Source organism: Polyodon spathula, chromosome 17 (genome assembly GCF_017654505.1).
Source record: "Polyodon spathula isolate WHYD16114869_AA chromosome 17, ASM1765450v1, whole genome shotgun sequence".
In the NCBI taxonomy this organism is placed as follows: domain Eukaryota; kingdom Metazoa; phylum Chordata; class Actinopteri; order Acipenseriformes; family Polyodontidae; genus Polyodon; species Polyodon spathula.
The window spans coordinates 4,505,422-4,566,369 of record NC_054550.1 but is presented as its reverse complement, the minus strand read 5'-3'; the positions used below and the strand labels follow the sequence as shown (position 1 = coordinate 4,566,369).

The following is a 60,948-nucleotide window of genomic DNA, read 5'->3' as shown; positions in this document are numbered from 1 at the left end:
CTGGGTTGTGGTGTGTGGTGGTTGTTGGTGTTAAATACAGGTCAACGTTTGTTGTGTTGTGGGTACCAAAGACCAACACCAACACCAACACCACCAACCACAACTACAGAGCCAACACCAACACCAACACCACCAACCACAACTACAGACCCAACACCAACACCAACACCAACCACACCTACAAGCCAACACCAACACCACCAACCACAACTACAGAGCCAACACCAACACCAACACCACCAACCACAACTACAGACCCAACACCAACACCACCAACCACAACTACAGACCCAACACCAACACCAACACCACCAACCACAACTACAGAGCCAACACCAACACCAACTACAAACCACAACTACAGACCCAACACCAACACCAACACCACCAACCACAACTACAGGGCCAACACCAACACCACCAACCACAACTACAGAGCCAACACCAACACCAACACCACCAACCACAACTACAACACCAACACCAACACCACCAACCACAACTACAGAGCCAACACCAACACCACCAACCACAACTACAGAGCCAACACCAACACCACCAACCACAACTACAGACCCAACACCAACACCACCAACCACAACTACAGGGCCAACACCAACACCACCAACCACAACTACAGGGCCAACACCAACACCACCAACCACAACTACAGAGCCAACACCAACACCACCAACCTGGGTTGTCACCGGTTGTGGTTGTGGTGGTGGTGTTGATGTCCAACGGTTGTGGTTGTGGTGGTTGGTGTTGATGTCCTGGTTGTGGTGGTTGTGGTGGTTGGTGTTTATGTCCACGGTTGTGGTTGTGGTGGTTGGTGGTGTGACCAACTGGTTGTGGTGTGTGGTGGTGGTTTGATTCTCCAGCCAACTGGTTGTGTTGTGGTGGTTGGTGTTGATGTCAAGACCTTTTTGGTCGGTTGTGGTTGTGGTGTTTGGTGTTGATGCCACGTTGTGGTTGTACACAACAACCAACCAACCTGGTTGTGGTTGTGGTTGTGGTGGTTGTTGTGGTTGCAACAACACCAACCAACACCAACAGACACCAACACAACTACCAGACAATGATGTCTGAACCAACACCAACACCACCAACCACAACTACAGACCCAACACCAACACCCAAACCAACCACAACTACACCAACACCAACACCAACACCACCAACCACAACTACAGAGCCAACACCAACACCAACACCACCAACCACAACTACAGACCCAAGCCAACACCAACACCACCAACCACAACTACAGGGCCAACACCAACACCACCAACCACAACTACAGGGCCAACACCAACACCACCAACCACAACTACAGCGCCAACACCAACACCACCAACCACAACTACAGAGCCAACACCAACACCACCAACCACAACTACAGACCCAACACCAACACCCAACACCAACCACAACAACAGACAACCAACACCAACACCAACAACCACAACAACACAACAACCAACACCAACCACACCACCAACACCACCAACAACACAACCAACACCAACACCAACACCACCAACCACAACTACAGAGCCAACACCAACACCACCAACCACAACTACAGAGCCAACACCAACACCACCAACCACAACTACAGAGCCAACACCAACACCACCAACCACAACTACAGAGCCAACACCAACACCAACACCAACAACTACAGAGCCAACACCAACAGATACCAACAACAAGCACCAACACCACCATCCCACACCGTTGGGACCAACCCAACCACCCAACCCAACGAACCACCAACACCACAACTTCGGGGACCGACCAACACCAACACCACCAACCACAACTACAGACCCAGTACCAACACCAACACCACCAACCACAACTACAGAGCCAACACCAACACCACCAACCACAACTACATACCCAACACCAACACCAACACCACCAACCACAACCTACATACAGCCCAACCCAACCACCCATGTCTGGGTTACAATCGGCACCCACAACACAAACACCACCAACCACAACTACAGGGGTTGGAACCAAAACTGGTGGGTGGTGACCAACGACAACAACACCAACTACAGCAACAGACAACAACAACAACAACAACCACAACTACAGAGTCAACACCAACATCAACACCAGAGTCAACAACACCACCAACCACAACTACAGACCCAACACCAACGCCAACACCACCAACCACAACTACAGAGCTACTATATATATTTAATTTGCAAAAAGGAAAACTGCTCTATCAATAAGAGACCCGTAAAAGGCTTCAGCATTAGATTACACAATGTTTTTGATCCCTTTCTCATCCCTCCCATTCTTTTTTTGTTCTTTCAATCTAGCAAAATGAAACATTTTGGATCTGTAACTGCACCATGGCGAATTGCCTTGAAAATAATACAGTCGTCATCGTGCCATACGAGTGCCCTCCTCCAGTGAAGATCAACTGTGCCAATGGAAGGGAACCGGTTTTGAAGTATGATGAAACCCTGTGATGTGCTCGCTACTCGTGTGACAGTGAGTACTCTGCATCTTCATTCCAAAGGTCTCCCAGCAAGGGAAGTGCATTAAAACACACTTTGCACTTTTTAAAAATGTTTGATAGTTTACTAACACACTAAAAATAAAGAGAGCCCCCTAAAATAAAGCCTGATCAAAATGTGAATGCACACTGTAATTAAGAGCAGAACCAACAGTGTTTTCAGATGAAAAGGGAATATTGCAATGGTTCTGCCCTGCCTGTGAGTCCAGAGCAGCAGCTGGAATGCTCATGGTTTCTGTTTTCAGGTCATTGCAATGGCTGGGGAGGACCCCATTACACTACCTTTGACGAATTGTACTACAGCTATCAGGGGAACAGCAGCTACGTGCAGGTGATCACCCTCAAATTGGATAACTTTGGGGTTTATAGCAACAACGTCCATTGCGACATCCGAGACCAGGTGTCCTGCCCTCGCTCCGTCATCGTCTCCTACGACGCCCTGGTCACCCAACTCAGGAACACTGAAACTGGAGGCCGCGTGAAGTTACAGGTACAGAATCATCCTGCTTAAATACCTTTTTTTTTTTTTTTTTTTAAATGCTGGAGTGTAATTGATTATCTTGCGCCTTTTTGCCCTTAGGTGTTGGTTAATAAACAGGTAGTTTCACTGCCATTCGCCAAATACGGGACGAAGATATACAACTCCAAGATGAACATTTTTGTGGTGATACCTGAAATAAAAGCAGTGATCCGTTTCAATAGCATCGCGTTCACCATCGATCTGCCCTACCACATATTCGGAAACAACACACAGGGACGATGCGGTAAGGCAGAGTGTTGCAGAAAGGCTTTGGCAAATGTATTTTATATGATTGAGGAAATGTCACGAATTAGACCAGCTTTAAACCGTACAGTTACGTTATCCTGTACAGTTATGTGCAATCAACGGATGGCCTCTCGCTACTTGCTCCTCACACTCAGACTGTATTTCCCTCAGTTTGATGAGAAATTTGAGTCTTACTGCCAAGACTGTGTGTGCAGTTGTGACACGTACGGGGTCCAGATCTCCCCCCAGGAATGTCCAGTAAGCAGACCTGACCTGCGCTGGCCTGGGCTTCATCGTGGTAAATGAGACCAGCGTGGAGGATCCCTGTTGCCACCAGCTTGTCTAAGTATGCTGAGTGCTAGATCTATCTATGAGTTTCAATTACTAAGCAGCATGTGGGCCGTTTAAGAGTCTGTTTAAGAGTCAAGGATCTGACACTGTTTGTATGTAATTAGTATTAGCCTGCAGGGAGTATTGGAAATTAATAAGAAATTAAAATAATTATTTTGTTATGTTATAAAATATGTGTTAATGGATAAAATGCACATAGGTTAGCAATTGAACCCTATTAGAATAAAACCCATTCAGGCCTGGGATAATGGGATGTGTCTTTTGTTCACCTTTCCCTTCTTTTTGTTTGCTTGTATGTTAGGATGTGATATTAGCTTGTGTTCATCAAATGATCACACTAGTGAACTGGGATTCAACCCGGTAATGACAGTCCAGAGTGATGCATGCTGCCCAACCTACAGCTGTGGTAACTTATTTTCTTTATATATTTTATTATAAAAATGGTTTAAAAGACCACTAAGCTTAATTTTGAATGGTTATTGATTTCTTAGATTTGCCAATTTCCATAATATAATATAACATAATATAATATACTACAGAATAGTATGGGAATGTTGCAGTAATAGATGAAAGTTATCGTGTCAGAATTCCCATTTGTCTGCTATGTTTTTGTATTTGTGTATTTAGCAACGCATTGACTGTTTGAGTCATTGACTTGATCTCCTTGAGTAATACCTTTTCAAACTGTATCAAACTGTTTGTTTTCGTTTCTAGTACCAAAGTGCGTCTGTGTGCACAACAAAGCAGAATATATGGCATGCAAGACGTGTGCCTCCTTCTTGTTCACCTTGCTCTATATATCAGAGAGAGAGGATCAATCCAGTGGTTGCAGCAATGCTTTTGGTGTATTTAACAGCTTTATGCAGTACAGAATCCTCTGAAGGGAATCCAATGCAATGGTTTAAAACACTAAATTGTAAGATCAATCTCTTTACCGTCCTTTAAATGAACTGTACATATGATTTTTTGTCAGTGGGCATTATAGAGCTGTACACACCGAGTCTATCCACACAGATCCAAGCAGCTGTTTCTTCACTCATTTCACTTTGAATGGTGAATGAGCCCGATCAACATCATTGTCCCTCACCTGATTGCCAGCACCTGATTTCTGAGGAGAATAATGAAATTCATTCACACACCTGACTGATATAACTGTTCTGCTTTTCTCCAGCTCGGCAGAAAAGTCCCAGTCACTTGCACTAAAGAAGTTGACTTTAACACCCAACTCAACATCATTTCCTGCAACCCTTTGTCGTGCAACTACACCTGCGAGCCAGTAAGACGCTTCGCAAGAGTTGATTATATTTTATATTATATATTATATATATATATATTATATATATATATATATATATATATATATATATATATATATATATATATATTATATATGTATACACATCGTTGAGAGGTTACATAGTGTGCACAAGTTCGCGCAAAAGTTTGAAAAATGATGCGTGTTATGCTTCATAAATTATGGTAACATTTTTGCAGTGATGTCGCAATATAGAGGGATGAGAATTAAAATTTTTTGAACATCAGAATATTATATAGTAGATGTTATATTTCGATGAGCATGCATGTACTGTATTCAGTTCAAGATGGGTGTGGTTATCCCTAACCATAACCCTTACTTTATATTTTGGCCTGCTGTCAAAATGTATCATTTTGATGAGAGAATGTCGCTACTGGTGCACACTGTACCAGTACTGCATAGTTCAGGCAGCTGATCTGAACTGGTGTCTGGAACCCATAGATAAAAAGCCAAATAAACCAGATCCTTCAAACAATTACATTGTTTTTTTAATTGTTTTTTCTTACTTCAGGGAACCATCCAAACCACTCCAGATGGCTGCTGTAAGACATGTGAGTATCTGAAGATCACTTTACTGTACATTCAAAGGGAAGTGACTACTGAAGACATACTGTATGAACTCAAAGGTGCTGTCAGTTCTATTGCACCGTCATACCTTCAGATTACAAAGGCTTGAGAAAGTGGCCGCTTTTTATTATGCTGAATACACATTCAGTTGAAGTCAGAGTTTCCATTCTTAGCTCTGATCCAGTTGTTTTGTTTGCCACTCAATAGTTAAGCTTCAATAAAAACATGCATCAGTCAGACTTACATGGAGCACAGGTGCAGCTGCTGCCAGGAGGTGAAGACTCACAACGTGAGTATTGCCCTGACCTGACCAGATGGGAAGAGCCTGCCTTACATCTACATCCAGACTGACCAGTGTGACTGCATCACCACTGCCTGCGAGTCCTTGGACAGTGTGCAGAGACAGGCTCTTCCGAATAAGGGAAGCCGTCGATCAGTGCCGAGGGAGTGAGTGAAAACAAGATCTCCACAAGCATGACTGGAAAGATAGATCACCCTCCCTCCTTCGAAACCAGCAGCAGAATAATCTAGATAGATTTAGAAAAACACACAGAATTATGAGCGTTATGTATTTTTTTTCCTGCCTTTTGTTTTGTTTCTTAAAATCCTAAAATCAATGCAGCTCTGTTTCCAACCCCAATAAAAATCAAATGAAAGAATATCTCTCTTGTCGTGTGTGTTTACTTTAGAATAAAAACTGTATTGTTATCACGTAACTGGATTCCGGTGTTTGACAATCAGCATGCACCTTATTTATTGCCGGGCACAGTTTCAGCTTTTACAAGAAATCACGCCATGACAAATATTGTTTTTTTTTTGTATCAGGAAAACAGAAAAGGGGTTTTCAGTAGCGTTCCTGAAAAGGCTGGTGGAATTTTCTGTGTACACTTCACTCTTACACAAGACTATAACAGACCCAGGAGCTATTGTGATGTGTGTGTGTGTGTATGTGTGTGTGTGTGCATGGGGGTGCTCTATGTGTGCTAGATAGTACAGTCCTACAGTCATATAATCTCACTGCTTCTGAAAAGGAGTTAAATATCAAGCTATCATATTAAATTCAAGCTGGCACACCTATTTAATAATATCTAACTTGACTTTATAATCCAGCCAGGTAGCCCTGCAGCTGTGTGGATGTGAGAACCAGTGATGGATTCAGTCCATTTGTTGCTAAGTAAAGTTCTGTATTTTCTTGTTTATCTTATTCCTTCTGTTACACTGGTCCTCTTTCTTAACTAAAGCAAGCCCTTATCTTTGCACAGATATGGAGCTAGGGATGGGCTCTGACATACAGAAGAAACAATAGTGTGTAATCGATCAGATACGCACGTGTGCTTACACAAGATAAGCACCAGTGTGTTGGACACAGTGCATGACTTGTTGCTATGAAGACCCATCTTTTTGATAGGACAAGATGCTGCCACTGTCATCGCCACCCCCATAGATTTAAGAGGCTCATATTGGATTGACGGTCCTCTCGTTGGCTGAAAATCATTTGATAGTATATTTTCTAGAGGTTTTATTCGTGCACCCACCTGTGTCTAAAGGAAAGAGGGGTGTTGATATTGTGTGTTTGCCCAGGACAGAAGTACCTAACCCAAATGATAACGTTTACTACTCCACCTCTAGTTCATACAGGATGCAGGACCTACTTACGATTCCTTTAACATTATGTTGGCTTTTTACATTTTTATTTAACTGTAACCACATTGGTGTTGTATGTAAATATTTATACCCAATTAACAGCTCCCAAATGTAATTTTAATGTGTTCTTTATCTTTATCTGTATTTAAGCGCTAAATTTCAGCCCACACACATATGTGTGAAAACTTGCACCTGTAATCGGGTTGGTATGTCAACCCTCATCTCTCTGAAGCGATACAGTAGGGATGATGTACTGCAGTCTGGTGCACGAATATAAAGATATTTTGCACCTCAAAGTTGACTGTTAAAGATGACATGTAAATCTTATGAAACAGATTCTAAACCCATTTCAGTATTTATTTGGCTTGCTTTAGACAACACTGTAGCTGCACAAACTAACAAACAAGCATTGGCGTGTATAATATACACTTAACATAACATTGTGAAATGCTGCTACAATGCTATAAGGTTTTCTTTGTCTGAAAAACAAACCCTAACCCATTACCATTGATAGTCATCGATATTTTGCTCCTGTGTTTGCTAATAATCCCACCCACTTATATTGACTCTCTGGGTGCAGCAGTTTAGCAAAGAACTGGACCAGATGAAAGGCCAAGCAAACATCACCTCTACCCAGAACTCCCCCGCAAAGCCTGTGCTCTTCCGATGCCCTTGCCATGTATTCTGTAACTGTTGCTTGGTAAATGGGGAAATTTGTGTGGACATTTGCATTGATCAAACCACTGGAAACACCCCAGTACTTCACAGGTCATACAGCTGTACTCACTACTTCAGTACACCAGCTTGCCTGCAGTGTAGTCAACACGCAGTAGGGACTGATTCGGTGAGCTCTAGTCTTCAAAAAGTTACAAAAGGGAGTTACATGAGCTATAAACATGGCTTTGCAACAATTAACAACCCCTACCCCTTACACACACACGCACACACACACACACACACACACACACACACACACATGCATATTGAACTTATCTGTAAGTCACAGCCAAATGGCAGCTTTGTTTTCACAACATTCCAGATAACATCCATTGCACCTTTATCAGAAATGCAAAAAACTTCGTTAAGGTCTCTCAAAGCCTAAGATTCCACTGTACAATCACAATACAGCTACTAAAGCTTTATAAACAGCATCTTTTTATTCTTGTTAAGGGGTTAAAGTAGCCACTTGGAGTTTTTGGACAAGCTTAACATTTGAACTAATTCTCATATATCCACTGCATACCGTATAATTCACAAAAATACAATAGCACGATTACAAGTCCTAAGACATAATGAGCAACTGCGAAACTAGCAGCATTTTTATTGTTATATATTAAAATAATAATTATCTAGGCAAGGAATCGGGATTTAATAAATAGAAAATTTTAAAAATAGAGATAAGAGTAGAGGGGCAACTCCCAAGTTCGATAACACTCTCTAGATAAGAGTGTCTGCTAAGTATATTCAATTGTTATTAATTCTAATAATAGGCTCTAACTGGTCTATCTTAAAACCCTTATTAACATTCAAATAACACATCCATGGAAATACAAGAAAACCTGAATCATTTGCTGCCGAAGAAAATATCACTGATCCCTCAATACACAAAATGACAGTATTAAGTATAGCTATTTATATAGACTATATTATCTCTTTAAAACACTCAGGAGAAAACATTTCTAAATACACTCTATATAACAGTACCATACCAATGCAGGTATAAATAATAAAGCAACATTTTGAAAATAAAAAAAATATATATACATATACAGTATACTTTGCATGTGACAGAGAGCGAATGAATCCTAGTCAACAATCTCCCTCCTGACCTGTGAGGACGCTGTATAACAGGAACAGTGTGCCCCGGACTGGATGGTTAGACAGTTCATTCCAGGGTCAGTCGGAAGTCGTCCATCCAAAAAGGGGGTGAAGCCACAATACTAGAAGTCAGCTCTTTACTGAGGTAGGTGATGTGTCAGTCATGGATTGCAGGAGACGTGATTGCACTCGCTACCAAAGGGGGCGGGACTGAAGGTATGTCAGGGGGTGTGGCCGAACGATCTGTTCCTTTGTTATGGTTGTGAAAGACCTGTAAAGGACGGTAAAAGCCGAAAGTAACCGTGGGTTTTTGTCGTGTTGTATCTGTCTGTCTATTACTTGTCACCCTTATCATTCATAGAGAACTAAATCTGAGAGTTGCCGCTATTCAGTCAGCATCACCCCTGGACTGCACTGCTGTTTCACGGTTACTGTATAAATCATCCCTTACACAAGGAGCACTCACTATTGGGATTCATGGCCGTGTCTGTGTATAGGGTTTGTTATTATTATTTCAGGACTGAACCCTGTGGTTTTGACTGGCTTTACACATTGTCATGTATAGTGTGCGTTATTATTTAAAGCAACAAATAAAGCCTTGTTTTCATTAAGCACTGTATCATCTCTACACCTGTGCACTACAAACCACTTTACCACAATGCATTATTACAATGTGCATGTTATGTAACCAGTGCAGTAAACCAAAAGCATTAAAATCTGTTTTAGTTATTCTATTTTAAAGGCAAGTTATGGTACCGTCTGGTCTGGTAGATGGGGTAATTTTCAGTAACTTAGAACACTCAAGAAGATGAATTTGGAATTTGTAAAACTAGTGGCAAACGTTTCAAATGTTCAAGAAACAGTCCAATTAATCCTGTTTTCAAAAAGGCTATTCCTGGCATCATTAAATCCACAAACAACATGGCAACCTGTACAAGGTCCAAAGCATCAGTAATGTCTTTATGTACTTGATTACATGATTCATCTGCTTTTGTGTCATTGTAGGTGTCAGATAAATTTTAATTCTTCACATTGCTGAAAAGCTTTGTTCTGCAGTTGCATTGGTCAAAGGGATTGTCAAATAGGGGTGAGTAAGTTTATCAAAATCTGAAAGGAGTTGCCATGCCCTCTTATCAGCTCCAAGTATTTCCACGAAGTGGACAGTTTCAGTACTGTGTTTATGCTGGGTGTTGTCATCTGACGTTGATTGAATGTTTTCAGCAGATCTTTAAGCATGCTCGGATGAATGTGGAGACGATCAAAATCAAAATCACCTAAACTGCATCCCTGGTAAAGGTCCTTCGCATGGAGTGCAGGATGCGCCCTTTAGCCCGGAGATTGCCGGTTCAAGTCCAAGCTATTCCACTGCTCACCTTGGACGAGAGTTCCCAAGGGGCGGCGCACAATTGGCCGAGCTTCGCCCGGATGGGGAGGGTTTAGATCGGCCAGGGTGTCCTCGGCTCACAGCGCACCAGCGACCCCTGTAGTCTGGTCGGGTGCCTGCGGGCTTGCCTTTAAGCTGTCCAGAGCTGCGCTGTCCTCCGACGCTGTAGCTGTGAGGTGGCTGCATGGCGGGCCTGCAGAGTGACAAGAAGAGTTCGGCTGACGGCTCACTTTTCGAAGGACAGCTTGTGCTCGTCTTCTCCGCTCCCGAGTCAGCGTGGGGGTGGTAATGGTGAGCTGAGCCTAAAATAATACAATTGGCTCTTTCCAATTGGGAGTAAAATGGGATAAAAATCACCTGGCGACTACTAAGTATAAAAAAAGAAGAAAAAAAAAGAAATGGCTAAATTAAGCGCTCCAGGTGATATGCTGCAGCAAAGTTTTTTACAATCTACAGATCATGATAACAGGTTGTTTTGGCGGTTGATGATGAAAAAGTCTCTTCCTTGGTATTCTGTTCACCTGGAGAATCAATCCCTTGAACAAAAATAGACTGCTGTTTTTTCTTGGCTGTGTGCCCCTCTTCATTTGTGTCCTCATACGAGTGCTTGTCAGCTCTAGCTGCAGCCAACGGCTTGAAAAAAATTCCTATGTCCATCTTAACAGTACACTAGTGCAATATGCCTCAATTACAAATTAGCATGACCCACTGGGCTTACATATTGGGAAAACAATGCAGGGAAGCAAGGTAAATATAATTTATTTTTTGTTTACTCAGGGTTTTTTTGGTAGAAAAAGCTTTGGAAGAACAATGAGATTCAATGTACTATTTATTTATTTAAAAAAAAAAAATAATTCCCTCAATCTCACTGTTAAAAGTGGGTAGGCAGTGCCCCCCCCCCGTTTTAAAAGTGCGTGGGCAGTGGTCCCTTCAGCCCGCCTGTCTTCGGCGCCTTTGTCTTTCAAGCTCTCCTCACACCAGACATGTACCGGATTTACTTGGCTAGAGGAGTCACAGCAAATGCCACAATAACAAACTTCTCCTCTTTTGCCAGTTCTCGCTCACCTCGACCCCCATGCAACCGGTTTGTGGAGGGCCCATCATGTACCCCGAGTGGATAAAAGAAATTTGTCAGTAAGAAAAAATCATCCCTGCCGGCTGAGAATAAAAGTATGTTTGTATAAAAAAAAAAAAAAAAAACAGTAACAAGATTTACTTGACTGTAGGTTCTGGGTTACCTTGAGTAACCTTTAACAAGAAGGGCAACCTTTATAGATTTGAAAAAAAAAAAAAATTAATAAGGGAGGCATTTTTTAGTTTGGTCTGCAAATAATTTATTAGAAATTTCCTCTGGTGCACAAGACACACTTTCTTACTAGCAAAGATACCACTGCAGTGAGAAGTCTGTATGTTTACTTTTAGCTGCTGGATAAGGAAATATCTGATTTTGTGACTTTCTGGTTTTAGAAATGGTATTGTGTGATTGCCAAGTAAAACAGCACAAATCAAATCCTGGTTGGCTTTGAACATCCTGCTCACTTTTTCTCTTGCCATGTGTTCAATCCCAGCTCCCTTGCTGCTCTCAATTTAACATACCCCTGGGCTATGATGCAATCCATTGACATTTTCCATAGAAACTGTATTTGTGTGTTTTTAAAAGGCTTGCAGAGGCAAAACAAAAGCCTTTCTTCTTCGCTTATTGGTTTACCACAATCCACCGTCCATCTGTCGTGAAGTTCTATCCCCTACTCACGTCTACTTTGGGGGGTCGATGGATCCCATCACCCAGCCTTGGTCTCACCTCATAGGAGGACGGCTCCTTTCAAGCCAATGGTTGAGATCCTGGACAGCACCTATCCTATCATTCCCAATGAATAAATACAGTAACGCTTACTCATGCTGCTGCCTTGCTTATTGAATAGTTAAAGGATTATGGGTAGGAAACATCCCATGTGCTCTAAGAGTCTGGACGTGGCAACTAGGGGAAGATTGTTACTTTCTGGAATAACTAGACCATAAGATATAAGAAAGTTTACAAACAAGAAGAGGCCATTCGGCCCATCTTGCTTGTTTGGTTGTTAGTAGCTTATTGATCCCAGAATCTCTTCAAGCAGCTTCTTGAAGGATCCCTGGGTGCCAGCTTCAACCACATTACTGGGGAGTTGGTTCCAGACCCTCACAATTCTCTGTGTAAAAAAGTGCCTCCTATTTTCTGTATTGAATGCCCCTTTGTCTAATCTCCATATATGACCGCTGGTCCTTGCTTCTTTTTTCAGGTGGAAATAATCCCTTGGGTCGACACTGTCAATACCTTTTAGAATTTTGAAAGCTTGAATCAGGTCGCCGCATAGTCTTCTTTGTTCAAGACTGAATAGATTCAATTCTTTCAGCCTGTCTACATATGACATGCCTTTTAAATCCAGAATAATTCTGGTCGCTCTTCTTTGCACTCTTTCTAGAGCAGCAATATCCTTTTTGTAGCGAAGTGACCAGAACTGAACATAATATTCAAGATGAGGTCTTACTAGTGCATTGTACAGTTTTAACATTACTTCCCTTGATTAAAATTCAACACTTTTCACAATATTTCAGAGCATCCTGTTGGCCTTTTTTATAGCTTCCCAACATTGTCTAGATGAAGACATTTCTGAGTCAACAAAAACTCCTAGGTCTTTTTCATAGATTCCTTCTCCAATTTCAGTATCTCCCATATGATATTTATAATGTACATTTTTATTTCCTGCGTGCAGTACCTTACACTTTTCTCTATTAAATGTCATTTGCCATGTGTCTGACCAGTTCTGAATCTTGTCTAGATCATTTTGAATGACCTTTGCTGCTGCAACAGTGTTTGCCACTCCTCCTACTTTTGTGTTGTCTGCAAATTTAACAAGTTTGCTTACTATACCAGAATCTAAATCATTAATGTAGATTAGGAATAGCAGAGGACCTAATACTGATCCCTGTGGTACTCCACTGGTTAGCTCACTCCATTCTGAGGTTTCTCCTCTAATCAGTACTTTCTGTTTTCTACATGTTAACCACTCCCTAATCCTTGTATTTGAATCCCAACTGCATTCAGTTTGAGAATTAATCTTTTATGCGGGACTTTGTTAAAAGCTTTCTGGAACTCGTAATAAACCATGCCATATGCTTTGCAATTATCCATTATCAATGTTGTATCCTCAAAAAAAAACGAGCAGGTTAGTTAGACACGATCTCCCTTTCCTAAAAACCATCTCCCAGGATACTGTTACCATATACGTAATTTTGCATTTTGGATCTTATTATAGATTCACTAAGAGGTGGACCTGCCGAGGGCTGTATTGAGGCCAACACAATGGTGCTTTAGGGTTTTTAGGGTTCCATTTGTGATGGAGTGCATACAATACAGATAAGCAGAAAGTTGAAACTCGTCTCCACGTTTTCCCTCTGGATCAAAGAAACATGTGTCCATTTTAGCCCAGTGGTGCTCTTGATAAGGGGCTACACAGAGCTATAAAACTACAAAATGTGTCTAAGGACAAGACGATCTCAGTGAAAAGCCCCTGAATTCAATGTCCTCATTCTGTGATTTTAATGGGGTTATTGCTTTCTGAATTTATGAAAAAAAAAAAAAAAAAGCTAATGACGATTTGGAGCAAAAAAGCTGTAACCTGCTGTGTTTCTGTTACACTCCAATCTCTCTCGATTCCTTCTACATGACATCATTGTTATGCCAGACGAGATATTGATCTTGACTGGGTGATAAAGATCACAGAGGCGGTCCACTCCATTAATTCTCAACAGGAATTGGTTCACTTCTGGTAGGTGTCCTTTTTCCTAATTCTGCCATTGTATTCTCTACCGGCTTGTTATACAGTTTAGCGACAAAATGAAGCATTAAAGCAATAAGAAAGTATATTTGTATTTACATTGTGAATAGCTGCTAGTGGCCAAACCAGCAATTCAAACTCCAGCACAGGGTTTAAAAATATGAAGCACAAATAAATGCCAACAATGAATTGGGCTGTGCTGAATGAATATCTTATGGAAAGCCACAAATGCAATTGCGTGCTGAATTATGTTTTCCGAGTTGTGTACGCCATTGCCCCCGTGGCACCTCTGTGTTGATACCATTGTCATGTATGTGAGTGGAAACTGTTGTACTGGCGGTGCAGTTTTCTGTGCAGTCCTGGAGGTCTAATTCCACTCCAGGTTTAACAGGTAAAATGAGACAATGAACTGCTTCAGGGCTGGAACAAAGACCAGGAGTGGAACTTTGGCCACCCATGCTAGTTTAACCTAATCTAGACCCTAAAGTCACTAATCCATTGCAATTCAGTCCTTCAGTTAAACGACTCAAATAATGTTCTCCATACAAAAAATCAAAGGGTGCATTCTTGCATAACTTTGTAGAGCTAGAACCTGTATTGTTTCACTGAGTAAACTGCGTCGATGGCTTTAGTCTTTGTTAAAACACAAATGTGATGACTAACATATCAGGCCAATTCTTTTATTTACATCATAACAAAAACCAGGATCCAGTTCCTGGATTATTCGGAATAGCGATCAAAAAATGTTCCACCCAGCAACTCCAAACCAGTGATCAACAACAGTCCTCCTGGATGCTAGGTCCTGAGAGTGTGTGTTTTAGGATAAATTAAGTAAGCAGATAGGGTATGATTCACTTGTATCACTAGTGATGTTAGCCACTCAACAGCTTTTAATCTATTGTTCTAAGGGCTGGACAAAATGTAAATGTACCCTGCATACCGGTACACCATTACATTAAATCAGCATTACCTTCTATGGTAAATTTGCACTGTAATTGCTTTCACCAGGATATATCTAATATATATATATATATATATATATCCTTGAGGAAAACTTGTTTGAGTCAGCCAATACTCTGAAACTGGGGAGGAAACTTACATTTCAGCAGGACAATGACCCGAAGCAGAAAGCCAAAGCCAAATCCACACTGAAGAGTAAATGTTCTTGAGTGGCCCAGTCAAAGTCCTGACTTGAATCCAATCTAAAACATATGGCGAGACTTGAAGATTGTAGTCCATCCTCAACAAACTTATCAGAACTGGAGAAATTTTCCTGTGAAGAATGGGCAAAAATGTCACCATCCTACTGTGCAAAGCTAGTAGAGACCTATCCAAAAAGACTCCTAGCAGTAACTGATGCAAAATGTGCTTCTACCAAGTACTGACTGAAGGGGCTGAATACTTATGCCACCAATTTTGCTGACATTTAACCTCCTCCTCATATAACAGTGTTCAGTTTAACCACTACAGCGTTGAATTAAAAAAAAGGTTTGTTTGAAAAACTGTGCATAAATTATTTGTAATTCAACATTATTGGTAGGGGGTGAACACTTCTGCAAACCACTGTATCAATACATGGATGAAGGCTATATATAGAGGTTTACCTCATTTGATTATTAGAGTCAACTGGCTCAGCTCAGCACATAAGAGAACAGAACAGTCTTATAACCTCTAACAGAAAATCAAGTACACATGTGAAGCTTCTAGTCTGGAAATCTCTAGCACCAAACTAACTAAATGAATTAACTATACCAAAAGCAAAAGGTCTGTGTGCAGTACAATAAGACTACATATCTTGGTAACCCTGAAGAGGTAACTGTCCCTTCTTCAAAACTAGATAAAAGGACAAGTGGAATATTTGTTCTTCATTTTGCACAGCTTTTGATGCAACGCTGAATACTGTTGCTTATATCCCGTCTCAGATCTGTACATTTTTCTCTTAAATGAGCATTTGAATGCAATTTGTTCTAAACTGATCTGCTAAATTACACTTTGAGCCGAAATCATGGAGACGCTGCTTTTAACTATTGCTGGCTCATCTGTCTAGCAGCTTAAGTAGAAAAACAGTAACATGTTGGCTTTTTCAAAGACTTTATATATGAAGCATCAATAGTGATAGTAAATGAGCAAGATGGCTTTTACCAGGTCATAGTTTTCATTGCTCATTTCATTTGATCATTACATTTGTCTTTGCTGTAAAAACCAAAAAATTCTGCACTGCACAGCCTGAAATGGGTTTTCTTTAAATAACCCATCCTTGCTTCTGTTTCCAGCCAGATACAGATTTACCAAACCTGACATTTGCCATCATATCTTTTTTTTCAGTTTTATCACTAAAGTTTCTATAAAACTCTTCTTGGCATTAATATTCAACAAAATGAAGCAGACACGCAATTGAACTTCTGGATCAGGAGTATCGAGTTGAACTGACGGGTTGGACTACTCCCAAGCCTATGACTTCTTTTGTCCAAACAGAACCTTCCACTCCCTTTCTTCAAACAGTGTGCCCATGTCTTAAGAAGTCATGCGTCTATTTACCTTACCCTACAGCTCCACCTCCTCAGAGCACCTCCAGGCACCTGGAGCCCTCCCCAGACTTCTAGTATAAAAGGGAGCAGACCCCAGGTAGGGGCACCTTGCAGAGAGCACCTGTACTGTACCTGTGGAGATCCCAGTAGAGAACTACAGGGCAACATGGGCTTAAGAAGGGGGGTACCGCTATGGGCCCTGATATGGCTGATATCTCTTGCTAATGCCTCTACTATGAGTGGTAGGAATGTTTTTTATTTCTTGTTCTTAATATGTAAAGTTAGCATTGCATAGGAATTGCATGGAAACATCTATCTGTGGATCAATCTATCTATTGTATACTACCATGACAATTTTCTTTAACACTTAAACAGTTTACGTACATGTTATGTATTTCTTTATTTTCTTTATTGGCTTGTATAGGCCTAATTGGAGCAAACTGTACATAAATATACTTTTTTAACACAGAAAGTACAAGCTGAAGAAGAGTTCGTTTGATTGGTTAGCTAGAATTGCAAAGAAATAAGTACAATTAATTTACATTTATGTGAATAGAGAGATCATTTTTCAATTTTATCCCGACGGTGAAATGAGTCACATTCTAAGCGTGTCTATAGAAATGAACATTGTGCAGCATGGCGTTAAGGTCATCGGGTTGAAACACAAAGCTTGTACGCACAGCATCGCTGTGCACAATACACATACATGTTTATTACCCGGTATATGTTGTATGCTAATGTTTACAGCTTGTTTTGTTTTCTTTCAATGGTTTGTGTCTTTTCAATGTGTTTTGCCATTTGCAATGATGATTGGTATTTTGAAACTCAGCAACACTGCTGACAAAAAAAAAAGCATTGTGTATTTTGATTTAAAAAATAAATAAATAAATAAATAAACCCAGTCTACCAATAAGCATTCCCGAGACACTGGACTCATCCCCATATGTGTCTCCCAACAGGGTCTCAACCAGAGGTGCAGAAAATAGGCGGAACAAAAGTTAACATCATCCCAGGAATGATGAAGCCCATTATATCTGGTAAAATCAATCATCTGACTTCAGCACTTCATTTTATTTGCATTTGCCAACCACGAGTCAATAAATTAAGTTCTTGCATGTCTGCCAAAGACTGAATCTATGATGTTAACCTACTGTGTGCTGGATATACATGAAAGCTGCATTCAGCAGTGGTTTAAGTGGCCAGCACTTCAGATAACTATTCTAACAAGTATCACATTAAAAATGTTTCCGCTGTTCCTTTCTCAGGGGTGAACCCTGCTCACAACGGCCGCGTGTGCAGCACATGGGGTAACTACCACTTCAAAATGTTTGATGGAGACGTGTTTAATCTCCCGTCCACCTGCAACTACGTCCTCACCTCGCAGTGCAAGAGCAACTACGAGGACTTCAACATCCAGATGAGACGAGCGGTCGTCAACGACCTGCCGACCATCAGCACCATAACCATGAAGCTAGAAGGGACAGTTGTGGAATTCACCAAGAACGCCATCTCAGTCAATGGGAAGCAGTAAGTGCTTGTGATCAGCCTTGAACACAGTGTAGGGATTTACAGCAAACACAGAAAGTGTGGCTATGTTTTACTTGAAGCAAGTCTAATTACTATGTGTTTACATAGCAGTGACTTAGCAAATACACGTGTGCTTACACATAATGGCAATGTTATTATGCATAGTTACAACATGCTTAACATGTACATCTTTTTGCACTATATATATATATATATATATATATATATATATATATATATATATATATATATATATATATATATATATATAAGCACACACAACACACAAAAAAAGTTAGGGTTAGAGTTAGAGTTAAGGTGAGGGTTAGGGTTACATCATGCAAAAAGATTTACACAGAACATACATTGTAACGATGCATAATAATATTGTAATTGTGTGTAAATACACATGTATTTACTAAGTAACTATTATTTAAATACACAGTAATTAGAGGCACTTAATGTAAAGTGTTACCTACAGTTTTATAATTTTAAGTAATTATTGTCTACAGAATCTTTATATTATAATGAATTAAAACAGCTTCCAACAGCTTTAAGAATGCTACCGGCCTGACTCTGAGCCCTAACAAGTGCTGATATCGTTTTCTTCCAGGGTTACCCTGCCTTTCAGCCAGTCTGGTGTCCTGATTGAAAAGATCAATTCTTACATCAAGGTCACAGCTAAACTCGGGCTGGTTGCCATATGGAACGAGGATGATTCTCTTGTGGTAGGAGCCTGAAATACGTACTGCTAACAGCTCCTTTGGGGTGGTCGAGGTTTTCTCCAAAATCAGACGCAAAAGGAGCATGTTTGCTTTTTAACTCATTTCCTTCAGTCCTAGTGATATGCATGCTGTACAGTATGTACAGAAACTTTCCTAATGAATAGCATTGCAAAGACTGTGTCAGCTCCCTTGGTTAAGGTTTGTTGTCTCTCCCTGTAGCTGGAAGTTGATGACAAATACATGAACCAGACGTGCGGCCTCTGTGGAGACTTCAATGGAGTCCAGGTCTACAATGAGTTCATTCAAAATGGTAAGCATGTGCAGTCTTTTCACAGCTCACCCTGCTGCTAACACAACGCAATATAACAGGGGGGGTGACTGAATACCTTTAGAAGCATTTTTATAGCACACTGTTTGTGTTTTACACACTTATCTCTCATTGCATGATACGTTACAATGCACTTGCCCATGTGGTTATATTGTACTGTCTATTTACATTGCAAATACACTGTGTAATTACAAAAGATGTAAGCACGAGGCTAAGATTTTCATTTTGCAATTGAGCATGGAGCAGCATTCTAACCGCAGAGCAGGGTGTGTTATTACAAGTGTAAATACGTGTCATTTAGTGTGTTAGTTTAAGGTGTGACCACATTGCATTTTTATCTAGTGTGTTAGTTTAACGTGTGACCACATTTAATTCTTTCTAGGTGTGAAAATATCTCCTCTGGATTTTGCAACCTTCTGGAAGATGGACAGCCCAACAGAAACATGCACTGAACTCACTCCTCCATCTGAGGACAAGTGTGCCGATCTGGTGAGACCTGCTTTCCACTCTCCACAAACAGAATGCCTGTAATCACACATTCTGAGATAAAACTTCAAGTTTACCATGGCAGTTTTGGGTGGTATTTTTGCATTTTTACCAGGGTTATACTATGCATTTACCATAGTTTATCCACTGTGCTTTACCAGACTTTGCTAGGATTTTACTAGGGGAACCTTTTATAAAGGGGTTCACTACAAGAGAGGATGCTCAAATTATCAAAGGTACTAGCGTTATAAAGGGCAGACTTACACCTAACAATGAATGTGCAGCACGGTTTTATTTTGTTGTGATGTATAACATCATATCATCATGGAGATGAAAGATTCTTAATCTTCTGCTGTTGTAATAACAATAATACATATGAAATTAATTCTCAGTGATTTGCTTTTGAGCATCTTCGTTCTGTATATCTGTTACAGAAACCATTGTGTGAGCAGATTCTGTCCAACCCTGCCTTAGTCACCTGCAAGGACCTGGTACCTGTAGATGCGTTTGTCAATGCCTGCGTTAAAGACATGTGCCAGTGTAACAACACTGCTGAGCATTTCTGCCTGTGCAACACCATCTCTGAATACTCGCGGCAGTGTGTGCACGCTGGCGGCAAACCCCAGAACTGGAGAACAGATCAATTCTGCAGTAAGCTTACCGTACTCCATTTCTACATTTCATGTGTGTTTTTAAATGTATTAAAAGAAAAGCTATTTCAAATTTTATAAACCATATTAGAGGATGGCAAGGTGGTGCAGTCTCACAGCTCCAGGGTCCTGGGTTCAGTTCCTGGCTTGGGGGTCAGTCTGTATGGAGTTTGCATGTTCTCCCTGTGTTTGCATGGGCTTTCACTGGGCACTCTGGTTTCCTCCAACCAACTAAATTGCCCTATGAGTGTGTGTGTGTGTGTGTAATGGACTGGCATCCTGTGTCTGCTGGGTTAGACTCCAAATCTCCACAACCCTCTATAGGATGAAGCAGTTATTGATAATAGTTGGATGGATAAACCATATTTCTCTGTTTTTTCAACTGTATTAAAACCATCAATTTCAATATGGAGCGCACCGTTCTATTGTCGGGGGTCTAATGGGCGTCACTGTTGTTTTCCAGGTAAGACATGCCCGATGAACATGGAGTTCAAGGAGTGTGGGATCCCTTGCACTGACACCTGCTCCAACCCTGACCGAGGTCACCACTGTGAGGACCACTGCACTGATGGCTGCTTCTGCCCAGCAGGTAATGAATGCAGCACTTTTTATTATTTTAGTAATTTACAGTCACATCACTGCTTGGTTATTCACACTGTCATGATTATTTTTCAATAGAAATATGTATTTTGGAATCAATTTACAGAAACTGTCCATACAGTACCAAGGCCAAGCTAGGAGTTTTGTCTGAATTGTCAATTTGTTTTTTTACAGGAACTGTTTTTGATGACATTAACCACAGTGGATGTATTCCGCTACAAAAGTGCTCCTGCAGCTACAGTGGAAAAACATACAGTCCTGGAGAGTCTTACTCCAGCAATTGCCGGCACTGGTATGTCTTGTTCGTTCTCTTACCACTGCTGTTGGCAGAATCCTGTACTTCAGAAAATGTGTGTGTTTGAACAGTTGATATTTGATTTAAAATGTACCATGCTTTACCATACCTTGCTATTCTTTACCATGCTTACCTGTGCTTTACCATGCTTTCACTATGCTTTATTAGACTATGGGAAACTTTTCTAAAGCATCATGGTAGAGAAGCATACCAAAGTGTAATAAAGAATAGCATAAGTTTGTGACAAAAACAAAAGTCACCTGTTAAATTGACTGTTGCCTGAGCATTTGATTCTTCTCTGCAGCGTCTGCAATGGAGGACAGTGGACCTGCAATGAGCTGGACTGCCCTGGATTCTGTTCCATTGAGGGAGGTTCCCATGTCACCACATATGATGGCCAAGACTTCACCTTCCACGGAGACTGTTCCTATGTCCTCTCAAAGGTGGGCACTAAAGAAAGCACCCCCCCCCCCTTGAAAGGACCATTTAGGAGATGTTGGTATGTCTCCCTAGCCTGCATATCAACCTTTTGTTTTGTCTTCCCTTTCTTTAGACTTGCCAAAGCAATGCATTTACAATTCTCGGGGACATTGTCAAGTGCGGGCTGACAGACACAGAGACCTGCCTAAAGTCTGTCACCATTGCTATTGCAGGAGGACAAAATGTAAGTCAACTAAAAATACAAAATATTCGATAATATATCTAAGATATAAAGTTTTTTTTTTCCCAGTGATTTGGTTCCATACAAACACTGTGTCGACTGTGCTATATTCTAGGAAGTGTAAGTTCTTACTCTTGATGTTCAATTAATAGGTCTTCAGCATCAATCCAAGTGGAAGCGTTTACATGAACGGGTTGTTCGCTCAGCTGCCATTGTATACAGGTAAGCTTCTATAAAAATGATTTTATAGACCATTTGAATCGTTGTTAGAATTTCAAAAATTATTCATATGAAAATGTAACAAATTATTCACAATAAGTACTTTTTTGTGTACTTCTTCCCTTTTGGGATAATCAGTCAAACACCCCTAATGTTTCTCTTGCACGGTTGTACTGACCTTGCTTGTTCATGTTCTAGAATTTGATTGGTGACAACAGATCACATCATCTTATTAGAACCACAGCTTCAGTCACTGTTCTGAAGGGGACAGTCATGACATTCTTAAAGACCATTTCCATGACTCTAACAATGTCCTCTTGTATTTTGTAGTCAATGTAACCATCTTCAGACCATCCTCGTTCTACATCGTTGTTCAAACTTCCTTTGACCTGGTGCTGGAGATCCAGCTCACTCCCATCATGCAGGTTTACATCATTGCAGGTCCTGTTTACAAGACACAGACTTGTGGTAGGTGTTTTCAGAGTTTGACGTGACCTATCACTCTTCACGTATTTATTTTCTATTATAACTATAGTGATTTCTGAGTTTCTGTAAAGTCAATTCAATTCAGTCGATGCTCTTTTTATCCAGGTCTCTGCGGTAATTTTAACAACGTCCAGACTGATGATTTCAAAGTGAGCAGCGGGGTGGTGGAGGGAACGGCCTCTGCCTTTGCCAACACCTGGAAGACCCAAGCAAGCTGCCCAGATGTGAAGGACACTTACAACAACCCTTGCAGTCTGAGTGTTGAGAATGGTAAGCACCCTATTGCTGTACAACACCAGCTGTTTAAAGTGAAGTTTTAGGTTGATATCTTAAGGGTTAATGACAAATACATGCTCGTATATTGGCTTGTATCTGACTGAGAGCACTATGCATATCAATTATTTTGGCATCAATAAAGTTCGCAGTATTCTTGTAAATAATGTTCTGCTAACTTTCCTTTCCGTTTCACAGAAAAATACGCCCAGCACTGGTGCTCCATGCTGTTAGATACTCAGGGTCCTTTTTCTGCCTGCCATCCGGTGATCAACCCTGCCACCTACAACAAAGTATGTTTCTAAACATTTGAACAATTTACTGTACCACCATTAAATACAAATCTACCTGGGACCTGGGTCCTAGCACCAATCAACTAACTTACAAAGTTACTTGCAATATTTTCTTTTGCCTCTCTAAATCTTTCTTGAAATTATTTACAAATTTTTTCAGCATTTTTGTTCTGAAAGTTTTTACTAGCCCTCTTTTCAACCGTCCCCCCTGTCCGTTTTACTAATGCGCCTCTCACTGTCTGCAGAACTGCATGTACGACAGCTGCAACTGTGAGAAGAGCGAGGACTGCATGTGTGCAGCCATCTCCTCGTACGTCCGCGCTTGCGCTGCTAAAGGGGTCGCGCTGGACGGCTGGAGAAGCAGCATCTGCAGTAAGTATCTTGAGAGCTTTAGTTATCCAAGCAAGCTAAATCACCTGATTTCTTCCAGAGACACCCTAAAGCACATCTGATTGCACATGAAGATTTAAAACTACACTTGGATCTCTTGCTTCAAGGGCCACAGTTGTCATTTACTTATCTAGTTTCAATTCAGTAGACTGAATGTTCATCTTACCCTGCTTCTGTTAAGGTAAGAGTTGACTTGGAAACGGGTCTTCCCGAAAGCCTAGTCTAATAATTTATTCCCATTTATTTATTCAGCCAAGTACTCCACCTCCTGCCCTAAAACGCTGACCTACAGCTACAACATGACCAGCTGTGATCGCACCTGTCGCTCCCTCAGTGAGCCGGACTACACCTGCAAAGTGAACTTTGTACCTGTGGATGGGTGTGGGTGTGCAGAGGGGACCTACATGGACGAGGGAGGCAAATGCGTCCCACCTGAGAGCTGCCCGTGCTACAACAAGGGGTCAGTTGTGCCAGCTGGAGAGGTCATCAACAGGGACGGAGCCATGTGGTAGGTTTTTTTGTTCAGTTTCTTAAAGGAATTTTTGGCACCCTCTGAATTTGCATAATATTTATTTTTTATCTGTTTGTTATTCCATTATATGCATGTGCTTAACGATACCATATCAAGCCAGAGCAAGGTGGCATTTCTGTAACGAGGCCACTAGTGGTATGCACAGGTAATTTCATCCCTGATACAGTCAGTTTGTGAAATATTTGCTATGGACAATTTCAGCCTTAGTGTTGATTGACGAAGTGAGGGCAAACATTTGAAAAGAGCTACTACAGTATTTTAATCTAATCTAATCTAATCTAATCTAATCTAATCTAATCTAATCTAATCTAATCAATTTCATTTTAGCACTTGCAAGCAAGGGAAACTGAGCTGCATTGGAGAATCTTCACAACCAAGTAAGCAGTTTTAGTTGCCTGATTACTTATTTAGTTGTCTTTGTTTCAGCAAGTTACCCCAGAAGACTGCTATACTTTATATGGCATGTTTAACCATTGATCTTTAAGTGAATACAGATATGCTCACTATTACAGATATGCCTGTGACACAAGAAATTCAGCCAAGCTATTCAAAACTAACCACTGAGTTCTCCTTTGCAGACTGCACAGCACCAATGGTCTTCTTTGACTGTAGCAATGCTGTAAAAGGGGCTCATGGATCTGAGTGTCAGAAGAGCTGTCAGACACTGGATATGGAGTGTGTAAGTGAATGGGAACATTTTTCTACATTCCTGGGAACCTTTAAAGAATTTCAAGAACATCAACAGAAGCTTAACCACACCAGGATACCACAGCGGGTTGGAATAACGTTTCGATTTCTCTTCTCTTAACAGTACAGCACAGAGTGTGCCTCCGGCTGCATGTGCCCAGAGGGTCTGCTTTCAGATGGGAAAGGAGGCTGTGTCTCTGAGAACCAGTGTCCTTGCATTCACAACGGAGCCTCCTACAAAGCTGGAGAGACAATCAAAGCGGACTGCAACACCTGGTATGTAAAATCCAGCATCCTTCACTGCAGAAACAGGGCCATCATCTCATTCCAGTTCATGAGGAATTCACCAAGGATCCTTTGGGTTCAGACTACCTTATGTGCATGGTTTTATTTAGTATGCGTATGCTGTTATGCTGTTCTTCTCATGTTTTTTTCTAATATTTATATATCTGTTTCTTTGTTTCTTAGTACTTGCAAGGACAGACAATGGCAGTGCACAGATAACCTGTGCCAGGGTACCTGTGCCATCTACGGAGACGGGCATTACATCACTTTCGATGGGAAGAGGTTCAGCTTCAGTGGAGACTGTGAATATATCCTCACACAGGTATGTTTCCACAAAGGCTGGCTGTGCTTGAATGCAGCAGGCTGCAATGAGCTGAGGTTACAAAAGCACCCTGCTCTTTCTGCTCTTTCCTATATTCTTTTTACAAGACTCCTTTTTTCTTCCATTGCAGAACTATTGCATTGGCAACTCAGCCAATGGCACCTTCAGAGTGATCACTGAGAACATTCCCTGTGGCACCACAGGGACCACCTGCTCCAAGGCCATCAAGCTGTTCCTCGGGGTAACACACAGTTTAGAACATGTCATTGAGCACCTGTTGAGGCATCTTTAGGGAGAAAGTGAAACTTAAAAGATTAAAGTCATCTTACTAAATTTATCCCCCCCCCCCCCCCCCCCCCCCAAAAAAATGTGCCTGGTTAAAGTCCTCAATATTTTGTGTTGGGTAGGGGGTGTTGGTGGACAAGGGTTTGTTATGCTTAATTAACATTTTTTTCATTTATTAGAACAATGAGCTGATATTGTCTGAAGGACACTACCAGGTGGTCCAGAGAGGCTCGGGGGAAGAAGTACCCTATAAGATCAGCACCATGGGAATTTACATGGTCATCGAAGCCAAGAATGGATTAATCCTCATGTGGGACAAGAAGACCAGCATATTCATCAAACTCAGCCCCGATTTCCAGGTTTCCCTATAGGGATATCGGGATATATATATATATATATATATATATATATATATATATATATATATATATATATATATATATATATATATATTATATATATATATATATATATATATATGTATAACTGTTATTATAAAGTTCATTGTATTCTCTTATCATTACAGCTCAGTAGGAAATTGGGCCAGAAAGTACAAAGCCAATGCTGGATCAACCAGAGTTTGCTTTTTGTTTTCTATATGAAAAGAAAGCCAAGGTTTCATGGGCTGTGGGTTGTGTTTCACAGGGTCACGTCTGCGGCCTGTGCGGTAACTACGATGGGAATGGACAGAACGACTTTACTACCCGGAGCCAGGCGGTGGTTGTAAACAGCCAGGAGTTTGGAAACAGCTGGAAGGTCTCTCCCAGCTGCCCCGACGCGAAAGTCATAAGAGACCCCTGCGTCTCCAACCCCTACCGGCAGTCCTGGGCTCAGAAGCAATGCAGCCTCATCAAGAGCAAAGTGTTCACTGCCTGCCACGCTCAGGTAACAAGGATGATGGAAACCCGTTAGACAACGAGATACTATACCTAACTGATGACATTATAACAAGTATCGATTCACAGTGAAAAAACCCATAAGATATAGTTAGTGCTATTTTGTTTGTAACTTTCCGCTTCATATACGGATCTGGGAATATTGGATTTTCTCTACAGGTGGACCCCACTCCGTACTACGATGCCTGCGTGAGAGACTCGTGTGCCTGTGACTCTGGGGGAGACTGCGAGTGCTTCTGCACGGCCGTCGCCTCCTATGCTGAGGCCTGTAATGAGGCTGGCATTTGCGTTTTGTGGAGAAGCCCTGAAATTTGCCGTAAATATATATATATATATATAGATATGTATTTTTAATAATCCTAAGTGAGCTCTCTGTTTTCAGGATGATAAGTCATTTCATCTTTGATCTGTGATCTGAAGTCTTCTTACTCCATAATTCAGGGACAAGGGGCAGAGTTGCCCTTTAGTGCTCTTGTCCTGTGCTGGTTATTTTGTTTTCAATTCTGATGAGACTTTTTTCTTCCGAACTGTGTGTCAAAGCCCCTCTGTGTTCATCCATACTTTGCCCCAAATTGGTTGAGAATTTAGGCCGCCAGACCTCTTTATTCTTTTTCAGTTTTATCTTAGATATACTGTTTTGATCAAACCAGGCTTGTTATTATTATTATTATTATTATTATTATTATTATTATTATTATTATTATTATTAATTGGCAAACAGCACTTTACATGTAGAGAGATGGAACAGATAAGGAAGTGTCTTGGGTACTGGGATTTCAGAATGAAAGGCAGTCTGTTCTCTCTTCCAGCGCTGTTCTGTGATTACTACAACCCCATTGGCGAGTGTGAGTGGCACTACAAGCCCTGCGGCGCTCCCTGTATGAAGACCTGCCGGAACCCCAGTGGGACGTGCTCCAGCCAGATCCCAGGATTGGAAGGTAGGGATTGTGCAGAGCGGGCTGAAACTATTTCACGTAGGCAGAGTCAAGCTGCAGAATCGTCGTTACTGAAACACATCACAATCCAGTCCAGTATAAACACAGGCATGCAAACGCTAAACCCAGACAAATCTGTACTTCTAATGCCCAACACAAAACCCCAAACTGACAGAAGGACACTTCAGCCCATCGTCACAATTCAGTCCGTAACCTCTCTGGTGTTTTTTCTGCTGAATGACTTGCCCAAAGCCCATCAAATTCAGAGATCCTACTCTCTTGCATCCAAGAAGTAAAAAGAGATGTTCCTAAAATTCATGCAAGTTCCCAATACATTCACTTCACGTTATTAACCCTAACCCTGACCTTCACTGCTTCTGTTTAAATAACGTACTAAAAAATAGGAGTTTTTCAAATGTTCAAATGTTGTTATTAAACAGGTTGCTATCCAGAGTGTCCACCGAACCAGCCCTATTTTGATGAGGATTCGATGACGTGTGTAAAACAGGAAGACTGCGGTTGCTATGACGATGAAGGAAATCACTATAAAAACGGGGAGAAGGTTCCCTCCACAGAGAACTGTCAATCATGGTATATTACAATTACAGTATACCTTTATACATTTATCAGCTGTATGGAGATAAACATTAACTAAATTCTGAAAGCATTCATTGACCTGCAACAGTGCATTCAAACCTATTAATAAAGACATTTGAACCACAGTGTACAAATGCCAAAGTGCTTATATAAGATATGGACTCATCCTGCCACTTCAATATTACTTGTTGAAGTTTTGAGCATGCAGTATTGCAATCAATGAAGGGGTAGAATGGGGATATTTTTAGTCAACAAAAATAATGTTTAACTGAGTGTTTTATTGACTATGCAATGGTGGTGGAACTCAAGATTACAGAGCAGTGAATAGTCCTGCAATGACATTGTAATACATGTGTAATTACAGGTTGCTAGCATTGAGCAGGCCATCGCTATGTAATTACACACAAATATCCTGCTGTTCCTGTTAACTACTGGTGGAAAAGTAGATTCCACGAAAGCACATGAACCACTGATAGTACCCCAGTTTTGAATGTGTTACTAAATGGTTTTGTTTGCCCTTTAATCTAGATGATATTATTATTATTATTAATAATAATAATAATAATAATAATAATAATAATAATAATAATAATAATAATAATAATAATATCCAATGTCTTATGGCACTTTTCATTTGTATAAGAATGGCTATACTAAGCTGTTAATTATAGCCCTCGGGTATATCAAACACTGTTTTTTTGTTTTTTTTTACAGCTTGTGTAAATCTGTGGAAGTGCATTGCAGCTATGATGTTCACAGTAAGATGAATATCATTTGTTTTCCTTTGCATTTAAATAAAGTAATGGTTAAAATGTAAGCAGAAATATTAATTTAAGAAATGTGTACAGTTTCTTACAAATCATATAGGCCTAGCTATTTCTTTTTATTTTGTTTTTATGATTCCCTGGTTTCCTGATTTCTTTTGTATTTACTGCTCTCTAAGATTGTATTTAAAATTCTGTTTTACTGCCCTTTGCTTTTAATTTCCCATATACATATCTCAGACAAGCTTTGTAGGAGAACAGACCAGGCTTTGTCCATTTTATATGTATTTGTAATCATATTATTTATCTTGATTCCTTTACTAGAATGTTACTGTACCTATCAGGGGAATATGTATCCATATGGTGCAACAATCTACAACACCACTGATGGCTTAGGAAGCTGCATAACTGCTACCTGCGGAGAAAATGGCACCATTGACAGAAACATCACCACCTGCCCGACAGCACACCCCAGTTCAACAACAGGACACTCAACTACTACCATAGGAACTACCAAGCATACCCCAACAGTGTTCAACTTCACCACCCCATTTCCAACCATGCCAACTGGTATGAAATATCGTTTCTGGATTGTTTTTTTTTTGTTGCCAGATATATAGTTTTACATATAATGTAAGATAGCTGCAGGGTTTTTTGCATTATGGTCAGCTCCGAATGTTCATATTTGTTATTATTATTATGTTATTATTATTATTATTATTATTATTATTATTATTATATTATTATTATTTATTATTTATTTTTCTCTCATTTGTGTTATTCTTTCTTTCGAAATACCTAATTGTTGCAGTTGAAAGACTGCTGTTGAATTACAAAATGTTTTTATGAGTGTATAAATATATATATATATATATATATATATATAAATCGTTTTATATGTTCTGTCTTTTTATCTCATAGGCAAATCTACAACAGCTCCACCCTCATCACCTACTGCAACCTCAGAATCAACAACAAGTGGCACTACTAGCTGCCTAGAGGAAATCTGCCAGTGGTCAGAGTGGTATGATGTAAGCTTCCCAACTGACAGTAACGATGGGGACGATGAAACGTATGACAAAATCAAGGCGAAAGGTCACTCTCTGTGTGCACATCCATTGCAACTGCAATGCAGAGCCCAGCAATACCCAAATACACCTCTAGGGGACTTAGGACAAGTAGTACAATGTAACAGTTCATTTGGGCTCAAGTGCAACAACAAAGATAATCCAACCACATGCTTAAACTATGAGATCAGTGCATACTGCTGCAACCTTGTGAATTGCAATGCGACAACAAGGGCACCACCTGCGACCAGCAAAAAATCAACCCCTCTCCCAGTCACCACATCTACATCCCCTGGAACAACAACTTCAACCCCTCTCCCAGTTACCACATCTACATCCACTGAAACAACTACAACCCCTCTCCCAGTCACCACATCTACATCCACTGAAACAACTACAACCCCTCTCCCAGTCATCACATCTACATCCCCTGGAACAATAACTACAACCCCTCGCCCAGTCATCACATCTACATCCCCTGAAAGAACAACTCCAACCCCTCGCCCAGTCATCACATCTACATCCCCTGGAACAACTTCAACCCCTCTCCCAGTCACCACATCTACATCCCCTGAAACAACAACTTCAACCCCTCTCCCAGTCATCACATCTACATCCCCTGGAACAACTTCAACCCCTCTCCCAGTCATCACATCTACATCCCCTGGAACAACTTCAACCCCTCTCCCAGTCACCACATCTACATCCCCTGGAACAACTTCAACCCCTCTCCCAGTCATCACATCTACATCCCCTGGAACAACTTCAACCCCTCTCCCAGTCACCACATCTACATCCCCTGGAACAACAACTTCAACCCCTCGCCCAGTCACCACATCTACATCCACTGAAACAACTACAACCCCTCTCCCAGTCACCACATCTACATCCACTGAAACAACTACAACCCCTCTCCCAGTCACCACATCTACATCCCCTGAAACAACTACAACCCCTCTCCCAGTCACCACATCTACATCCCCTGGAACAACTCCAACCCCTCGCCCAGTCACCACATCTACATCCCCTGAAAGAACAACTACAACCCCTCTCCCAGTCACCACATCTACATCCCCTAAAACAACAACTACAACCCCTCTCCCAGTCACCACATCTACATCCCCTGAAACAACAACTTCAACCCCTCTCCCAGTCACCACATCTACATCCCCTGAAACAACAACTTCAACCCCTCTCCCAGTCACCACATCTACATCCCCTGAAAGAACAACTCCAACCCCTCTCCCAGTCACCACATCTACATCCCCTAAAATAACAACTACAACCCCTCTCCCAGTCACCACATCTACATCCCCTGAAACAACAACTTCAACCCCTCTCCCAGTCACCACATCTACATCCCCTGGAACAACTTCAACCCCTCTCCCAGTCATCACATCTACATCCCCTGGAACAACTTCAACCCCTCTCCCAGTCATCACATCTACATCCCCTGGAACAACTTCAACCCCTCTCCCAGTCATCACATCTACATCCCCTGGAACAACTTCAACCCCTCTCCCAGTCATCACATCTACATCCCCTGGAACAACTACAACCCCTCTCCCAGTCACCACATCTACATCCACTGAAACAACTACAACCCCTCTCCCAGTCATCACATCTACATCCACTGAAACAACAACTACAACCCCTCGCCCAGTCATCACATCTACATCCCCTGAAACAACAACTTCAACCCCTCTCCCAGTCATCACATCTACATCCCCTGGAACAACTTCAACCCCTCTCCCAGTCACCACATCTACATCCCCTGAAACAACAACTACAACCCCTCTCCCAGTCACCACATCTACATCCCCTGCAACAACTCCAACCCCTCTCCCAGTCACCACATCTACATCCCCTGAAACAGGCAAATCTACAACAGCTCCACCCTCATCACCTACTGCAACCTCAGAATCAACAACAAGTGGCACTACTAGCTGCCTAGAGGAAATCTGCCAGTGGTCAGAGTGGTATGATGTAAGCTTCCCAACTGACAGTAACGATGGGGACGATGAAACGTATGACAAAATCAAGGCGAAAGGTCACTCTCTGTGTGCACATCCATTGCAACTGCAATGCAGAGCCCAGCAATACCCAAATACACCTCTAGGGGACTTAGGACAAGTAGTACAATGTAACAGTTCATTTGGGCTCAAGTGCAACAACAAAGATAATCCAACCACATGCTTAAACTATGAGATCAGTGCATACTGCTGCAACCTTGTGAATTGCAATGCGACAACAAGGGCACCACCTGCGACCAGCAAAAAATCAACCCCTCTCCCAGTCACCACATCTACATCCCCTAAAACAACAACTCCAACCCCTCTCCCAGTCACCACATCTACATCCACTGAAACAACTCCAACCCCTCGCCCAGTCACCACATCTACATCCCCTGGAACAACTACAACCCCTCTCCCAGTCACCACATCTACATCCACTGAAAGAACAACTCCAACCCCTCGCCCAGTCATCACATCTACATCCCCTAAAACAACAACTACAACCCCCCTCCCAGTCACCACATCTACATCCCCTGAAACAACAACTACAACCCCTCTCCCAGTCACCACATCTACATCCCCTGGAACAACAACTTCAACCCCTCTCCCAGTCACCACATCTACATCCACTGAAACAACTACAACCCCTCTCCCAGTCACCACATCTACATCCCCTAAAAGAACAACTACAACCCCTCGCCCAGTCACCACATCTACATCCCCTGGAACAACTTCAACCCCTCGCCCAGTCACCACATCTACATCCACTGAAACAACAACTTCAACCCCTCTCCCAGTCACCACATCTACATCCACTGAAACAACTACAACCCCTCTCCCAGTCACCACATCTACATCCACTGAAACAACTACAACCCCTCTCCCAGTCACCACATCTACATCCCCTGGAACAACTTCAACCCCTCTCCCAGTCATCACATCTACATCCCCTGGAACACCTCCAACCCCTCTCCCAGTCACCACATCTACATCCACTGAAACAACAACTTCAACCCCTCGCCCAGTCACCACATCTACATCCACTGAAACAACAACTACAACCCCTCTCCCAGTCACCACATCTACATCCCCTGGAACAACTTCAACCCCTCGCCCAGTCACCACATCTACATCCACTGAAACAACAACTTCAACCCCTCTCCCAGTCACCACATCTACATCCCCTGGAACAACTACAACCCCTCTCCCAGTCACCACATCTACATCCACTGAAACAACTACAACCCCTCTCCCAGTCACCACATCTACATCCCCTGGAACAACTTCAACCCCTCTCCCAGTCACCACATCTACATCCCCTGGAACAACTTCAACCCCTCTCCCAGTCACCACATCTACATCCCCTGGAACAACTTCAACCCCTCTCCCAGTCATCACATCTACATCCCCTGGAACAACTTCAACCCCTCTCCCAGTCATCACATCTACATCCCCTGGAACAACTTCAACCCCTCTCCCAGTCACCACATCTACATCCACTGGAACAACAACTTCAACCCCTCTCCCAGTCACCACATCTACATCCACTGAAACAACTACAACCCCTCTCCCAGTCACCACATCTACATCCACTGAAACAACTACAACCCCTCTCCCAGTCACCACATCTACATCCACTGAAACAACAACTTCAACCCCTCTCCCAGTCACCACATCTACATCCACTGAAACAACAACTTCAACCCCTCTCCCAGTCACCACATCTACATCCACTGAAACAACTACAACCCCTCTCCCAGTCACCACATCTACATCCCCTGGAACAACTTCAACCCCTCTCCCAGTCATCACATCTACATCCCCTGGAACAACTTCAACCCCTCTCCCAGTCATCACATCTACATCCACTGAAACAACTACAACCCCTCTCCCAGTCACCACATCTACATCCCCTGGAACAACAACTCCAACCCCTCTCCCAGTCACCACATCTACATCCCCTGAAACAAGCAAATCTACAACAGCTCCACCCTCATCACCTACTGCAACCTCAGAATCAACAACAAGTGGCACTACTAGCTGCCTAGAGGAAATCTGCCAGTGGTCAGAGTGGTATGATGTAAGCTTCCCAACTGACAGTAACGATGGGGACGATGAAACGTATGACAAAATCAAGGCGAAAGGTCACTCTCTGTGTGCACATCCATTGCAACTGCAATGCAGAGCCCAGCAATACCCAAATACACCTCTAGGGGACTTAGGACAAGTAGTACAATGTAACAGTTCATTTGGGCTCAAGTGCAACAACAAAGATAATCCAACCACATGCTTAAACTATGAGATCAGTGCATACTGCTGCAACCTTGTGAATTGCAATGCGACAACAAGGGCACCACCTGCGACCAGCAAAAAATCAACCCCTCTCCCAGTCACCACATCTACATCCCCTAAAACAACAACTTCAACCCCTCTCCCAGTCACCACATCTACATCCACTGAAACAACTACAACCCCTCGCCCAGTCACCACATCTACATCCCCTGGAACAACTACAACCCCTCTCCCAGTCACCACATCTACATCCACTGAAACACCTCCAACCCCTCTCCCAGTCACCACATCTACATCCACTGAAACAACTACAACCCCTCTCCCAGTCACCACATCTACATCCCCTGGAACAACTTCAACCCCTCGCCCAGTCACCACATCTACATCCACTGAAACAACAACTTCAACCCCTCTCCCAGTCACCACATCTACATCCACTGAAACAACTACAACCCCTCTCCCAGTCACCACATCTACATCCACTGAAACAACTACAACCCCTCTCCCAGTCACCACATCTACATCCACTGAAACAACTACAACCCCTCTCCCAGTCACCACATCTACATCCACTGAAACAACTACAACCCCTCTCCCAGTCACCACATCTACATCCCCTGGAACAACTTCAACCCCTCGCCCAGTCACCACATCTACATCCACTGAAACAACTACAACCCCTCTCCCAGTCACCACATCTACATCCACTGAAACAACTACAACCCCTCTCCCAGTCACCACATCTACATCCACTGAAACAACTACAACCCCTCTCCCAGTCACCACATCTACATCCACTGAAACAACTACAACCCCTCTCCCAGTCACCACATCTACATCCACTGAAACAACTCTACAACCCCTCTCCCAGTCACCACATCTACATCCACTGAAACAACTCCAACCCCTCTCCCAGTCACCACATCTACATCCCCTGGAACAACTTCAACCCCTCTCCCAGTCACCACATCTACATCCCCTGGAACAACTTCAACCCCTCTCCCAGTCATCACATCTACATCCCCTGGAACAACTTCAACCCCTCTCCCAGTCACCACATCTACATCCACTGAAACAACAACTTCAACCCCTCTCCCAGTCATCACATCTACATCCACTGAAACAACTACAACCCCTCTCCCAGTCACCACATCTACATCCACTGAAACAACTACAACCCCTCTCCCAGTCACCACATCTACATCCCCTGGAACAACTTCAACCCCTCTCCCAGTCACCACATCTACATCCCCTGGAACAACTACAACCCCTCTCCCAGTCACCACATCTACATCCCCTGGAACAACTTCAACAATCTCCCAGTCACCACATCTACATCCACTGAAACAACTACAACCCCTCTCCCAGTCACCACATCTACATCCCCTGGAACAACTTCAACCCCTCGCCCAGTCACCACATCTACATCCACTGAAACAACAACTTCAACCCCTCTCCCAGTCACCACATCTAAATCCACTGAAACAACTCCAACCCCTCGCCCAGTCATCACATCTACATCCCCTGGAACAACTTCAGCCCCTCGCCCAGTCACAACATCTACATCCACTGAAACAACAACTTCAACCCCTCTCCCAGTCACCACATCTACATCCCCTGGAACAACAACTTCAACCCCTCGCCCAGTCACCACATCTACATCCACTGAAACAACAACTTCAACCCCTCTCCCAGTCACCACATCTACATCCCCTGGAACAACAACTTCAACCCCTCGCCCAGTCACCACATCTACATCCACTGAAACAACTACAACCCCTCGCCCAGTCACCACATCTACATCCCCTGGAACAACTACAACCCCTCTCCCAGTCACCACATCTACATCCACTGAAACACCTCTGACCACTTCAACTGAAGTCCCTTACACCACAAGCCCTGCAACCACCTGCAGGCGTCCCTGTCAATGGTCCCAGTGGTTTGATAACAATTTCCCAACTCTGGGTACGGCAGGTGGAGACTCAGAAACCTATGACAAAATCATAGCAGCTGGGGGAAAGATATGTGAAAAGCCATTTGAAATGCCAAGCAGAACTGAATGCAGGGCAGAGAAGTATCCCGAAAAAATAATTGAGGACATTGGTCAAGTTGTGACATGTGATATCGCTACAGGACTAACATGTAAAAATGAAGATCAAAAAGGTATTTTTCCACTGTGCTACAACTATCAAATAAGGTTTCTCTGTTGTGATGTTTATCACTGTGAATCAACAACATCTACAACTCCAGCGACAACTACAACAACATCTACAACAAGTAGCACTTTTACCACTAGTCCCAGTATAATCACCATTACCAAATCAACACCAGTATTTAAACCTATCGTAAGCACCACTGAACCAACAACATCTACAACCACAGTGACAACTACAACAGCTTCTACAACAAGTAGCACTGCTACAACTGAAAGCAGCACCTACACATCAACAAGAAAGCCAAGCCCAACAAAACCAACTTTATCAACCAAGACTTCAACATCTTCCACAGTGTCCAAACCTCATACTACCACAGAAACTTCATCAACCACAGCAGTGGCGCCAAGCAGCACTGAAAAGACAACCTTGTCCACCACTGAAGTTTCTTCTTCAACAACAGAAACTGTATTCACTGGATCAAGTCTACCAGTCACTACCCCGACACCTGGCTCTACAACAACATCAGAAGTAACACACATTTCCACCGTGTGCACCTGCCATGTCAATGGAACCATATATACACCTGGTAAGGCATAACTCTTACGTTACCTTAACAACTATAAAGCACATTTCAGGCAAACACCCCGAAAGGCACAGTACAGTTATCTTTAATAGACCAGGTCAAACAAATGCATGTTTTCACACATGCTTTGAATTGTGTTATTGAGTCACAATAGAAAAAATATATATATTTTTCAAAAAGCAATGCTGAAAGTTTAGCATATACTGTGTTGTGCAGTGATTCCAAACTCACTTAAAACTTTAAAAGCCAGTGTCGCAATGAAAACTCCAGCTTTGTCATTGAATAATGTTATTTTCTACATAAACTAATAGCTCTTTTTTTGCAATGATTAGGTGAAATTATATACAACAACATGGATAATGACGGGTGGTGTTACACAGCTTTCTGTAATGAGAAATGTAAGATTGAGAAATATGTCAAGGAATGCCCTACTACTACTGGGCCAACAACCATATCTTCAACCACCACAAAGCCAACCACCAGCAAGAAAACAACACCATATGTACCAGAAACCACTCATCAAGGTTGTGATCACCTTAACCCTCCCAGAAAGGTAACGTCAGACAATGTCTATTTTCTGAATAGGAGATATTCCTTTTCACAAACCCTTATGATGATAAGGAAAAGAATATCAGTGCATCTAGCCTGAAATGAACCCTTACTAAATAGGATGTACTGGAAGATTTTGGTCAACTGTACAGTGTACAGTGTACCCCCGCCCATATATTTAGACATGTGTACTTGGCCCCCTCCCTTTTTTCTTTTACAAACGTAGAAAGACAATTCATGTAAACCCATTGGTCTATTCTTGTTTAATGCCTGTAGTACCATGAGACTTGGAAGACTGATAAATGCACAATAGCAACATGCGAAGGAGGCTCGAAAATTAATATGGAGCCTGTGCCGTGCAAGGCTGTGGAACCAATTGAATGTGTAAACGGCCTCCCACCAGTTAAGGTGTATGATGAATCTGGATGCTGCTACCAGTATGAATGTCAATGTAAGTATAGTCCGTTTCGCTGACCTATTTTGTGCTAAACAGTTCTTACATTTCCATATGTTCTTCAAAGCAGCAGAGGTAATCAATTCTGTTTTAATTCTAGGCAGCTGTTATGGGTGGGGAGATCCTCACTACATCACCTTTGACGGAACAGTCTACAACTTCCAAGGAGACTGCACATATGTTCTTGTGAAGCAGATCACACCTAAATATGGCAATTTCAGCGTAATTGTAGAAAACTACCTGTGTGACACTGCAAAAGGCCTCTCCTCCTGCCCGCGATCCCTCACTGTGTATTACAAGAAGCACGAGGTGTTCATGAAACAGCTGCAAGCTGATGGACTCACAAAGAACATGGTAATGTCTGCTTGCGTCTTTAGATGTGGTTGCATGTACATGTGAGGTGCACCTCGACTCGAATGCGTTTCTTTAATTAAATGTAATCTGCAGTAGAAAACAGAGTAGAATTCCAGACCACTGAGCAATACGAAAGCAATAAAGTACATATTTTCAGTTTGAATATTATTATTATTATTATTATTATTATTATTAATAATAATAATAATAATAATAATAATAATAATAATAATAATGCTTTCCTCCTTTTTTCCACACTACAGATTATGTTCGATAACAAACCAATCATCCCAGGCTTTTCAAGAGATGGCATCCAAATCTCAAGCACAGGAATTGAAATCAGTGTGTACATCCCTGAGATCAATGCTCAGGTGTCCTTAAGAGAATTAATGTTCATAATTCAGCTGCCCTACTCACTCTTCAATGGCAACACAGAAGGACAGTGTGGTAAGAAAAAACCCATGTAAAGCTCCTCCATGGTGTCACGTTGCTGAGCTCTTACTTTAAATTCAGCCATACCCTGCTGGACATGCAGTTCTCATACCTCTGCTTTATCTCCCAGCATCTTGGACCTTGTAGATGAAAAAATGTGGTGAATTCAAGACAATCTTCTGGCACAGGGTTCTAGTTTAATGATCTGAACAGTGTGTGTGTGGGGGAGGGAGGGGGGGGAGCAAATACATCTTCTTAGTTACAGGCTGTCATCTTCTTAGCTCTTTGTTACCTTTACAGAACATGCCACCATACTGTTACTCTTCTTCTAGGAATCTGTGACAACGACAAGAAAAATGATTGCAGAGGACCCAACCAGGTTGTTGAATCCTGCTTTGATTCAGCCCACGACTGGCATCTCAACCACTGCACTAAACCAACTCCACCATCTGTAAAACCCACTACAACAGCCAAGACACCATCCGCGTCGTCATCCAAGCTGCCGACCACTACACTACCCACTCAACCTCCGACAACTGCATGCAAAGCAACTATTTGTGAGATCATCTACAGCAAGTAAGGCTTCGTGTTTCATTCTAACTGCCTGGGGGGGGGGGGGGGGGGAGAAAAAAACGAGTTCAGAAAATGTCATTGTGATGAAAGTGATTGGAGTAGCTACTGACCGAAGAATGTCAGGCTGACTCTTTGCCAATACTGTGCACAGGAAATTGAGAGTAGTGTTAATCAGGAAAATCATCCAACAGTCAGTACAGCAGGTTGCAATAAGTTTCGGTTCATTGGAATAAAGCGTGTAGAGTAATATGCTGTGATTAGTGTTTTGCTCAGCAGACACTTATAAATCTCTTCTGATTACAGTGTCTTTAAAGCATGCAGTCAAATAATCTCGCCCCAGCCATTCTACGAGGCCTGTTATTATGATGTTTGCCAAATGCCGGACACCAGTATTGGCTGCTCCAGTTTGGAAGTGTACGCCTCCATATGCGAGACTGTAGGATTCTGCGTGGACTGGAGGAAATTTACTAATGGGAAATGCAGTAAGTGAAATACCAAACTACATAGACATAGTTCTATAAAAGCACGACTGGTGTATCATTCAGGGGGATTTTGAGAACAGTGAAAGCACCAGCATTGGAATATGTACCACTTACCTTTTAAAAGGTTTTTTTTAAGCAGTTGTTCTATGTTGACCTATGTGCTGCTGTTTGCTTTTTTGCAGATTTCTCCTGCCCACCAACAAAGGAGTACCGTGCATGCGGACCAGATGTGCAGCCTACTTGCAACTCCAAGTGAGTAGAGAGCACTCTGGGAAACACAGAAATGTAATGGCAATGCCAGGCTGTTGTTTGTCTGCATAGCAGTCACATAAAAAAAAAAAAAAAAAAAAGACATTGACAATAATCATTTTAGATTACATGTTGTGTGATGCACTGCCTTTACCAAGTCTGCTGTCTGCTTGCCGGGGAGATTAGATGAGGTTAAAAGCTCTAAAACTACAAATGTAGCTTTTACCATGTCGTTACCTGGTTGTAAATATCCCATACTCTTAAGTGCTTCATGTTTAATGGTTTTCAGTACCTCCTAAAGCAGTCTTTTCCTTTGAACAGGCACAATGAAAAACACATTGACCAAAACCCACCCAGCAGCAGCAAGTTCACTGAAGGCTGCTTCTGTCCAAATGGGACGATCCTGTTCAACTCCTTCACCGATGTCTGTGTCTCCTCCTGTGGTGAGCATCGGCTTCACAGTGTATTAGTTTCCAATACAAATGTAACCCCAATTTAGTTATGTATTTCTTTATTCACGTTATATAACGTTTAAATAACATTTTACGTCAAGGAGGTCCAGAGAGGTTTGATGAAGTGGCCATCGCTTCACATCCCATAATGCATGCATTTGCACTAGCAAAACTACCAGAAAAACAATTGCATCGAATTTTGAGTAGAATGGTTAAACTGGTATTAATGGCTAACACTGAATTGTTTTTATTTTACTCCTGCAGGGTGCACTGGTGCTGATGGCATGCCCAAGCAGGTACTGAAATACCTAGTAAAGAAGAACATAACCTCATGAATCCTATTCACCTTGTCTGTTTGAGACCCTAGATGTTTATTATCTTGTCATGTCTCATGTATCAAGCACACTATGTCTACATGAGTAGTTTTATGTTTATAATAATAGTTTCTGTAGTATAAATCAGTTACAATACACGCGTACGTGTTCTGTATACTCAAATCTTTCATCTATCTAAGAATTTCATATATAAATTATACATTTGTATGCTCTTTTTCCTACTAAAGTTGATTGCAAAGTATTGAGTTTAATTGCATGATATCACTATGACAACTTAATGGAGAAAAAAAAACACATGCTAGGGCCCAAATTGAAGTATTCCATTGAAATTCAATAGAATGATCCCTTCACACCAGGCACTGCCCCCCTTGAACCCCGATGTGCATTCTCTTTATTCTCAGCCTGGTGAGACGTGGCAGAGTAACTGCCAGGACTGTGTCTGTGACAAAGACTCGATGAGTGTCCAATGCACACCCCACGTGTGCACAGAAGAGTCACCTGTGACTTGCTCCATGGAGGGACAGGAGCGAGTGACTGAACCAGCTGGCCCGTGCTGCAACAAGACCATCTGCAGTCAGTATTCCTTTAGAGAGTTCAACTAAAGCACCTATTAAACTTTTCATTCGGGGGCTCGAATGAAGTTGTTCATTTTAGTTGTTTTATTTTGTTCACAAAAAAAAAATGGCTCTAATGACGATTTGGAGTAAATATCTTGACAATCTCTAGTCCATAATCTTTACCACTGCAAATCTGATGCAGCAGCTGAATAATTTGATTCTACCACTCTATGCTCTCAGTCTCAGCTTTTTTACATTTTCATTTAAAAAGCTCAAAATACTGGCCCAAAAGCTGTTGAGGACGACTGTGAATGAAACGCTTTTAATACATAAACATTTATATGCTGCATTTCAAATGCCTCATTTGTTGTTTTTCTCTGCACAGAATGCAACGTGGACCTCTGCTCGAAAGCACAGCACAGCTGTGACACAGGGTTCAAACTAGAGATTAGTATACCAGAGAATGGCTGCTGTCCGAAATATACGTGCGGTGAGCATTGCTTTACATTGGATTTTATTACCCTACCATGGCATGGATACAACCAGATACATACTGTATGCAGTGTGAACTACCTGTACCACCAGGGCCCCAGATAATGCTGGTTTGTGTTACCTGGATACACTGCCTTTTCATCTCTGCATCAAAAAAACTAACATTTTAAATATGTGACTTGAATTAAAATAAACACCAACATAGATGTACAGACTATAAGCACTGCAGGGTGAATGTATGGGGTGTTCATGGTTCATGGTTAGCTGTTAACAGATTCATTTGAATGGATCACCCAACTATTCATACTACAGTTAGCAATCCATCTGTTTTAACATGCTGTCTGTTTCTCTGTAGTGCCCAAGGATGTCTGTGTGTTCAACAACACGGAATATCAGGTGAGGGCAGGCTTTGTATCATATGAACACCAGCCTTTATAAAAATGGACTATGGTAGTTTACCCTGGTTTGCTGGGACTAGTAGTATGCTTTACCATGCCTTGCTATTCTTTACAATGTTTTGTCATGCTTTCACTGTTATTACACTTTGCTCTGCTTTTACTATGATATATAAGGGCTGTTCTTGAAATTGACAGCCCCAGTTATTTCATTTTATTGCAATTGACCACTCAATATGAGTATACCTAGAGTATTTTTGTATTGACCACTATATTAACTAAGTTGAATGAAACAGTTTATAATTGCAATAAAACCATGTTATTGTATAAGACATGGTATCAATAAAGGATTGCTCTATTTGTTTCCACTACTGTACACAAGCATAGGTGTTAATCCACTGTGTTTTATTTTATTTTATTACAGCCTGGATCCAATGTTCCTAAGGGCACATGTGAAGAGTGTTGGTGCAGCTATCAAATCGACTCAGCCTCCAAACTGCTAGCTATTGATTGCAAACCAATTCCCTGTGACACCGAATGCCCGATTGTACGTGTCACTTCATTACACAGTCTGATTTTGAATGCATTTTGCATTGTCTTTCACTGACTTTGGTTGCCTGCAGAGGGAGGGAGCAGCTTTCGTACAGAAATCAAGTAGAAACAATAGCATTATAGCATAGTAATATGCATGGCTTTGTTTATTTACCAGTCACAAAAAATTGGGATCCTTTAAGAACCAAAGTTTTGAGAACTATCAGCTGCAAGGAACTGGACGAACACTCATGGGCCGAATGGCCTTCTCTCATTGGAAACTGTGTTCACAATATGTGTGTTTGTTTGTTTGTGCGCAGGGTTTCAGGTATGAGGCAATCCCCGGTATGTGCTGTGGAGTGTGCGTCCAGAAGGAATGTGTCGTCATGCTGCCAGACCAGACAGCTCACGTGATCCAGGTAAGAGTGATGGCAGGGCAGGCAGCCTCGGCACCTCCAGTACAGGCTCTCAATCATTAAACATATGAGCAGGCCCTTCAACAGCTCTGTTAATCATGACATGGTGAAATGGGAGAGGGGCGGGGGGGGGGCTCCACAGGACTGGGGTCTTTTCTCTCTTTTGTGACATCAGTATCTTTAAGAATCTTGCCCCGCAGTGTTCTAACAGCCTTTGTAATATCCTTTTCCATCCCACACAGCCTGGACAAGTCTGGACAAGCCCTGATAACAACTGCACCAGGTACAAGTGTGACAAGAATAAAGACCAGCTAGGGCTAACTGAGATTGACATCTTCTGTCCTCCATTCAACCCTAAAGACTGCATCCCGGTAAGTTTTCTACAAAAAAAAAAAAAAAAAAAAAAAACCTTATGGGAGCGGAAAAGGTTAGGCTGGTCTACATTGTGATACCTTTTAATACAATCAGCTGATTACACTAGCTTTAGAGGCCACGAAGTTCTCTTCTTCAGATGAGGAGTGTTAAAGGTAAACTCCAGTTTGGGTTTAATTTTACCAGGCCAAACTCACCTGTAAGAGGAACTTTCCCTGCCTTCAGTTTCCAATTAGAAGCAGCCTTTGTGGTGTGGAGCGTGCATATTTATATTGTCAGCAGATCCTTCTTATCAATCAATACACTTACCCAACTGGGCCTGTAAGAAGGACTCAAGCACAACCTAGAGGTGTAATGATAGAATGCAATTTCTGTATTTTTTTCCTTGCTCTTTTTGCATGTACTGTAATTTCTTTTTTTAAAATGCCCTATTAATGTGTTTCTAATTATTATCATTTTATTTGTATGCATATTTCAGGGCACTGAGACACTTGGTCCAGAAGGCTGCTGCCGTCAGTGTAAGTATTACTAGAAATCACTGCCTTTTACAGCATAGTGCTTATAATATTCCATGAATGCTGTTGGGTGTGCTGTTGGGTTAGTTCCTGGGGTCTTTATTCAGTTTAAGAGTGTCAGATCTAAGTACTGCCACCATTTAAATATAAAACAAATGACCAATACTGACATTACTTACTTTTTTAAGACAACAATACACACTAAAGAGACTCACTGACATTGCTTGTTTACCTCCTTAACTCAATGATTTGAACAACAATGCTCAAATTTAACCCAGCCGCCCTTTATATCAAGCGATTAGACCCCATGCCTTTTGCTATTTGAACATTTCCAATAATTTTTAACCTGTGCAGGCAAGTCGGCTACCAACTGCAACATTCAAAAACACAAAACCCACATAGAGAGCAATGGATGCAAGTCTAATTCTTCTGTGGAGCTGACATCGTGTGGGGGGTCATGTGGAACATATTCCATGTAAGTCTTTGATTATTATTATTATTATTATTATTATTATTATTGTAATGAATGCATTGCATCACTGATCTGCACTCAGCTTCGTGTTTTAGATGAAAAAGAAGTCTGATGCAGGCTGATAGCACAGTCTTCTTGTTCCTGCGCTTGCTTAGTAATTCAGTAACTTTTACAGTTAGGTCACAATACACTGTACACATATAAAACTGTGTGGAAGCTGAGGTGAAGGTTTTCGGACACACAGTTAAACAGCGGCTCTCTAACTTGAGTCACAATGGCCCCACTGACCCAGTCCCTTATATCAGGGTCTGACACCTGTTTCTCTCCTCTGTCCAAACACCAGGTTTTCACCGGAGACCCACCACATGATGCACTCCTGCACCTGCTGCAGGGAGACAAAGACCAGCGAGAAGAAGGTCACCCTCTCGTGCCCTGACAGCACTGCTGTCGACTACTCCTACACCTACGTGGAGGAGTGTGCCTGCCAGAAAACGGAGTGCGTGGACAGCAACACCAGCACCGCGCCACCCAGCGGGCAAGAGGTCATGGAAGCAGCAAAGGGCCTGAGAGCTCGCCGGAGGAGGAAGTAATCGTGCAACGAGCATCCTGGCACTCCTGCATGCCCATTCTCATTTAATCCAACCTCTTTCATCTCTTTGCGCTTCATTTCAAATCATTTAAGTGATAGCTACAGCTGATGCGCACATTGCTTTCCTGAAGATGACTCATCTTTTTCTTTTGTCCCCTCCTGCAGCAGCTCAGCGAACACCTGCCATCTCTCTGGTGTAATAGTAAAGATACTTCCATTTAGTAGGACTAGGCATGCAAATCAAACTTCAAAAGCAACTCTGACAATGCATTCAAGCACATTCAGTAGGGCTGCTGCCCCACAGCTCACCGGCACCACACCACATTTATATCAAAGCATACAAAACACCATTTAATAAATACATACATACATACATATATATATATATATATATATATATATATATATATATATATATATATATATATTGAAATGTTAACATAGAAAAAATATTTGTGACTCCCGGCACTTAATTAAAGATGAAGAACAAATACATTAACAAATTAACAAGTGTGATGTGAAGAATGGATATATGGACCCTAAAATATAATTTGTGGTTTTTTTGTTTTGGATTTGGTGATGTGTGTAAAGCCTTTCACTGAATGTGTCTTGTTCAATTGTCTTCTTGTGAAATGTGTACCCTAATAAACTTTAGCGCTTTGCATATTCCGTCTCTTCGTGGATTACTCTCATCTATATGTAGGGTTACTATATGACTCCATGTTCACTGGGACAGTTCAGGATTTTCAACTCGCAATACCTAAGCATAAAACTTATACTGGTGGTACTGATGTACCAGTTTTAGAGCCAGACAGAGTATACTTGTGGTATTTATATTTAATAACAGGGTTCACTGAATCAGGTTGTTTTATTATATCTGAATACAGTCCTTGTGTTCAACTCATGTTCTTCATGAAGAACCACGTTTGTTTAGAATGGTTTCCATGGAAACTGGCACCCACTTACCTATGTCGTGTAGCTCTCTAGAAATATTTTCTGTTTTATATGTTTGTCCTTCAGACAGAGTAGCAATACACAGGGCATTATATTACTTAAATAGAGCAACCACTGACAAATCCAAGACAGCTGATACCCAAACAAGAATGAGACATAAAACATATTTTCAAAGCATTTCTTTATTTAGCTCCTTTTTTTTTTTTAAAGGAAAAAAAAAAACATGTAAACGTTACAAAATGAAAAACAAAACAAGTTGAGAGTGCTGATGATAAGTTGGATTATATCACTGTGTTGTTTGGGTCTAGTTTTGTAAAATCAGGGACGTAAATAAGATTCCTATTGCACAGCAGTTTCACCCAGTCTGGGTTTTACTGTCAGCTTGATCAGTCGCATTGTGTGCAGGCAACAAGCCCAGGTGTGTCTTGTTAAACACACAGCAAAACCAGGAATGGATCAAACTGCGATGTAGTTTTACCTCGATCAACAAACAGGAGTTGATTAAAGGCTTGAGTAAACTCTTTGAGAATATGGCCCCTCATTCGTTATCGCATCCTCTTATCAAACTAAAGCACCACTTCCTATATATATATATATATATATTATATATATATATATATATATATATATATATATATATATATAAAATAAAAAATCTTCCACACAAAACAGCCAGCATGCTTATTTGCTTTTAAAAGTACACTGAAGAGACAAGATAACAGGTCTCCCTCATTTCTAAAACTATGAAATAGTGTCGGCCTTTGAGTCGACAGAAGGAATGCTCAGAATCTGAAGGCATCTCACTCGTCAATGACCTCCCAGTCCCAAAAGAGATAAAAACAGTTATATTAAAATAACATTTTGTGTTCTCTAAAGACCCATAAGTCTGTTTATGTCAAATTTTATAACCGATTTTTTATTTTTTTGGCCCTGACAGTATATAAAGTGGCACACGAGTTTGGTCTGGGGTGACCCCAACTGAAACGCAAGCCTGGCATCAAAGCCTCCATTCTTTACGCCAGGCTTGTTTAATATTGCAAGCAGCCAGTCCAGCTGTTTTATATGCCAAGCTACTTATCGGTTTCAACACTGGTTTCAGCGGCTTAATGTCATGCCAGGAATGACTCAAGGATACACAATGTTTTACAGTCTAACATGAATTACTGAACGGGTTTGGTAGGGAGCTCAGTTTTCCCCATGGCTTGATAGGCAGCAAAAACTATAGCAACGATACCCTTGGGACGACAACAAAAACATCAACAACGACGACGACGACAACAACAGCAGGGTAATTCATTGAGGGAAATCACTGAGACTTCCTGAATCCACTAAGACACGAATTTACTTTGTTCTAGCGAAAGCCCTGAAGTTGGCAATACTGCTCATATAGAGAAAATGTACAGTCTCTGTAGGGATGCATGTATGTCTATATATCTACATGTACAGCTTGTGTTCTCCACTAACTGGAATGATACAATGACAGGGAGGGAGGGTAGAAGCAGAGCAGATGATATTAAACTGATATGAAATCAAACTTTTTCTATGTTCATTTAGTCCCAGTGAAATCTGGGGGTGACAGGAGAGAGACACTGATGAACATGCACCCACCTGGATACTTTACAGAATGCTGAAAGTGACTGAAATTTACATGGCAACAACAAACAAACAAAAAAAAAAGCACTGATTAAACACAAAAAATATATAGAATTTAATTAATGGTGAATAAATTGATAAAATAATCTAATGGCAGAAACCCACTCATTATCATATAATGGCAGCCCCCCCCCCCATCACTATCACGGAACTGCGGAGAAAACAAAGTCTTTGTGTGTGTGTACCCACATACACAAAAGATACACACACACACACACATATATATATATATATATATATATATATATATATATATATATATATATTATATATATATATATATATATATATATATATAATATTACACACTGATGTATGAGCTCATAAACGAATGGAGCCTGGATCTATAATTCTTCTGTCATCTGAAGCAAGGAGTTAATGGCAGCGTCCTTGTTGCCCAGCTGAGCCTCCATAACAGAGCGAATCACTTCTTTATCCAGATTAGGGAACATGTCCTGGAGAGATTTGAGGTCCTCTTCGTTGTAGAGGGGCTGTGAATTGGCCACTGGAGCAGGAACCCCCATTGGAACCATCCCAGGGTTGTAGATTGTTGGCACTCCTGGAGAAAGGACGAGAAAGAGAATTGAAAAGAGTTTTCCGGTGTCCACTGTGCTTGAGATTACCGCAGCACAAGCGGGTTTGAACAAAAGTAACCAGAGTGAAAGGGAACTTGTGCAGCCCTGAGTGAATGCAGGAACCAGGCAAAGTGCTAGAAGAATGCATCCTGTGAAGTGGAGAAGTATGATTCGAGAGTATCCAAATAAGGCATCAGAGCAATTCATTTTGCAGTCCTAATCAGACCAATTCATTTTGCAATCCTAATCAGACCAATTCATTTTGCAGTCCTAATCAGACCAATTCATTTTCCAGTCCTAATCAGACCAATTCATTTTCCAATCCTAATCAGACCAATTCATTTTCCAATCCTAATCAGACCAATTCATTTTCCAGTCCTAATCAGACCAATTCATTTTCCAGTCCTAATCAGACCAATTCATTTTCCAGTCCTAATCAGACCAATTCATTTTCCAGTCCTAATCAGGTCAATTCATTTCCCAATCCTGTGCGTTAAACTTTATGGTTTACAGGGATTAATCTGGGGCTTGCAACTGTGTCATCCTTAGACTATACCTTCATAAACCATGAATTAAAATCTAAAAAGCGACAATGCATTCTGTTTTAGCTGCTAGCTTCAGGACAGAGAGAACCATGTTAACCCAGCAGTAACTTCTTTAAAAATAATAATCTTGGGGTGCATGCTATGACTGCTTTGATTAATAATTCCAAAATACTCATGTTATGCACAGGAAAGAACGAATGAGCCTGTTTATAGTAGCGGCTGTCTACCTTGGTACAGTCTAACTTGTATTAGAAGAGCTCCTGTCTATTGCGGCCAGTGGCCACAGTGAAAAATTCCTATATTAGAGACGTGACTAATTGCACACCGTAGAATGGATTGGATATATATAGCTCAAGAGCACTCCTTATAAACAGGTGGGACAGCATTCCTGTGCCAGCTACACCTTGATAAGGAACTGCAACTACGGCTTCTCAGAGGAGAAGAACAAATAAACATGCAAGATAATGCATGGCATATGAGAAAGAGAGGCAGTGATTTCCAGTGCTATGACATGTTTTCACATAAAACAGACTTCATAGTACCAGTGCCGTAATAAAAAAATACAAAATCTGTCCAGAGTTACTACCTGTAGCCAAAAGTTAGCAAGGCTTGGTTACCCTTCTGTGCATGTCAGCCTCATGTATTGTGTGCTGTACTCTGCAGTAGGCGTTTTTACATTAGACTGCTACAGGCAGTACATGCTGTCTGAACAGTTCACTAACACCAAACACAGAGGCTTGAGAGACTGTGACACCCACTGCACTTACGTAACTTTGAAAGGAAAACCACCATTCCAGTGCATACGTGTTGGAACGATATGCATAGCCTCAGAAGGCTATACTAGCACTAAGACCCCACAGGGATGGAAATACGATTCATATTGCACAGCAGTTTGCACCATTCCTGGTTTTAAAAAGACACACCCGAGCTTGCTACTGATACACTGGCTAATCAAGCTTGTATTAAAACCCAGAATTGGAGAATCTGCTGTGCAATAGGAGTCTTATTTTTATCCCTGTTATATGGAAAACAAACACCTCAATTCGTCACTGGAAACGCATTCAGAACAAGGTCACTGCTGCTCTCTAGTGGCAGGAAAAGGAACATTACCACCTGCCGAGTAGAGTCCGTACAGTAAGACTGAGCACAGAAAGTATGGGAGTTCAGGAGTGAGTAACATACCTGCGATAGGAACGTATCCCACTCCCTGCTGGTACACAGTGGGCATCAGAACTACAGGCTGAGGCTGCATCATCATGCTGGCTGACACAGACTGGAGAGGAGAGGGAGCGAGAGAGAGGGCATGAAACATCAACAGGCTTTAAATAAAGAATTAAAAGGCTGCCATTTATGGGAACAATTCTAACAATACCCCGACCCCCTAGCCCCCCCCCGACTCACTGTGTATGACATGACGAGGTTGATCATCCCCTCCTTGTCGTCTCCCTGTCGGCCACTGAGACTGTACCACTCGTCCACCACCTTCCCTTCCTTCAGAGACTCCGGAATGGGGATGTGCGTCCAGGCGATCCGGTCGTCCATGGAGAAGGCTCTCTGTGGGAGAAGGAACTATGAGGTATAGTACCCTACGTACTGGTAAATAACAAATAAAATGCAATCTAAGAAATAAATAAGACAAAAAAAAAAAAAAAAAAAAAAAAAAAAAAAAGAGAAAAAGAATTTTAAATTTCAAAGAAACTCAAATGTCGTTGTCTCACCTGCAACTTGATGTCTTTGACTCTGACGTGCTTTTAAATGATTAAACTGCATTTACTTTATCTGTGTATTTATTTTAAAAGGGTGCACTGATCTTGGAAATTGCTGTTGTTTTCTTGCAGCGCCCTCCTCTTGCTCACCTCATCGAAGATCTCCAGGTAGAAGGAGTCGACGCCCGGCGGCACGGTGCACTGGATCACCTTGTTCCAGCGTGGGTTCTTGGCCCCATTGTGTGCTGTGGGCGTCTCGTACACCGCGTAGCCCAGCCGGATTCGGCAATATGGGTCCATCCGTGTCATCCCGTAGTTCTTCGCCAGTTTGCCCTGTTGAGAGAGAAGAAACAATTAGGGTAAGACTAAAAAGTCAGAAAAACCAATTCTTACAAAAACAACACACATGCAGACATCCAGACACACGGAGACTCTCACACAGGGATTTACAGATTTTGTAAACAGGCGCATCTCAGAAGCTGTATGGGTTTTCAAAAGCTTACCTGCACCACGGTGATGCTCAGCCTGCCCACTGTTCCCATGGTGGCTCCGTACTGGAGCTGCTGGGCTGCCTGTGCGTCAAGCTGGATCTGCTGCTGCTGCTGCGTGGGGGTGACCCGCAGGAAATCCTGGGGCAGCTCTCCGATGTACACCTGCACCAGCAAGAGGAGAGGGGGGTTACAAACCAGGCTTATTAAACTGGGGTGGGAAGAGGCACCCCATGTTTCACTGCTGACGTGAGAGACAGGCTTTGTGGTACTTACAGATGATATGCTGTACATCAAACATTATCTGCAATTGTTTTTTTCTGCTATTAGCAAAGTGGTGCCCGCTAAATAATGTTTCAGGATCTCTGCATTAAACCATGCTACTTAAGCGGTCTCTATAAAAGCAATGGTCTTTTATGAGCCATTTAAAGAACAAGCTGATTTTCGAGTCTTCTATTACGACAGCACAGCGGCATTCCACACCTGATCTGGTACCCTTCGTGCTATTTTTCTATTATTTTGTATGACAAAAAAAAAGGCATGAATATGACTTGATTTACAATGCTGCGCAATCATCAGTTTCTCCACATGCCCACCGTGCCATAGTGAAAGCTGATTTTAGCTCATATACATTTACACAAGCAGGTGGCAAAGACCTATCAGCTGGCTTTTAGAAATAACATATTTTACATTTTCAATGCACTGCAGCATGAAAGGGCTGACACTAACATGAAGGCCTGCCAGCACAGATCCTGCAAGCCTTTCTCTTCTGCTAGGGCCTCTTTCTGCTATTCCATCTTGCACAATGCAATTCATTAGGCAATGATGTCTTTGCATTGCGCACTACCTTTGTATCTTCTGTTACAGTATGACTCACCACAATTAACAGGCCTCAGTAATAACATATTCTGTTCTGTGCTGTGCTTTGATTGTATTTGCAAAAACCATGTTGCAGGGAAACTTGTATTTGATTATATACCTTCCACTTCTCATTCTTAACAAAGCCAATGGAAGCACAACACAGCCCGACATACGCACAGTACAGGACCCTGTGAGTTTGAATTCAAGAAGCTTAGCCAATGCCTCGGTTTCCAGTCAGCTGTTAAACTGGGCACAGGAGACTTTGCTGGGCTATCCTCGGTTCATTCTCACCGCTAATAAAATAATCAAATAAGCCTGTCGCCGCACTACAGCCCATCACATGTAATCAAATCAAACAGCAAAGCAGTGAATTTGAAAGCTTTGGTTAGAAGATGTGCAGTTGCCCAGCCTAACTGAGTCACGCCCTGTTCAGGTATGTAGATGATCAGGAAATAGGGTTCCACTCCTAAACATGCTCAGGCTGTACTGCCACTGGGTAACTCCCATCAGATAGACAGCACTGTAATCAACTGCTGTAATGACTGGAGAGCAGGTGATGCTGTATTAGTTGAGAGTAGATTTAGCACCTGATTGCTAATTAGGATCTATTTAAACAATGGATGCGTTTTTCTATTACTATCACTATTAGGGCTGTACTGGTGGTTAATATAGAGTTACACGTATGCTTACTGGATACATGTCTTAAGATTACAATTTACAAATCACAAATACCCCCCCCCCCCCCAAATTGTGCATGCAGATGAAAAGTCCTGTTTTAGTGGGGAAAACAACTGAATAGCAGCTAGTTTACTCACAAAACGACACTTATCTGTTTTGGCGTGACTTGGAACAATTCATTCATTAACGACCTTTAAATACGACCTATGAAATCTTTCCACTGGCTTTTCAGAAAACTGCTCAATGGTGCCTACAGGCAGTAATTGTGTTTCGCCTTACACGTTAAGTCATGTTGTGACTGGGTAAAACAAGAACTCAAACGATATTACCAACAAGATATTTAGCTGACAGACTGGATGATTATTGCTTGTACGCAGTTGCAGTCTTCAGAATATGAAACAGCAATTTATAACAAAATCACAAGGATTTGTTTTTAAATAGAGACGCTATTAGAGGTACAGGAATAATAATAATAAATAATAATAATAATAATAATAATAATAATAATAATAATAATAATATACCACCAGGCACGGCTAGCTAAATCAGAGCTCTCTAAGATTAAAAACAACACATATTTCACTTGCGTTTACCTACCTGTCCCCTCTGCGTGCTAATGGAGGTTGCCATGGCGCCGCGGCCTATATTCGTCCTCAAGATATGTTGTTATTGACGGTTTAATAGTACAATCACAAAGAGATAATGCGTAGAAGTTGTGTTTTTTTTTTTTTTTTTTTTGCGGGGGGGGGGTTGCACTGAACAAACCTCCTTCCCTTCCTCGTCAGCTGATTTGATCCAACGTCACGAGTTGCACGGCGAGGAATGTTGTGAAACTGCGTGGCCGTGTGCGCCATGTTGGCTCCGATTACGCGATGTCACAGCAGGACGCTGGCTCTTATTTTGAGCCAAAATGTCGCCTTTTCATAATCAACTTACTGTCGTTGGGCAATCCTCCTTCCTTCACTAACAAACACATGCACGTCACAACGACAGCCACTCCCTGCCTCATCGTCAGAATTATATACATATGTTTTGAAGTTTAATGGTGTAATTTTGGTGTAAAGTAGTCCCACTACTTCCACAGAGACCGGATCTGCAGCAACTCGCAGGACCTCTTCCCAGAGTGTGGCAAGCTGGATTAGCTCAGCCCAGACCCAGTCCACACTGATCTGCTGCACTCACTATAGGAGGTTTTGATGCAGGGCTATAAGGGAGACCACAAATAATGTTTTGATAATCTTGAACACTGCAATCTGGCTGTGTGTAGCTGCTGCTAATCAAAGGTTGTACAGCTTGAAATACTAGGAGCTTTGACCATACCTTTTTCAACATTTTCAGTCTTGTTGAAGTCTCAAAATAGCTTTGAGATCGCTTAGAAATAGTTCCATGTGCTTCTGTACTGTACACTAGGGCCAGCAGAGTGTAGTCTCACAGGAGCAATATAGATGGCTATAGAGAGTAACAGGAGCAGCAGAACTCAGATCAGTGGCAAACATCACAAAAAACAAGAGAGGTAAAGAACAGGTTAAAAAACACATATTAAAATGACCTTGTTGTGATGTGTGTTTGTTGAATAGGATTGAAGTCAATGGTTGGCCAAGGAGTGGGGAACTCAATGGTTGATCTGACGTCACTTGAGGACAAGTCACTGGATGAGGTAAAAAAAAAAAAGAAAAGATATTGCAGTACGACCGGCCTGTATTAACCGGCTGGTGTACAGAACAAGCAAAGAGCGAATCAGGCCCTCGAATGAGCCACCGTGAATATCTACATTTCACACTGTGTTTCTTATTATACCAGGGTGGCAATGAGAATCCCATTGCATAGCAGTTTGATCCATTCCAAGTTTTACTATGAGTTTAATAAGACACACATGACCTTGTTACCTACACACTGGGGCTAATCAAGCACATATTAAAACCTGGAATGGATTTTAATATGTATTTCCATCCCTGTCATCATTATTATTATTATTATTATTATTATTATTATTATTATTATTATTATTATTATTATTATTTTACTTTTGTATGCAGGGAAATGTCATCTTGTTTGTTTTTAAAATATCTTTTGCATTGGCAATGCTCTATCCTCAAAGCCTGAAAAAGCCCTTCTAAAAGTTTCCCACAGTAAAAACATAGCACAGAATATTGTAGCCCTGTCTCCAGGAGGAGTGCTCATGCAAGCAAGAACACAACAAGCCATAAACCGTGAGCGTGCCGTCGGCTGGCCTTCCCAGTGCTGTCTCAGTAGCAAAGAAACATTCTGTTTACTGTTTCTAATGACTTCTGTGTATTCCAGTTTTATTCTAGCTTGGTGCGTGTGTCTCGTTTCAGAGGTGGGGCCGAACGAGGCGCAGCATGAGCTGAAGCACCTGTACGTGGCAGTGGGGGAGCTGCTTAGACACTTCTGGTCCTGCTTCCCTGTCAACACCCCTTTCCTGGTGGAGAAGATGAGACTCCTGCCTGCGCTCCGACCACAGTGGCGTTGTGCTTGTTGAAGTAAAACGAGTTTGAGTTAACATATTCAGCCACATCTCCTGTGGATCTCGGAGCACATGGCAACCTGTGACACTGTTGCTTTTGGGGGGTCTGCAGTTGTCTTGTGGAAACTCTTGCACAATGTGTAACTGGTTTCTGGTCTTGCTAACAGACCTGTTGGGTTTTTCAGGTGGTGAAAATGAGGAGCAACCTGGAGCGGTTTCAGGTTACCAAGTTGTGTCCATTCCAGGAAAAAGTGCAGCGGGCCATTTCCACGGTAAGGTGTCACGTATTTATGAAGTTAATATATATATATATTATATCTATATATATATCATTATACATATCATATACGGTACTTTTCATGGTCAAGATATATTATTATATAAAAGCACCGCTGACAAAAGTACAGTTCCAGCAGTTAATTGAGAGCTACCGCTAAGCCACGGATACCTTTCAGAATTTGAATTTCGGAAGTGGCGAGTATATCCCTTCCCTTCGTGTGTCTGTTCGGGTATTTGTGTTGTATACCTCCAATGTCTCCATTGTCTTAGGACATGTTTTATTATTACTTGAAAGGTCTCAATGTAATTCTCAATAACACTCTCTCTAATAAGCAATATCGCACGACATTCTGCTATTCTTACACCCTTACCCGAGCATATTTTTCCCACCTCTGCTCACTAATGATTGGATACCTGCATAACAAGGGGCAGATCTTTGACTCTCCCATTGGTTAAACCTACTAAAGACCTTCAACTGTTAATGTCCTGCCTGCCTTCTCCACTTATTGGACTATCGTGGAGTCAAAATGTGTGTGTGTATGTATACACACACACACACACACACACACACACACACACACACACACACACACACACACACACACACACACACACACACACACACACATATATATATATATATTATAGTACGTTAGAGTTAAATCTCATACTGTTGTTACAGAAATATGCATCTGCCCCTGATATATAGACAGACACATTGCATGCACTGCCTATGAAAATATCTGCAAATCCCCTAAAGAAAAACAGCAGGCAAAATATATTAGACAAACTGCACTCCCCCCTGGTATAGGAAGGATACACAGACAACTGTAACATACCCATAACCCCCTTCCCACCCCCCACCCCATCACTATCCCAATTCTCTTCTCACAGCTAACAGGCCACTTGGAGTTTATACAACAAACAGCATGCAACAAATTCCACACGTGGCAGATGAGACACATGCTGAGGAAAACATGAAGGGGTGCCAGCCGGGGGTGAGGAGGAGAAAGAAGCAGCAGCCGTGGCTGGCTTGGCATCTAAAAGCTACAGGTTGTGGAGAATCCTAAGGGAATGGATTTGGGGAAACGGAAATCTTGCAATGGTTCCCTTGGAAACGGGAAGAAGTTTTTCCCTGAGGTTTGAAAAACAAAATGGAATTTAAACAAAACAAAACAAAAAAAGCTGGGTGAAGGGAGGGGGATCTTTTCGAAGCTCTTCGAGGAGTTCTGACGACATCAAACAACAAGCTGACCAAACTGTGAGAACGTGGACTGGAAGAGCAGTGTTCTTACTGCACGGACTCAGGAACTGCAAAGAGTTTGCACTGTTACAGTGCCTATAATAATAATAATAATAATAATAATAATAATAAATAATAATAATAATAATAATTGTTGTAATGATTTAATAAAATAGATGTGTTTGGATCACTACAGGGTTTCACATAGGCTTAATGTTGATTGGGAACATGTTTTTTTTGCTGGCAATGTTGGAATTCACGGGCTGGAGCACTAGAATATGGTTGTCGCCCCATTTTATTAAGAGCGTATTAAAAGAAAAAACTCAGCTTGTTTATTGAGCTTGAAGGCTCAGGAAAGAGGCTTTTGCTTTCACTGTCTGACGCACTTTCTCTATGGGTATATATAGATATAGCAGAGGTGGAATTAAGACCCCTGCTGCAGTCCTGCATTCCAGATTTTAATACGAGCTTGACTTAGCCCCAGTCTACAAGTAACAAGGTCAGATGTGCCTTATTAAACTCCTATAAAACCAGGAATGGCTCAGACTTCTATGCAATGAGAGTCTTGTTTTCCAAAGGCCCCCATAGGGGTGACTGCATGCACTGCGTCAAAAGGTGGGTTTCCACCCCCCTGTAAGCGACATCTTGAGAAGATTGGGGGGGGGGGGGGGGGGGTGGGGGGGGGGGGGGGGGTGGGGGGGTGGGGGGGGTTATTGGCAAAGTACATGACTTTTCTACTGCCTGTGACTCTTGAGCTGAAATTCTGTGCGGTCGCGGCGTGAAACTGTCTTGCTTTACCGTTTGTCCCCCACTCTCAACATTTTGAGTTTGTGGCAATGTCTTAATATACTTTCTCTGTGAGTCTAAAAACTATGGAATAAAAATAAACATTAAAAGCACAATCTATAAAAAAATAAAAATTCTTTATGTAGATTTGGTGTGTTTTTTTGGTTTTGTTTTTGTGTTCAACATTCAAGCCGTGGTAATGAAAGCTTCACGTTCCTGCTCTGAGTCCTCTACCTTCCTTCAGGGCATGTGTTCTTCATGTCAGTATTATAGAAGGGTATGCCCAGTGCCATAGTTTGGAAATCTTATGCTGTTCCCTGTTGTGATGGAAACTTATTCCACACCAAATAAAGTTCGGCAACCCTCATTACATAGTCCACCCGAAGAAATTACCATTTATTATTATTATTATTATTATTATTATTATTATTATTATTATTATTGGTGTGGTTAGCAATGTTCATTCAGACTTGGGTTAAACTACATAGTCAAGTCTGTTTTTTTTGTTTTTTTTCACAAGGAATGTTTCACTGGAATGCTGTTTGTGTAGATGTGGTTTTTTGTGCTGCATGTTTTCCTATGCCAAATGAGAGCAAGAAAGAATGAAACCATTTTATTTTTCATTTCTTTTGGGGGTGTGACGTGTGAGGAAGTATTATGCTATTGTTGAAATGGGTAACAAAAATATGTTTTTAAAGAAAATGAAAATTCAACGTTATTAAAATTGAGTACGATTGAAAATAATAATAAAAATGAAAATGTTTAGTTAATTGCGTCTAATAAAAAGGCTTTGCTTACTTATTTAATGCAGTTTTCATTTCTCTCTTTGGGGGTTGGGGAGTTGCTTCTAAAGGTCTTTTTGAAGCCTGAGGTGTGCTACCTCTATTCAAGTTTCAACTGAAATGAAACTGAGCATTGTTGCCTAGCTGGTGTGGTTAGTTAGACTTGTAGTAAAACCTGGAATGGAGCTCACAGCTAGGCAATAGAGTTCAGTTTCATTTCAGTTCAGTTTTAAGATTAGTAAATTAGGGCTAGGTTTTACAACTAGAGCATATGGGAAAAAAATCTCAGGTGTGTCTTATTAAATTCATAGTAAAACCAGGAATGGATCAAACAGTAAGCCCAGGTTTATCTAATTACACTCACAGCAATGTGGATGGGGTAATGAGAGAGCCGTGTTTGCACAGATGAGGCCGCTGCTCTCTGTTCTGCATACAGCATTCCACACCTGCAAGTGAACGCTGAGCTGCTTTACAAATGCGCTCAAGCTTTTAACACACTCTCACATCAAAACACACTTCTTAAGACACTTATCAGCTGAGCAGTCTCGTGTGCCTCTTTCTAAAAGCATTCTTAAATGAGTAGAGACCACATACTTACAGAGGCATGACTTTTGCATAATAATATGAGCAGAATGCGTACAGTAAGCTTTTTTCATAGCAGTACTCGTTGTCGCCACTAGACGTCTCTATTGTTCCTGTGTCCTTTTATTTAACTGAGAATTTCTGACCTAAATTGCATGTCTCCATTGCAATGCGACCCGAATAATAGCCGGGCACGCACATTGTGCTTTCTCAGTACCGTTGGGCTTGCTGTCTTTAATATGGGTGATTGGTTTTGAATGCAAAGCGAAAATCACTAAAGAATAGAGACTACATATTTGGAATAATGGAAAATCACCACGAATAATAATATAATGTTTATATTGCAAATGGAATGCTGTAGGTCAGAACAGTTTAAAGAAGCCTAAACGATAAAATAGTATTAGATTTATATTGAAAAATGGTGTAATAAAATCATACTGATCTTTCATAGACGCGAAAGTGCAAAGAAAGCGTGCCTTTTACACTGTAAGAAACCAACACACAGAGCCAGCGCAGAGGGGTTATTCCATTGGATTTTTTACATTTTTTTATTTTGTATGCTATCAAATTGGTTTCGTTTTCTATTCAGAAGCAGTCCAATATAAACACAGCCTGAAAACCATAATGTTGTCCCTGAAGTACATCACACATCACAAGTACTGGTCCCCCCATAAGGTTCACTCGGTTCTAACCCGTGGCTCTTTCATTACTGTCCCTGTGACGGGAATGTCCTGTCTGGGAATGTGCAGCCCCTTTGTCTCAGTCCGCTTTCGCAGTGAGTTGCAGAGTAGTTCCGGTCGATGCAGGAAGAAGCAGAGTTGAGGTCTAGAAAGCAAGCGCTGGGGGCGGACAGGACAGGACAGGACAGGACAGGACAGAATACAAAGGCGCTGTAGGACAGCAACGCCCGTGGCGAGCTTCCATGAGGGGTAAGCACTCAGGACAGCAGGCTTTAGGTCAAAGTGGGCAGGGGCTTTATTCAGGTACTGGTCGGCTGTCGTTGCGATTTAGCGGTGGAATAATGTGTGTTTTTTTAATGACTTGCTGTCTGGCTGATATCAATCGCTTTGTTCGACAAAATAAACATGCACAGATTTATATGTCTGAGCGAGTTCGCTTACTAGCGAGAACAACAGTCACGCGTTTTTGTGTCCTGATCAGAAAAGACAGTCATTGTTTGGGTTAGCTAGTAACAGCGTTACAATAATTGGCTTTTTAAAATGTAATGTTATTATTTATTATTTATTATTATTATTATTATTATTATTGTTGTATTTGACTGCTGCGTTTGCGTATATTTTTTAATTAACAGATAGTACTGTAGTAAATGATCTAGTAGCACGTTCAAACTTACAAATACATCACTGATTCGTGCTTTTAAAGTCAGTTGCACGGAGCTGGTTGCCAGTCCTGCGTTGCTTCATGCGGATCAACCCCGTGATACGCAGTCACACTGGGCTGTTGCACCATCCATTTTTTCAACAGCCGGATTAAAAAAAAAAAAATAATGTAGCCCACCCCCCACCCCGTACCGCAGGCTCCATGGTCGTTTTTTTTTTTTTAACAACATAAAAAGAATGTAGTCTAACATCTGTCGCTTTTATTGTTATCACGGTTTCCAGTTTAAGTCAGCCTTGTACCAGCGTGTTCTTACTGCAGCTGAGCTGTTTGCAACTTTTATAAAATCACACACAACTAAAAACAAAGGGGAAAATGAGCCTGTTCTATTCTTCTGAGCTTCCTGTTTTGACTGAGATAGCTCTCTCCACACACTGGAGCTAGAGCAAGTCTAGATGTAGTATTCCAGGGATTTTGAGTAAATGGTCTCTGCCACAAACATTCTTAAAATGACAATTGGCTGTGCATGTGCCTTGAAGTAATCATGCAGTATTTCAATCCACAGTCTAAAACTAGGTGAGAAATCATGCAGCAGCCTCAGAGACTTGCACTGCATTCCAGGTTGTGTCAGTGACTGGTTCGCCCTCCCCTACTGCACTGTACTGGGACTGTAAAGAAACGCTGCAAGTGAATTA

At 41.6% G+C, this 60,948-nt stretch overlaps 3 protein-coding genes and 1 long non-coding RNA gene across 5 annotated transcripts in view; 3 read left to right on the top strand and 1 right to left on the bottom strand.

Annotated features, from left to right (window-relative positions):
• The first annotated feature begins 2,176 nt into the window (after positions 1–2,176).
• Positions 2,177–4,933, top strand: LOC121330191. The gene is made up of 4 exons (XR_005951839.1): positions 2,177–2,517; positions 2,788–3,032; positions 3,123–4,065; positions 4,831–4,933. It is a non-coding gene; the product is annotated as an uncharacterized LOC121330191 (long non-coding RNA).
• Positions 4,934–16,833: 11,900 nt separating this feature from the next.
• On the top strand, positions 16,834–45,962 carry LOC121330085 (mucin-2-like). Its single transcript, XM_041276352.1, has 50 exons — positions 16,834–16,972; positions 17,690–17,767; positions 17,996–18,257; positions 18,871–18,985; positions 19,202–19,292; positions 19,693–19,799; positions 20,231–20,447; positions 20,910–21,035; positions 21,221–21,338; positions 21,646–21,784; positions 21,895–22,005; positions 22,155–22,224; positions 22,552–22,689; positions 22,813–22,977; positions 23,179–23,273; positions 23,519–23,645; positions 23,916–24,171; positions 24,523–24,572; positions 24,774–24,874; positions 25,007–25,158; positions 25,351–25,489; positions 25,620–25,730; positions 25,954–26,133; positions 26,420–26,659; positions 26,830–26,986; positions 27,480–27,608; positions 28,046–28,196; positions 28,917–28,960; positions 29,291–29,536; positions 29,888–30,407; positions 32,760–32,811; positions 36,062–37,082; positions 37,412–37,632; positions 37,905–38,079; positions 38,183–38,436; positions 38,700–38,883; positions 39,201–39,444; positions 39,745–39,923; positions 40,106–40,175; positions 40,494–40,615; positions 40,889–40,920; positions 41,361–41,532; positions 41,902–42,006; positions 42,364–42,404; positions 42,828–42,950; positions 43,255–43,353; positions 43,593–43,721; positions 44,201–44,240; positions 44,592–44,712; positions 45,053–45,962. The coding sequence occupies exons 1-50, from the start codon at positions 16,897–16,899 to the stop codon at positions 45,297–45,299; spliced, it is 8,142 nt and encodes a 2,713-aa protein (XP_041132286.1). The 5' UTR covers positions 16,834–16,896; the 3' UTR covers positions 45,300–45,962.
• Positions 45,963–47,973: 2,011 nt separating this feature from the next.
• LOC121330059 (toll-interacting protein) lies at positions 47,974–53,543 on the bottom strand. 2 transcript variants are annotated; one of them, XM_041276317.1, is made up of 7 exons: positions 53,356–53,543; positions 51,235–51,384; positions 50,882–51,064; positions 50,427–50,579; positions 50,208–50,298; positions 48,208–48,464; positions 47,974–48,165 (listed from the first exon to the last, which is right to left on the bottom strand). In XM_041276317.1, the coding sequence occupies exons 1-6, from the start codon at positions 53,386–53,388 to the stop codon at positions 48,250–48,252; spliced, it is 825 nt and encodes a 274-aa protein (XP_041132251.1). In that variant the 5' UTR covers positions 53,389–53,543; the 3' UTR covers positions 47,974–48,165; positions 48,208–48,249. The 2 variants fall into 2 exon arrangements, with proteins under 2 accessions (XP_041132251.1, XP_041132250.1); XM_041276316.1 differs by having other exon boundaries at positions 47,974–48,464.
• A 6,136-nt stretch (positions 53,544–59,679) lies between these two features.
• LOC121330084 (Hermansky-Pudlak syndrome 5 protein-like) overlaps positions 59,680–60,948 on the top strand; it is a 10,647-nt gene continuing 9,378 nt past the window's right edge. Inside the window, exon 1 of the mRNA XM_041276351.1 lies at positions 59,680–59,844. The gene's annotated coding sequence lies outside the window, so the exon portion shown is untranslated. The remainder of the gene's footprint in view (positions 59,845–60,948) is intronic.

Bases quoted from the DNA above. Each gene is read 5' to 3' on its own strand.
- LOC121330085 (XM_041276352.1), top strand. From the start codon at position 16,897: ATGGGCTTAAGAAGGGGGGTACCGCTATGGGCCCTGATATGGCTGATA. The intron at 26,134-26,419 runs GTTTCCCTATAG...TGTGTTTCACAG, and splicing joins AACTCAGCCCCGATTTCCAG to GGTCACGTCTGCGGCCTGTG. The intron at 39,924-40,105 runs GTAAGTGAAATA...GCTTTTTTGCAG, and splicing joins ATTTACTAATGGGAAATGCA to ATTTCTCCTGCCCACCAACA.
- LOC121330059 (XM_041276316.1), bottom strand. From the start codon at position 53,388: ATGGCAACCTCCATTAGCACGCAGAGGGGACAG. The intron at 50,580-50,881 runs GTGAGCAAGAGG...CTTCTCCCACAG, and splicing joins ACCTGGAGATCTTCGATGAG to AGAGCCTTCTCCATGGACGA. The intron at 48,465-50,207 runs GTATGTTACTCA...TCCTTTCTCCAG, and splicing joins GGGATACGTTCCTATCGCAG to GAGTGCCAACAATCTACAAC.